Raw genomic sequence first — 51,012 nt, forward strand, 5'->3', positions numbered from 1 at the left:
AAGTTCGTTCTGAAATGGAGTGGTTGGTCTATTGTATAGTTCAAGGGATTGGATTTCACTCAAAACCCACCAAATGACTCCTCCCACAATATTATGATGTTCCCCAAGTTTTGGACTCAATCCGATATCTATTGGTCCTTGAAATCGGACGATTCCGGTTCGTACGAAGTTCGTTATGAAATAGAGTGCTTGGTGTATTGTATAGTTCTAGGGATTGGATTTCACTCAAAACCCACCAAATGACTCCTCCCACAATATTATGATGTTCCCCGAGTTTTGGACTCAATCCGATATCGATTGGTCCATGAAATCGGCCAATTCAGGTTCGTGTGAACTGTGTTCTGAAATGGAGTGGTTGGTGTATTCTATAGTTCTAGAGATTGGATTTCACTCAAAACCCCCCAAATCACTTCCCCCACAACATTATGACGTTTCCCAAGTTTTGGACCATATCTGATATTGATGGTCTATGAAATTGGGCAATTCAGGTTCGTACGATGTTCGTTCTAAAAGGGACTGCTTATTGTTTTCTATAGTTCTAGAGATTGGATTTGACTCAAAACTCACCAAATGACTACTCCCACAATATTATGATGTTCCCTAAGTTTTGGACTCGATCAGATATCGATTGGCCCATGAAATCGGACAATTCAGGTTCGTATGTAGTTCGTTCTGAAATGGAGCGGTTGGCGGATTGTATAGTTCTAGAGATTGGATTTCACTCAAAACCCCCCTAACGACTCCTCCCACAACATTATGATGTTTCCCAAGTTTGAGACTCTATCCGATATCAATTGGTCTATGAAGTTGGATAATTCAAGTTCGTACAAAGTTCGTTCTGATATCGAGTGGTTGGTGTATTGTATAGTTCTAGAGATTGGATTTCACTCAAAACTCAACAAATGAATCCTCCCACAATATTATGATGTTCCCCAAGTTTTGGACTCAATCCCATATCGATTAGTCCATGAAATCGGACAATTTAGGTTCGTATGAAGTTCGTTCTGAAATGGAGTGGTTGGTGTATTGCATAGTTTTAGCAATTGGATTTCGCTCAAAACTCACCATATGACTCCTCCCATAACATTGTGATGGTCCCCAAGTTTTGGACTCAATCCAGTATCTATTGGTCCAAGAAATTGGAATGTTCATGTTCGTACGAAGTTCGTTCTCTATTGTAGGGGTTGGTGTATTGTATAGTTCTAGAGATTGGATTTCGCTCAAACCCCACCACATGACTCCTCCCACAATATTATGATGTTCCACAAGTTTTGGACTCAATCCGACATCGATTGGTCTGTGAAATCGGACAATTTAGGTTCGTACGAAGTTAGTTGAGAAATGGAGTGGTTGGTGTATTGCATAGTTCAAGATATTGGATTTCACTGAAAACCCACCAATTGACTCCTCCCACCATATTATGATGTTCCCGAAGTTTTGGAATCAATCCAATATCGATTCGCCCATGAAATCGGAAAATTCAGGATCGTACCAAGTTCGTTCTAATATCGAGTGGTTGGTGTGTTGTATAGTTCTAGAGATTGGATTTCACTCAAAACGCACCAAATGACTCCTCCCACAATATTATGATGTTCCCCAAGTTTTGGACTCATTCTGATATAAATTGGTCCATGAAATCGGACAATTCAGGTTCGTACGAGGTTCGTTCTGAAATGGAGTGGTTCGTGTATTGCGTAGTTCTGGCAATTGGATTTCACTCAAAACTCACCACATGACTCCTCCAACAACAGTATGATGTTCCCCAAGTTTTGGACTCAATCCGTTAACGATATGTCCATGAAATCAAACAATTCATGTTCGTACGAAGTTCGTTCTGAAATTTAGTGGTTGGTGTATTGTATAGTTCGAGAGTTTGGATTTCACTCAAAACCCACCAAATGGCTCCTCCCACAATATTATGATTTTCCCCATGTTTTGGACTCAATCAGATATCGATTGGTCCATGAAATCGGACAATTTAGGCGTACGAAGTTCGCTATGAAATGAAGTGGTTGGTGTATGGCATAGTTCAAGATATTGGATTTCACTCAAAACCCACCAATTGACTCCTCCCACCATATTATGATGTTCCCCAAGTTCTGGAATCAATCCGATATCGATTGGTCCACGAAATTGGATAATTCAGGTTTGAACGAAGTTCGTTGTGAAATGGAGTGGTTGGTGTATTGCCTAGTTCAAGTGATTGGATTTCACTCAAAACCCACCAAATGACTCCTCCCACAACATTATGATTTTCCCCAACTTTTGGGCTCAGTCAGATATTGATTGGTACAAGAAATTGGACTATTCATGTTCGTACGAAGTTCGTTCTCTATTGGAGTGGTTGGTCTATTGTATAGTTCTAGAGATTGGATTTCACTCAAACCCCACCAAATGACTCCTCCCACAATATTATGGTGGTCCCCAAGTTTTGGACTCAATCCGATATCGATTGGTCCGTGAAATCGGACAACTCAGGTTCGTATGAAGTTCGTTCTGAAATTTAGTTTTTGGTGTATTGTATAGTTCTAGAACTTGGATTTCACTCAAAACCCGCCAACTGACTCCTCCCACAATATTATGATGTTCCCCAAGTTTTGGACTCAGTCCGATATTGATTGGTCCTTGAAATCGGATAATTCAGGTTCGTACGTAGTTCCTTCTGAAATTTAGTGGTTGGTGTATTGTATAGTTCTAGAGATTGGATTTCACACAAAAAATACCAAATGACTCCTCCTACAACATTATGATGTTGCCCAAGTTTTGGACTCAATCCGATATCAATTGGTCCATGAAATTGGATAATTCAAGGTCTAACGAAGTTCATTGTGAAATGGAGTGGGTGGTGTATTGCATTGTTCTAATAATTGGATTTCACACCCCAATTGAGTACTCCCACAATATGAGGATGTTCCCCAAGTTTTGGACTAAATCCGATATCGATTGGTCCATGAAATCGGACAATTTAGGTTCGTCCGAAGTTCATTCTGAAATGGAGTGGTTGGTGTATTGTATAGTTTTAGGAATTTGATTTCGCTCAAAACTCGCCAGATGACTCCTCCGATCATATTATTAGGTTCTTAAGTTTTGGGCTCAATCAGATATTGATTGGTCCAAGAAATTAGACAATTCATGTTCGTACGAAGTTCGTTCTCGATTGGAGTGGTTGGTGTAATATATAGTTCTACAAATTGGATTTCACTCAAACCCCACCAAATGGCTCCTCCCATAATATTATGATGTTCCCCAAGTTTTGGACACAATCTAATATCGATTGGTCCATGTAATTCGACAATTCAGGTTCTTACGAAGTTCGTTCTGAAATGGAGTGGTTGGTGTATTATATAGTTCTAGAGATTGGATTTCCCTCAAAACCACCAAATAACTCCTCCCACAATATTATAATGTTCCCCAAATATTGGACTCAATCCGATATCTATTGGTCCATGTAATCGGACAACTCAGGTTCGTACGAGGTTCGTTTTGAAATGGAGTGGTTGGTGTGTTGCATAGTTTTGGCAGTTGAATTTCACTCAAAACTCACCTAATGACTCCTCCCACAACATTATGATGTTCCCCAAGTTTTGGACTCAATCTGATATCTATTGGTCCTTGAAATCGGACAATTCAGGTTCTTACGAAGTTCATTCTGAAATGGAGTGGTAGGTGTATTGTATTGTTCTAGAGATTGGATTTCACTCAAAACCCACCAAATGACTCCTCCCACAATATTATGATGTTCCCTAAGTTTTGGACTCAATCCGATATCGATTGATCCATGAAATCGGACAATTCAGGTTTGTACGAGGTTCGTTCTGAAATGGAGTGGTTGGTGCATTGCGTAGTTTTGGCCATTGGATTTCACTCAAAGCTCACCAAATGACTCCTCCCACAAAATTATGATGTTCCCCAAGTTTTGGACTCAATCCCATATCGATTGGTCCATGAAATCGGACAATTCAGGTTCGTACGAAGTTCGTTCTGAAATGGAGTGGTTGGGGTATTGCATAGTTTTAGCAATTGGATTTCACTCAAAACTCACCGTATGACTCCTCCCACCATATTATGATGTTCCCCAAGTTTTGGGCTCAATCAGATATTGATTGGTCCAAGAAATTGGACTATTCATGTCCGTACGAAGTTCGTTCTCTATTGGAGTGGTTGGTGTATTAAATAGTTCTAGAAATTGCATTTCACTCAAACCCCACCAAATGACTCCCACAATATTATGATGTTCCAGAAGTTTTGGACTCAATCCGAAATTGATTGGTCCATGAAATCGGACAATTCAGGTTCGTACAAGGTTCGTTCTGAAATGGAGTGGTTGGTGTATTGGATAGTTTTGGCAATTGGATTTCACTCCAAATGACTGCTCCGACAACATTATGATGTTCCCCAAGTTTTGGTCTTAGTCAGATATTGATTGGTACAAGGAATTGGACTATTCATGTTCGTACGAAGTTCGATCTCTATTGGAATGGTTGGTGTATTGCATTGTTCTAATAATTGGATTTCACACCCCAATTGACTCCTCCCACAATATTAGAATGTTCCCTAAGTTTTGCACTCAGTCCGATATCGATTGGTCCACGAAATCGAACAATTCCGGTTCGTATGAAGTTCGTTATGAAATGGAGTGGTTGGTGTATTACATAGTTTTTGGAATTGGATTTCGCTCAAAACTCAACATATGACTCCTCCCCCCATATTATGATGTTCCCCAAGTTCTTGGACTATCCGATATCGATTGGTCCAAGAAATCGGACAATTCAGGTTCGTACGAGGTTCGTTCTGAAATTGAGTGCTTGGTGTATTGCATAGTTCTAGAGATTGGATTTCACTCAAAAAACACCAAATGCCTCCTCCCACAATATTATGATGTTCCCCAAGTTTTGGACTCAATCTTACATCGATTGGTTTCTAAAATCGGACAATTCAGGTTTGTACGAGGATCTTTCTGAAATGGAGTGGTTGGTGTATTGCATAGTTTTGGCAACTGGATTTCACTCAAAACTCACCTAATGACTACTCCCACGACATTATGAGGTTCCCCAAGTTCTTGGACTCTATCCGATATTGATTGGTCCAAGAAATCGGACAATTCTGGTTCGTACGAGGTTCGTTCTGAAATGGAGTGGTTTGTATCGTTCTAGAGATTCGATTTCATTCAAAACCCACCAAATGACTCCTCCCACAATATTATGATGTTCCCCAAGTTTTGGACTCAATCCGACATCGATTGGTTTCTAAAATCGGACAATTCAGGTTTGTACGAGTTCGTTCTGAAATGGAGTGGTTGGTGCATTGGATAGTTTTGGCCATTGGATTTCACTCAAAACTCCCCAAATGACTCCTCCCAAAACATTATGATGTTCCCCAAGTTTTGGACTCAATATGATATCAATTGGTCCACGAAATCGGACAATTCAGGTTCGTATGAAGTTGGTTCTGAAATGGAGTGGTTGGTGTATTGCTGTTGTTAAAATGTTAACTCGCAATTGTACGGGCCAATTAGTAGTATAGCAAGACAAGTACGAGGTCGAACCCACGAGGACTGAGAAGTTAAAACTAGTTATGTACTTAGATTACCAAATTCAAGGAAGTAGGAGGTTAAGTCTAAAACAGAATTTAAAGCAAGAGTGGTTGTAATTGTTGAACAAATGAGGCAAAACGAAATTTCAAACAAAAGCAAGGTGAACAAATGTAACAAAGAGTACTTTTGTAGGCTGGAAAACAGGTTGGGATACTAGGGCATTCGATTCACCATAACAATTCAATTCTGGGTTATAAGGAGTCAAGTGACAAGTCTCATTCGGATTCAAAGGTTGATTCTAGCTAAAATATGATTAGGCCATGGTGTCTGGTCCTAACCTTGTGCTCCTAATTCCCTAACTTGATTATTTGTTGTCTAATCTAAATTAAGCATTAGGAACCCATTAAGCATAGAAGAACAAGTTAAACAACCAAGCATGTATCTAATCCCTGTTGTCGAATGTCCATACATACTTTTCTTATTCATAGTTCAATTAAAATCAAAGCATGGTGTCTACTCTTGATTCAAACCAAGGTGGCTAATATACAAGTTCTAATGGTGATCAATCATCCAAACAAGCATATTAACTGATAAGCATAAAGAATAGGAATATGAATCATGAATCAAACTTGAAACTCAAAACTTCAACTTATAAACCCAGAATATTCATGTTAGGTTACATCATAGCCCTAGTTATGAATTTAGCTACCCATAATGGAAATGAAACTTAAGCAAAAATGAGAAAACATATTGAATGCAATAAGAGTAGAGAAAACCAATTCTGAAGTTGCTTGTGGTTTCCAAGGCTTCTCCAGGTGCTTATCCACTTCTAATGATACTCCAAGAACTTTCTCATGTCTAGAGTATGGCAACTAAAGAGGTGATTTGGGATGAGTTTGGGTGGCTGGTGATGGCAGAGAAAGAACAAATTCGTAGGAATATCCAAGGAAGGTGATAAGGTCATAATTTCACACATTTGCATGCCTTCTTTGCTTAGTAATTTTGTTTAGCTTCTCTTTATTTTCAGTCTCTTACCTTTGTTTGTGTGTTTTATAGGTTAAGACAGCAAGGGGATGACATTTGATACAATTCATGCATGTTAAGGGCTGAGTGGCACAAGAGGAATATGAGCTTAAAGACAAAACCAATTTGAGCCACACTCCTTGTCAGTCCAGTTTCGTGGGTCATCTTGCAGGCCTCATTTCAGCAACTTACACAGGGTGGATGAGGAGACATCCTTGATAGAAGTTGTTCCAATGGGTGTCTACTATAACATATCCAAATTTCAGCCCAATTGGATATATCTGGACCCCTCAGCACATCAAAGACTGAACTAAGTCCACAGAAATGTCATGTTGGCTGCCATCACTTTTAATGTGACTACATCCCTAGAGCCATGTGCCAAGCATGGGCAGCCACACATGTATTTGTCAGCTGCAGGCAAGCATGGGTAGACAAGCATGGGTAGACAAGCATGGGTAGACAAGCATGGGTAGACAAGCATGGGCAGCCAAGCATGGGTAGACAACAAGCATGGGCAGCCAAGCATGGGCAGACAAGCATGGGCAGCCAAGTATGGGTCAGCTGGAGCAGTTGGGAGCAGCTAAGAGAGGTGTGCTTCACCAGCCAAAGGGGAGGACGAAATTGCACTCTATAAATAGAGAGCTGCACACTCATTCAAGAAAGAGCAGACACACACATTCACTTCATCCATTACTCTCATACACACATTCAGATTCACCACAAAGAGAGAAAGGAGCTTGGAGCTGTCCTGGGAACTTCCTTGCTGCCATCATCTAGTTTTTCTCCTCTCTTTATCCTATCTATGTATTTCTTATTTTCTGTATTCATAGTTATGTCTAACTAATCCATTTTGTTAGGGCTTAGGATGAAGCCCTAGTCATGAATATTCAATGTTATGGATGATTTTATAGTTAATTGATTTCCTTGCTTTTATTATCAAGTTGTTAATCTCCAGTTCATTATGTGCTTGATGTATGTTTTCTTGGAGTAGCTAACTAGGATTTTATGCATCTAGCACAGGTTGGGAAGGGGTTTAGATTCACCAATTCTACTCTCCTTTCACAAGCAACACATGAATGGCCTAAGAATCATTCAAGGGGTTAATAACCATAAGTTGACTATGACAGATACCATGTTCTAGGACTTGTGTGATTATCATATTCTCAAGGAGCTTAATGACTCTTGTATGCTTTATTCTAAGTAGATACCATGCTTAGGTTGCATATTAGAGAGCACGTGTTGTGTAGATACCATGCATAATCACATGCCTTAGGAGAATCATGCATCCTGCACCTAGATACCATAGGCTTGTATGCGATAATCTATTGTTGATGAAGCTTGAGTCAATTTCTATGCATTCATAACTTGGATAGGAAAACTAGTGGTGGATTCCAAGGCTCTAACATCTCTCAATCATTGTTTCACAACTTGTTGATTGCTGCTAGTGTTTAATTTCGAGTACTTTCATTTCACCTTCTTCTTTTCATTTCAACAACAAAACCCCCCCCAATTCGAGTGCGTGTGTGGTGCTAGGATTCTGTCCTAGACCTTGAGTAATTAGCAAGAGGCATTGTTGAATTCGACCTTGCCTTTAGCTAGTTAGTCAGTTTCTTTGTTTTATGTTTTTTTTTCTAGCATTCTAAGTAATTTAACTTGGAACCAAGTTACCATTCTCCGTGGGATCGACCTCGTATTTACATAAGCTATACTATAAACGGTTCGCGCACTTGCGAGAATTAAAGTTGCTGTTTTTAATAACTCATTTTAGTTGTTAAGAATTGGCTCAACAAGTTTTTGGCGCCGTTGCCGGTGATTCGGTAACGATGGTGCTATAGTTAGATTACTTTGATTGTTTTGTTTTTGTTTGTTTCATTTGTTTCTTTTTGTAGGTTTTTCTGTTAGTATTCAGTTTTTGTATTTAGTTGCTATCCATTGAAAGCACTGAATTGACTTCCTTGGTGTGTGCATGTCCGAATCTGACCAGGAGCAAAGTTCTCCGGAGCCCCTCTCACCAAGAACCGCTGCTGTACGTGCTGGTTTGAGGAGGAATTATAGTTCTTCAAGCTCTGAATCTAAAAGTTACGAATCTGAAGGTTCAAGCAACATGGCAGAGATTCCGAACAACAACAATGATGAAGGAGGTGCTGCGCTTGTTGTCCAACCAAGAAAACCCCTGCGTGAGTTTTCCATTCCCAAAGTCACCGATCAACCTTCATGCATTGTCTATCCTCAACTCACAGCTGACAGGTTTGAGCTTAAAAGTGGTATGATTCATCTTCTTCCAACTTATTATGGTAATACCACTGAGGATCCTTATATGCATATTAAGCAATTCTTTGAAATATGTGCTACGATCAAAATTCAAAACCTTGATGATGAGCAAATTAAGATGAGGCTATTCCCATTCAGTTTAAAAGATAAAGCTAAGTCTTGGTTATACTCTTTGCCTAATGCTTCAATTCATACTTGGGAAGAGCTTTCTAATAAGTTTTTGCAGAAATTTTTTCCGGCTCAAAAGACTAACAAGATTAGAAAGGAAATTCTTGGTTTCACACAAAAGGAAGGAGAAGCTTTTCATGAATGTTGGGAGAGGTACAAGGAGATGATAAGTTCTTGCCCACACCACAACATAGAGAGTTGGATGCAAATGCAATCTTTCTATGAAGGTTTGCTTGATTCCGAAAGGATGATGGTAGATGCAACAAGTGGAGAAGGACTGATGAACAAGACAGCAGATGAGGCTTTTACTCTCTTTGAATCCTTGAGTGCTAACTCTCAACAATGGAGCCACAATAAAGGAAGAGGACCTCCTATGAAAGCTGTGGTCTCTGAGGTAAGTACAAATAATGAGATTGCTGCAAAACTTGATGTTATGTGTTCTTTGCTTCAACAGGCAGTGACTGTCCCTCTAGGAAACAAAGTGGAAGTTCAAGACCAATCTTTTGCAGAGCACATGCTAGAACAAGCAAATGCCCTTCAAGCAAGGAATCCTCAAAATGATCCTTATTCAAACACGTACAATCCGGGATGGAGAAATCATCCTAATTTCAGGTGGAACAACAATACAAATGTGCAACAATCTCAAGGACCTCCCCCAGGATTCCAAACACAACAAAGGCAATTCCAGCAAGCTCCCCAACAAGTGCAAGAGCAAAGGGGTGATCAAATGGGAGAATTGCAAGACATGTTCAAGAAGTTCATGGGGCAACAAATGCAAACCAATCAGAACCTTCAAAATGCAGTGAACAAGCTAGAAGTGCAAGTTGGGCAGATTGCATCCTCCATGAGCAATAGAGCATCTGGAACTTTCCCAAGCCAAACGGAGGTGAATCCAAGGCATCAAGAGCACGCTAAAGCAGTACACATCTTGAGAAGTGGTAAACAAGTTGATAATAAGGTTGGAGATGCCAATGAAGAGCAAGAAGATGGAGAAAACGTGGAGATCATTCAGCCACCACATGGGCAGCCCACAGCTTCCAACAAACAGTCCATCAATGCTCCTGGAAAGAGCACAGGCCCTAAGGTATCATCTAATGCTAATCAAGTTCCAATTTCAACTAATGCTTTTAGGCCTATTGCACCCTTTCCCAGCAGGTTATCAAAGTCAAAGAAAGATCAAGGCTTGGATGAGATAATGGAAACATTCAAAAAGGTGCAAATCAACATCCCATTGCTCAATGCTATTGCTCAGATTCCAAAGTATGCAAAAATTTTGAAGGATCTATGCACTAAAAAGAGGAGATTCAAAGAGCATGAACAAGTTGCATTGAGTGAAGAGGTAAGTGCAGTCTTACAAAGAAAGCTACCTCCAAAGCTAAAGGATCCAGGTTCGTTTTCTATACCTTGCATTGTTGGTGATTTCAAGATTCCAAAAGCTTTGCTTGATCTCGGTGCATCCATTAACCTTATGCCATATCATGTTTATGAGAAACTTAACCTTGGTGAGTTGCAAGCCACAACTGTGAGCATTCAATTGGCAGATAGAACTATTCGGTACCCCAAGGGCATTCTAGAAGGCGTTTTGGTGAACGTAGAAGGTTTAATCTTGCCAGCTGATTTCTTAGTCTTGGAGATGGAAGAAGCACCAATTCTTGACAATGAATTGCCCCTTATCTTTGGCCGACCCTTCATGGCTACTGCTAAGACCAAGATTGATGTAGAGCAAGGCGCTCTCACCATGACCGTTAATGGAGAAACTGTTGCCTTCAAAGTGTTTGATGCCCTGAAGCCAAATGTTGTACAAGATTGTTTTCAAATTGAAGTATTTGGTAATCCAGGGAAAGAGAGATTTGATGGCCTTCCTTATTCAGTAGAATCATGCTTGCTGAAAAAAGGAGACAAGGAGGAGCAGGGGGCAGCCCACATGTTCAATGCTCCAATTCCCACACACAAGAAGGGGCTGCCCAAATTTGGACATGTGAATATTCCAATCATTCCTACAATTCATTGTGATTCTATTCATAAACAGAAAAGGAAAAGAAAAGCAGCAAGGAAGCAATGGAAAAGGAAAACAAGCTTGGTGAACTCTCTTGCATTGCATGAGGTGTCGATTGAGCCCAAACCCCCCCATTCACTATAGAAAGTTTGATGTCTGGCTGAAGACATGAAACTTAGCGCTTCTTGGGAGGCAACCCAAGGTGACGAGGAGAAGATAGAATATGCGAGGAAGCTTGCTTGCGTCCTAATCGCTTCAAAGGGGAGTTTTTCTGAACTCTAACCTTTGGTTATGTCTTTCCCTTGTCTTCTTTCCTTTCATTTATGAGGCATTGCTTTTTCTTACACTCTAAACATTGAGGACAATGTTTCATTTAAGTTTGGGGGAAGGATTTAGTTATGTTGTTTCAAATTGTCAAATTTTAAAATTTTGAGTGTGTCTAATGGCCAAAAACGCAGGATTTTGTGTCTTGTTTTGTTATCCTTCCAAACACCTATGATAAGACTTGGATCTAATACAAATATGGTTTCTCAGAAATTGATAGTCATTGTTTAAGGACTTTGTGTGGTTTTGAGTTAACTCTGTCTTGCATGCCATCCTTGCACTTATTGAGCACTTTGCCAAGTTAGTCCAATTTCTTGCTACTTGGAGGTGTTATGCAATTCTACTTATCTCATGATCTTGGTTTCGTACTCTAGAACTTATTTGAATATCTCTTGAGACATTTTGTTGCCATACAATGCTTAGGAAGTGATTTAGGCCATGTTTGAACCGTTTGAGCTTTTCTAACCATCCCTCTACATGTATTCATCCCTAGTCAACCCATTTGAGCCTCCGTTAAGCCTCTCTTTGTGTAAACCATTCCTACCATAATGAACCTCTGTTTTCTTATTCTTACTTATTCTATGAGCAATTAAAGTTATCTTCAAAAGAGAGTTATAAAGAATGCAAGGTTTTTGGAGCAAAAGTGAATCATTAGTGCCATAACCCAAGTGTTGAAAAGAAATAAGTTTGGGGGTATTGGTAACTAATCAAAAGAGGTAATGAAGTGTGACCAATGTAGTCACGGCCCTAGGGTGTTATAAAAAAGAAGATCATGGTGATCTAGGGTAAAGAGCCACAAAATTAGGCCAAATACACAGATATGAAGGTGCTGAAATTATGTTGAAAATATGCTCATGTATGTGTTCCTTGCTTGTTACAAAGTTCAGTAATCTCTCATGCTCTTACCTATGCTTTAGTTGTGCTCAAGATGTTGTTATATATATCCATATCCCCTCTTCCATTCAACCACTACCCTAAGCCTCATTACAACCCTTGCAAAGTCCTTTTGATCCTTGGTATTGTATGGTATTACTGTGGAGAGCTGATTTGATAATGAGCTTATGGGGTTCGGAATTATTGATTTTGATCTAAGTGTGTGCGCATGTACTTATCTGAGTTGCAGGTGTTGTTCTGATTTGGCATTCACACACTACACTTAAGGGTGTCATTGTGAGCTTTGCTTTCTCTTGAATCATGTGTGGAACTTAGATTGTGATTGTTGTGTTTCTTTGGGACCATATACGTTGGTGATTCTTTGAGGATATTGTTTGGAAGGCTAGTTGCTTATTTCCTGTTTCCTAAGTTGTAGTTTTATTTTGTTCTGCTCGAGGACTAGCAAAATCTAAGTTTGGGGGTATTTGATAAGGTCATAATTTCACACATTTGCATGCCTTCTTTGCTTAGTAATTTTGTTTAGCTTCTCTTTATTTTGAGTCTCTTACCTATGTTTGTGTGTTTTGTAGGTTAAGACAGCAAGGGGATGACATTTGATACAATTCATGCATGTTAAGGGCTGAGTGGCACAAGAGGAATATGAGCTTAAAGACAAAACCAATTTGAGCCCCACTCCTTGTCAGTCCAGTTTCGTAGGTCATCTTGCAGGCCTCATTTCAGCAACTTACACAGGTTGGATGAGGAGACATCCTTGATAGAAGTTGTTCCAATGGGTGTCTATTATAACATATCCAAATTTCAGCCCAATTGGATAAATCTGGAGCCCTCAACACGTCAAAGACTGAACCAAGTGCAGAGAAATGTCATGTTGGCTGCCATCACATTTAATGTGGCTACATCCCTAGAGCCATGTGCTACACATGGGCAGCCACACATGGGAGTCAAATCAGCTCAGAAGCTCAGAAAGATGAACAAAAGTCAAAGCTTTCCATAAAGAACCCATACCAAAGCATGTATTTGTCAGCTGGAGCAGTTGGCAAGTATGGGTAGCTGGAGCAGTTGTTGGCAAGTATGGGTAGCTGGGGCAGCTGTTGGCAAGTATGGGTAGCTGGAGCAGTTGGGAGCAGCTAAGAGAGGTGTGCTTCACCAGCCAAAGGGGAGGACGAAATTGCACTCTATAAATAGAGAGTTGCACACTCATTCAAAGGGGTCAGACACACACATTCACTTCATCCATTACTCTCATACACACATTCAGATTCACCAAAAAGAGAGAAGAGAGCTTGGAGCTGTCAAGGGAGCTTGGCGCTGTCCTGGGAACTTCCTTGCTGCCATCATCTAGTTCTTCTCCTCTCTTTATCCTATCTATGTATTTCTTATTTTCTGTATTCATAGTTATGTCTAACTAATCCATTTAGTTAGGGCTTAGGATGAAGCCCTAGTCATGAATATTCAATGTTATGGATGATTTTATAGTTAATTGATTTCCTTGCTTTTATTATCAAGTTGTTAATCTCCAGTTTATTATGTGCTTGATGTATGTTTTCTTGGAGTAGCTAACTAGGATTTTATGCATCTAGCACAGGTTGGGAAAGGGTTTAGATTCACCAATTCTACTCTCCTTTCACAAGCAACACATGAATGGCCTAAGAATCATTCAAGGGGTTAATAACCATAGGTTGACTAGGACAGATACCATGTTCTAGGACTTGTGTGATTATCATATTCTCAAGGAGCTTAATGACTCTTGTATGCTTTATTCTAAGTAGATACCATGCTTAGGTTGCATATTAGAGATCGCGTGTTGTGTAGATACCATGCATAATCACATGCCTTAGGAGAATCATGCATCCTGCACCTAGATACCATAGGCTTGTATGCGATAATCTATTGTTGATGAAGTTTGAGTCAATTTCTATGCATTCATAACTTGGATAGGAAAACTAGTGGTGGATTCCAAGGCTCTAACACCTCTCAATCATTGTTTCACAACTTGTTGATTGCTGCCAGTGTTTACTTTCGAGCACTTTCATTTCACTTTCTTCTTTTCATTTCAACAACAAAACCCCCCATTTCTAGTGCGTGTGTGGTGCTAGGATTCTGTCCTAGACCTTGAGTAATTAGCAAGAGGCATTGTTGATTTCGACCTTGCCTTTAGCTAGTTAGTCAGTTTGTGTTCTATGTTTTTCTAGCATTCTAAGTAATTTAACTTGGAACCAAGTTACCATTCTCCGTGGGATCGACCTCGTATTTACATAAGCTATACTATAAATGGTTCGTGCACTTGCGAGAATTAAAGTTGCTGTTTTTAATAACTCATTTTAGTTGTTAAGAATTGGCTCAACACTCCAATCACACCAAAAAATAAAAAAGGCATTGATCTGCGGCCTTCCAAATCTAGGCCATGGTGAAAATAGAGGGTCAACTTGGCTAACATTTATGTTTTGTACAATTTTATTACAAGTTGCACTTATTTGGTTTTTATGCCATTTTTAATTGAAAACAACTTTTGTTTGTATGACTTCATTGTTTAGCAAGCCACAAAATTTTAAATTTTAAATTTTAAACAAATGTCTAACTTGAAATGTTTCTTTCAAAGAAAAACAAAACCTTGTAAACACTACACATTTATTGGATTAATTTCTATTTTGTATCTTACAGTTGTAGTCGTAAGATATGTTTGTCCACACACTCTAAATTCTAACAATTAAGTACCTCGGATTGTTTAGTTGCCTACGTGACAGCCTTAGGTCCCCCCTTTTTTAGTGTTTCGGCATTAGTTTGAGGATATTTTGGACAAATAATGTCTTGGCTTATTATCACAAAACGTCCCTAAGGTTTGCGAAACTATCAGATTGCATCCTTAATGTTTTTTTTTGTCATTCGTGGTCCTCAAAGTTAGCATGCATGATCACAAAAGGTCCCTGCCGTTAGGTTCCGTCAAAAACTCCGTTAGTTTGCTGACGTGGCATATATGTATATCACAAAACATCCTTGAGGTTCCCACACCTATCACAAATGGTCCTTACGAAATTTTTAAATTTTTTAAATTTAAAATTCATAAAATTTTTGTTTTCTTTTTAAAATTTTATGAATTATAATTATTTTAAAAAATATATTAAATTTTAAATACATGTGACACTATATTATTGTAGATGTGGGCTTCATATATATGCCACATCAACAAAGTAATGAAGTTTTTAAAAAATAATTTAAAATTCATAAAATTTAAAAATGAAAAAAAAAAAAAAAAACTAAAGGTTTAGGGTTCATAAATGGTCCTCAAGATTAAAATCCTTCTATAAATTGTTTTTTCATTTATAAATAATTTTAAAAAGAAAACCAAACTTTATGAATTTTAAATTTAAAAAAAAAATAAATTCGTAAGGACCATTTGTGATAAGTGTGTAAACCTCAGGGATGTTTTGTGATATATATGTATGCCACGTCAGCAAACTAACAGAGTTTTTGACAGAACCTAACGTCAGGGACCATTTGTGATTGCACATACAAACCTTGAGGACCATAAGTGACACAAAAAAACATTAAGGATGCAATCTGATAGTTTCGTAAACCTTAGGGACGTTTTGTGATAATAAGCCTAATGTCTTCCCAGCCAATTCATTATCTATTTTGGATTTAGTTGGATCCTAGAATTAGGATATTGTAAAATATCCTTAAACTGACTTTGAAACACGCAAAAAGGTGGGATCCATGGTTGTCACGTATGCAAATAACGGAAATTTTGATGGAAACCCTAACGTCGGAAATCCATTAAAAATAATTGATAAATTTGAGGTACTTAAAATATAAATACATTGAGAGAGCATAAACAAACATGCTTTACAAGTACAACTATAAGGTACCATACTGAAATTAATGTAAATTTATTTTGTAAAAATAATAGGTGAAGATCATAAAATAATAATATATGTGATATAACTTTGCAAATCTTCAATATAATAAAGTAAAATGTAAATTTAAAATATAACAATGTAATTTTAGTGAGGAAGACGTTTCTCACTTTTACATTACAATAACACCTAAAGCGGAACCGCACATAATGTGAGTATTCGTAGTTGCCCCAAAGCTATATATGGTTCTTCTCAATCTCTTAAAATATCATTGAAAAATTAAAAAACTTTTTAAAATATTATATAATTACATGTAATAATTTGAAAATTTTGGCATAATTGTTCCCATCTCCAGTACCTTCAAAATTAAACATTCTTTTTATATTTTTATCAAGAAGGTGGAAAACTTCATTCAATAATCAGTTAAGTACAAGAATTCCGTTCACGTCATATGTCATTTATGTGGCCTCATTAAAATCTAGCCTTGAAAACCCTTAGTGAAGGAAAATTCGGTTAAAGAAAATGAGTACCACAACATCTTAAAAAACTAAATAAATAAACCAATTTAGCTATTCTCCAAAATTAAACATTCTAGTTCTACCACTAGTTACACCCCCATTGTGACTCTACCTTAGAGCATCTACAATCATACTCTCTATTTTTTAGTTAACATTTAACTAAAAACATATAAAAGCTTCTCAGTCAAAGAAGACGAAGTGGCCGCTGGTAAGCCAAAGTCCAATAATTGCTACCAAAAATATTAATAAAGAAGAAGAAAAAGCTTGTTCTTAAGTGTTTGGTTCGTTCCTATTTGATTTTGCAATGGATTGAATATAGCTGCTGATATTGAATTTGAGACGCCTCTGAAAATCGTCGAATATTCGAACCCTATACTGAGAGCTATGAACAAGAGAATCGATTCAACTTGGCATTTTAATAGGAGAGAAAAAAAGAGAGGAAAAAAGAAAGAAAGGGCATTTTGGCATTTAAAAAAAATTAAATATGAGTATTTTTTGCATTTTAAAAGTTTCATTAAAGAGAGCTAAGTGCTTCCCGTGTTTTTGTCCTATAGCGCTTTTAAGAAGAAGCACCTCTCAAGTGCTTCTTCCAAAACCACTCCAAGTGCTTTTGAATCTCACCTAAAGTGCTTTTGTAATTTTTTCCAAATACTATTTTTAAAAGATAGAGGCGCTTTCACCCATTTAGAAGCGCTTTTCGCTGTTCCAAAAACACTCCCAAACAAGCTCTAAATTGACTAAATTAATAACTAAATAACTAAACTATCCAAACATGTAAAAACACATGTAACATTTTTACTCTTCTGACCTTATATATATATATATATATATATATATATATATATATATATTAGTTAAGGATGATTTTTATTTTTTATTTAGAATAAGCGATAGTTATTATTGATAAGCTCCTTTTAGGTAGGTCATTATAGATTATTTAACAATTGTAGGGGTGCAAGTTGAATTAGAAAGTCAGATTAAGACCAATTTCGTCTCAAAAATTTTCAATTTTGACAAGTCCAAATGAATTTCAAAATCCGAACATTCTGATAAAAATTGGATTGGGATTGGAATATATGTAGAGATTCTGAAAATTTTCAAATTCTGAAGTATATTTGGAACGGAATTGGAAAAAAAAAAATATTTGCATGATTTTTTTTTAAACTGGAACTGAAATCCCTGATTTCGATTCGTCTGAAAATCAAATTGCATTTAGATAAAAAAAATAAATAAATAAAAAAAGGCAGAAACTATCATAATTAAAGTAGCAATTAATTATACCGAGATTTAAAAAGAAAATCTTGAGTGAACCGAATCATGTCTCTGAGTCTGGGTACATAGCTCACTCAATCAAATCATGTCTGTGGGTGCTATGATCAATCACAAGCATCAATAAAGATATTCCTTCACGTGGTTACTGAAAATTGTTGGGCTCTTTTTTACTAAATATGACACGTGATAAATTACAAAGGAAAATATGATCTGCCTGATATTTCAACTAATTATTTGAGTTCTTCTTAAAAAATACATATTATTAACATCAAAAGTTAAATGGTTTTGGCCAATGAGGTTTAATCTAATGGAAAACGACTTTAATTTATATACTGGAAATCTCAAGTTCGAATTCACATCATTATAGCTGTGTGTGCATATGAAAAATCTCTCCCCCCCAATAGTTTAGATGATTGTTTATACTCCAAAAAAGCTGAATGATTTTGAATAACTATAATCTTCAAAGAAATACGTATTTTAATTTACATATTCCATACAACTAATGGTCTTTTTGTTATGTTCTTTTTTTCTTCTTTTGTGCATATTATTACTTTCTTAGTAATTCCCTGATAAGAAGCATAGATAGTCATCCTTTTAGATGCTTCTAAGAATTGATTGCTCGTCATGAAAATATGAACATGAAATTGGGTTGATTTCTAGGTCAACATGTATATATGTTAAGGTTCCCTTTTTTACCCCTGAAAAACACAAACAACACGGAGGATTATGATTATATGAAATTTGATGTCCAGAAGCTGCGGGAGCACATTTCACAATATTTTCGTCCTTAAAAATATGCCGAATAAAATGAAGAGAGTGTTGTCCATGATATATGTATTTATAAATTTAATTTAAAGAAAAAAGTGTTTATGGTTAAAATTTTAGAAATTCCCCAAAATGTTCTTATATTAAAAAAAAAGTAGTAAAAAAGAAAACCATTTGTTGTTTGATATAAAATACTAAAAATAACGTTAAAACTACATACATTATAATGCTATTCGTACCACATTTACTGACCATAATTGATGATCACCTTTCTAACATAAATAAAACTATTTATTCACGTATCTTACTCTCGCTCTCCCTAGTCAATGTTGTTGTATTTTTTTTTAAGCTGAAAATGTAGTTCATTATTTTAGAGGGGCTTATAACAGAATATATATATATATATATAACATAATATTTGCAGTAGAAAAATCCCCTTTCGCAAGAGCTGTGGCTTGTACAGAGAGTTTAGTCATTTATAAACAAAAAGGACTATGAAATTCAAGGAAAATAATTATAATACATTTAAAAGTCAAACGACTAGGTCTTTAAAAAAATAATAAAATTTAATTGAAAGGGTAAATTTCAAATGGAGTTGGTGGAAAATAGTAGGATTCTCAACGAAGCACCTGCATATTTAGGGGGCTAGGAGAGGAAAGGAAAAGGGAAAATGAGACTTGTGATTTATTATTATTCTTATTTTTTATAAATGTGTTTTAATTTTGGTGGCGCAAAACTTCATTTAAGTATGTGATTGTGATTAGAGGGTAAAATGATAAGATATTTGAAACTGGTGGGGTTGTTGTGGAATAAACCCGAATGATAAGATATTAGAGGGGCAAATATGTAATATTTACAACTCATGGCAACAACTATTTGGTTTTGTCAGTTTGTTACTATACATTTTTTGGGTTTTGCGAGTTAATCTCCTCTTCCAAACTTGTAATTCTTCAAATGCCTAACAGATTATCTTTTATCTCTAAAAAGAAAGTCTAGCACCAAACACGATATAAGATGTACATCATACGTGTTGTTCTAGTTAAAGTCTTTGATTTAATAAAAAAATCTTGCAATATAAAAAAAATATTATCGATAGATAAAGAACATGATGTCGATGCGTTAAATTATTAAAAGTTAAAAGTTATCATCAAAAAGCTTATCAAACCACAACATATCACTTTCAATAAATTAAGCAAATTAGAATATTAAATGAGTTCGGGGGATGTATGAGTATCAATCGAACCAACAAGTTGACAACCAAAATGCCTAGTATGAATGTTTCAAATACTTATCCTTGGATTGAAGTACAACGATTTTCTAAACAAGTTCAACTTGGATGATGGAGTGTTAGAGGAGTTCAACAATTAATTGGCAAAAGTTAAACAAATAGTTCACATAGGGAGGGAACCTAGGTGAAACTTGTTGCCTTTGACCAATAATGAATCATTACAAGTTTATATTCTTGGGCGCCAAGTTTGATTATACTGGCTAGAAAGAAGGGTTCAGATTCGTCTGCTTTTTCTTGTACGTCTATTAATCTGGATAAGATTTTCATGACTTTTTCCACAATCTGTGTGCCCTAGCTGCAAAATGGATGTGAAAAGCCTTGAGATGTGTTGACCACGTGGCCTTCTACGACAAGTCATTAAAGTAAGTCTTTTTTTAATATTTATTTGCTCCAAAAGCTTATTAAAAAAAATTAAAAATCTGCCTATAAAGAGAAGGCTCTCTTTCGCTTCATCTTTGCCAAACAAACGCAAAGAAAAACATAGCCATGGCTGCTTCTTCTTCTGCTTCATTCACCTTTTTCTCTCTGCTTCTGGTTTCTTCTCTCTTTGTTTCTTCTTTGTTTTGTGTCTCAGAGGCACAACCTTCTGTTCCTGTGGTTAAAGGGCTTTCGTGGTCCTTCTACGAGTCTAGCTGCCCTAATCTCAACTCCATAGTCAGAAAACACCTCAAGAAAGTCTTCAAGGAGGACATTGGCCAAGCTGCTGGCTTGCTTCGTCTCCATTTCCATGACTGCTTTGTTCAGGTAACATTTCGGTTCAACTGTATATATTTGAACCCCTTGATCAAATGGCTGGTTGCTAATCTTTAATGGGTTAGTGGTAGGCTTCCACCTTTTTTGATCAAGTTTTTTTATGTTTCTCTCTGCTAAATTCATAGGACAGGGCATCGTTTTCTTGTCAAATATCAGACTTTTCCTCAAAACCTGGACCGCACATTTTAAAAGTAAAATTATTTGTCTTTGGTCAGTTTAGGGGTTTTTTATTACCCCTGTTTTACCGACAGAATAAAAATATATTGATGACAATTGACAATATCACAACATAACATTTTTTTTCAAAATACAAACTTATATATGCCGAAAGTAATTTGGGCATCATCCAAAGAAATGCCAAAATGAAATGCCTGCTACTGCCCACAGAAGTCCCTCTCAAACTAGTTCTTGAACCACTTTAATCTTGATGTGTTAATTAAAGTAGCTAGTTGAATGCTTTTGTCTGTCACTCATTTTCTAATGAATTTTTTGAACCTTTTTTTTTTATAATTATTTTAATTTTATTTTTATAATAACCTTTCCTATTGAAATGAGCGATAGCATATTAAACTTACACACACAACACGGATGCTAGGACTCGAACCAGGATCTTGCCTGATGGAATAAATACTCAAAATCTCTACACTAGTGAGTCATTTGCTTTTGGAACTTAAAAAGCATGGGCCACTTATTTTCTTAGTAAGTTAATACAGTGTTGAGCAAGTTCCTTGCACCGAAGTTCAAATTACTTTACTCATAAATTCTATTAATTTAGAGTCGTAGATTATCGTGTATATATATATATATATGTATAAGTTAATAAAGTATTAACAACTCGTTTATGCTCACTCCTTAATGTAATTTCGTAATCCAAACTGGTCAAATCTTATGTTTTCTTCATTTATTGACATACTGTGTTAACTAGTTGTTACTGTGTTAACTAGTTGTTACTGTCGTATTAATTTACTAACTTGTTAGCGCATGAGCATAAATGCATTTGTTAAAGAGTTTGCAGTAAATCTAACAAAAGAAAGTTGAATAATAATGTAGGGATGTGATGGGTCGGTTTTGCTGGAGGGATCAGCCAGTGGACCAAGTGAGCAGGAGGCGCCTCCCAACCTGACCTTGAGGGCAAAGGCTTTTCAAATCATCAATGACCTCCGTGAGCTTATCCACAAGAAGTGTGGCAGAGTTGTCTCTTGTTCTGATATCACAGCCTTGGCTGCAAGAGATTCTGTTTTCCTGGTAATTAATTTCTTAACCAATATATATTTTATTCTTCAAGTCGATAATACTTTTTAAATAATAAAAAAAAAAACTATTAGTTAAACTTTTTTTTTTTTTTTTTCCTTCTTGGTGAAGGCATGGTCACGTCATTAAAATTTTCAAAAGTTGTTTCAGATGACTAGAAGCATTTTTACTGCTTTTGGCAAAAGTTAATAGTTTGACCATAGGGTAGGGTTGGCGTGGAAATTTCGTTCATTCAGATCGGAAGAATTCCAACACGTAGGAAATTTCCCAACACTTTTGGTATTTTCCTTCCAATTAAATATTAAAGTCATTCCAACATGTCCTGAAGAAATGAGAGAGGCAAGAGGCTTTATGAGCATTAATTCCAACATTCGAGGTTCCGTGTTCACATTCATAATTCTTCGATATTTCTTGTATCAAAGAAATAAAAAAGAAAGAAAAATGCCAAAATAAAAATTAATAAGTCTAACACATATAAATAATTAAGTTAAAATATAATAAGAATTTTTATTTCTTGAAGCGATAGTGAAAAAGGGAAATTCAAACACACTCTCGGGTGCAAAAATAACTACTCTTAATCGATTTACCGGCAATTTGTTTTATACAAGTGTCAAAACTATAAATTGTCTCAAAAGTGGGCATGTGGGTGGTTTCTTAGTTGTCCTTATCGAACTAATGAATATTTTACAAATCTTATAGCACAAATCTAAATGAATTTGTATCCCACATAATTGAATACATGGAAGAAGTTGTTGGATGCTATTCTATTCGAGCACTATAAACTCTATCTATATAATATTATCGTTTACTAATTCCTTTCTTTGTCCTTAGTCCATGAGTAGTTGTGATATAAAATCATTGTTCCCACCCACCCACTTGTGAAAGTTGCTATAACCTTTCAATGTCCCTCATTATAAAAAAAAAAAAAAAAAAAAAAAAAAAAAAACCTTTAAATGTCAGAAAAGGAGATGGAATCTAGGCGGCATATATCATAATCTATGAATATTTTCATTGTTATATTTTCCTCTACCACATGACTATCTTTTCTGTTTTACTTTGCAATTAATAAATCCTATAGCTTTATGAATCTAGGCGTGTCTTATAATTTATGAATAAAATATAAAATATAAATTAAAATTTTGAATTTTTTTTTTATTTGGCATGTACAAAATTCAACTAGTTGCTAACATTTTATCCTTTGGAATGTATGTACATATTTGTTTGGCGCAGTCGGGTGGCCCTGACTATGATGTGCCATTGGGAAGAAAGGATGGGCTAAACTTTGCAACACAAAATGCAACCCTAGCAAACCTTCCCCCTCCCTCAAGCAACACAAGCAAACTTCTCACAGACCTGGCAAAGAAAAACCTAGATGCCACAGATGTTGTAGCCCTCTCTGGTGGCCACACCATTGGCCTTAGCCATTGCTCCTCCTTCACTGGCAGGCTCTACCCAACCCAAGACCCTACCATGGACAAAACTTTTGCCAATGACCTCAAGGAAATTTGCCCTGCAGAAGACACCAACGCCACCACCGTGCTCGATATCCGTTCACCGGACACATTCGACAACAAATACTACGTCGATCTCATGAACCGCCAAGGTTTATTCACATCGGACCAAGATTTGTACACGGATAAAAGGACAAAGGACATTGTCAAGAGCTTTGCTGTTAACCAGACCTTGTTCTTTGAGGAGTTTGTGAAATCTATGATCAAGATGGGGCAATTAAGCGTGCTGACTGGCTCCAAAGGCGAAATTCGTGCAGATTGCTCGGTAAGGAATTCGGACAATAAGAGTTACTTGTCCTCTGTGGTTGAAGAGGATGAGGAGAGCTTGTCTGAGTTTTAGGCTCAATGTGTTCAATAACTTGACTTGTCTATGTACTTGTTTCATATGCTTATGTGCTAGAAACCTCTCACGTTTTGGTGTGCTTAGTGCTAAAATGTTTGTAATAACAGCCCCTTAATTATGTTAAAATTTAGTTTGTTTCACCAATCTGGTGCACCATGTGTTCATGTTTTGGTCTATGAGATGAAAATCCATCTAAATGTTAAAAAAATTTGTGGCCAAAAATCGTAACAAATATCCTCCCTCCAGTTTTGAATAAGTAGGGGTTTCTATGTTGAAAATACTTATTTCCTTATCAGGTAAGTAAGAGTTTCTACATTCCTGCCAATAACAATGTGATATGTGTGCATAACATTTTCTTTTGTGTTTTTAATGAATTATTTTCACATGTATCAAATTGTGATTCGTAAGAGTGGCTCCAGCGGACAGCCCAGCCAGAGGCTAGGGGAGGGGAAAAAAAAAAAAGGTGTTCCAGCGTGCAGCCCAGGCCCGAGTTCGAGGTGGGACCTAGCAACCTGGGCTGGCCCGAGGGCAAGGTCGGCCCGAGCTCCAGCCCTCGTTTTGGTGCTGACGTCATCGCTACAGTGCCGCTACAGTGTCGCAGCGCTACAGTGCCGCTACAGTGTCTGACGCTACAGTACTACTAAAAGTCCACGTGTCACACTCTGGGCTCTCCGATCAGATTTTTTTCTCCAATCCAACGGCAGCCTATTTTTGTACAATAAAAAATTGAAAAAAATTGAAATTTTTTTTTTAAAAATACCAAAAAAATACTTCTTTTTTTTTTCTATAAATACCAAAATTTTATCCGATTGAGATATGAATTTTATAATAAATATTGATATGTACGAACTCAAAAATATTATCCGAAAATATTATCTAAATTAATTATTTTTATTAAAAAATTTGTGAAAAAAACAAAAAAATAAATAGTAATTGCCCTTAGCCATGGCAATGGGTGGAAACACAAAATACTATTTGCAAGGGCAGCCACTATTTACGTGAATAGTGGCTGTCCTAGCTCCACCCTTGCCATGGCTAAGGGCAAATGGGTAGAGTTGCTCTAAGAAGGAGAGTTCCTCCTTACCGGAAACGAGGCAAACAGTATCCTTTTCTACTTGCCATTTATCAGCCTTGTATGCTAAATAACGATGATTTGTTTGGTTAGTAGACGATTATGCCCTTACTTGCCTTGGTATTGTCTTGAATGTCCTCTTGTCGTTCCATCGAACAGTGCCAAAGAAGCCTTTTCTCTTACTTTTGATATGGCCAAAATAAAAAAGAAGATGGTCGTTGCTTGTTTTTTTGGATATGACCAAAATATAAAAGAAGATGGTTCTTTGTACGTACTGCTGTTGATAAGTTCTTCACGTGAACTGATGTTATTGTTGCCTCTGTTATTACTGAACTGGTTTAATTCTTTTGATAAGATTCTTTGTTTGTTCTGCTATTCTGAAATTATATATCTTGTCTAGCTTTTCTGCTGGGTCAGACCCAAAAAAAAAAAAAAAAAAGGATTTTTCGCTGGGATTCTGGAATAAATCGTCACGAAATTTGTCTGGTTGAGTAGGTGGACATAATTGTCAATTTATTTTTTCACCAAACGACGGAAGTAACATTGATAAAAGTCGAAAGTTTGATTACAATAACTACAAATGCAATCAATCACTTAAACCTATATTCTGACTCAAATAAGGACTCAATAAAGGTTTAAATAGGATATAGGATACAAAAGATAATCAGGGCTATGTTATACTCCCAGTCAATGAGGTATAAAAGATAATCACAGCTACAGTACTCCCCCAAAAAAAGACCTATAAAACAACCTTAAAACCTAAGCAAAGACTAAAGCTCTCCCAAAGAGAACTGTTCAACAAACTCATAGAGAATTGCTGCACTTATTGTAACTAAAAAAAAGAACAAAACATAACGCCCTATTACCACCACCGATCGAATCAAGCTCACATCAAACCAAGGGAGGACGAAGACGAACAGATTTGCGCATATCTGACACAAATCTACCAAAACAACCCTAACACAATGTCATCACCAAGACGTCCAAGCAGCCATCAAATTAAGCCAAGATAGAGGGGCTAGAGGGAATGGGACTTTTTCATATTCATCCATCCATTCTATCCCATTCGTTCATTTGCATATTCTTACATAACCCACATGAAATAAAATTCTGAATATTGAAATCAAAGCAACAACATAATTGAACACAATCAAATTTCAATCTTACAAAGAAAACAAAATCAAAACATTAATCAAATAAAAAATTGATGGGTTTACCTCCATTCAAGGGGATTATTAGAGATGGTGGTAGTCAAGAAATTCATAGAATAGAAGAACGGCCTTTAAAACTTATGGAAAATCCTCTCTAAATTTTGAGTTCACTTTCCTGGACTATCTTTTGTTTTTGTCAGACGGTAGTAGTGAATTCATTCATCAATAAAAATGTTTACATCTTCTTCAAGAGTCTTGAAGTAGGGAGGGTAACGCTCCCACACCCAAGAAACAGTTTTTATTTTTTATTTTTTTATTTTTTTTTTAATACCGCAAATTGAGCCGCTAGGTGAGCATCCTTATTACAAGACCTAATAACCAAGGGTGGAATCATGAATTTTTTAATAACCAAGGGTGAAATCATGAATTTTTTAACGGGTAGGCTAGCTAAAGTTATTAACTTAAAATCTAATTATTAATTTTTTGTTTATTTATAATTTCTATAGCTTTTTCTGGAAATAAAATATACATTAAATTATATAAATTACGCAAGTTGTAAATACAAATTTTTTCATCCGGTGCGGCTTGATGGTCCAGTTTTCCGGTCTCGATGCCCACCCCTAGTCCTAACTCCTAAGTGAAATTACATGTAGGATAGCTTAAAACACTAGAAGGGGGTTGAATAATATGCTTACAGAGTTTAAGTGTAGCAAAGGAATAAAAACACGCCCAGAGGATTGATAAGTGGTATCAATCCTTGAATGCACAAAACATAAAAATATATGAACACGCAGATAATTATTTTACGTGGTAAAACACCACCTTTCGGGAAAATTCATGGGACTCCTCAATCCAAAGCAAATCCACTATAGAACAATGATTGCAAGAAGTACTCACACACTTATCCTAGACACATTCTAGATAATGTTTAGTAACTCAACTTTTGTCACGGGATAATCTTTCAATACTCCTTATGTTGAACGCAATACTGGTCACGATTGCTTCAAGTTTGTCGGAGTTGTTCCAACTCTACTTACGTTGAATCTGATATTGGTCACGATCGATTCAAGCTCACCAAAGAAAAACCGTCACTAAGGTCTTGGTGCCCTCAATCGTATGAGTCGCCGATCAGTGCAAATGAATGCAATATGAATGAGAAAAGTGTTTAATAAATCAACAAGTAAATATGAAACACTTGATAATTTATCTCAAATAAAAACTCAATTTTCTAAAATTTATGGACTGAAAATATGATCCTGAAAGCATAGAAAAATAGTCTTTGACATCTCTAAAGAATGAAGAAGACAAAGATCTTCTTTTATAGGATTTTTGTTCCCCCCAAAAGAAAACACGTTCAAAACAAAGATTGCTTGATTGGCAAAAATTAAATTAAATCCCAAACATATTTTCCTTTTCTATAGATAATCACATGTGAAATTAAACCAATAGAAACCAATAGAAAAGGCATACAAGAAAAGATGATTTTAATCAATCACAATATCAAAGCAGTCAAACCGTGATCAGACACTTTGATATTGTGATCTGATTGAAAACATGATTTTCAAGCAATAGGATCTAGGAGAACGACTTTCATGCAATAGGAATAATATTTTTTGCTGTTATTGGCCAATGATGCAATGATGCACGAGATAATTTTTTCACGTGTCATTGTGTTATTGATCGGGATACTAAAACAGTGCTATCTCGTTACAAGTAAGTTTTTTTGTTGTTGAAGGATCTAGAGTCTAGTTATAGATGCCTGAACTAATTATCCATGTAGCCTAACATGGATTATGATGGTGTCATTCCAAACCTATGTTCTGTTTAAGTCTTGTTCTTAATTATCAATTCCTAATACAGTGGTAAATAATTAGTTTTACCTCTCAATTTTCATGCTGTGTAACAAACGTCCTCTAAAAATTTTAGGGAGAAACGACAATAGCAAACATGGGATGAGAAGACAAAACGGCTTCGTTTAGGAAATATGTGAGATGTTATTTTGTGCTCCAAGGAATCGCCGAGTAGGAAGAGGTTTCTGGAAAAGCAGTTACCGCAGCCAAAATCCTTCACCCTTTTGCGTTTCTCGTCTGTTCGTAGGAATTGATTTCCTGAGATAAGCCCAAGTATGCTGATAGAAGACGAAGAGAGAGAAAGGCATAGCGATGTGAATCCCTCAAAACCCTCGTCTTCCACCAACAAAGATGCCTCTGATGGCTTCGAAACTGCCAGCGACGGCGAACTTGGACTCAATGGTAGCGACAACGACGACGAAACCCAACAACAGCACCAAGTCCAAGAGGAGCAGCAGAGTCTCTCTCAGACCGACGACTTGAAACAGGTATTTGTCTTCGCAAAGCTGTTGTTTTTCTGATTTCTATTAAAAATGTGTTGTGCAATGCCTGTTTATCTGGTAGATGTTACTGATAAATCCAATGGCTTTATACGAATCAACTGCCTATTGTTACTTTGGAGCTCAGTAATCGAGTTCAATTTTGTTCAATTTGAAGAAGAAAAATGAAATTGTTATATCCGGCTGTTCTGAAATTTGATATCTTTGTGTGGTTTGCTTATAATTAAACCCATTTAGGTTTTTTTCTCTCTTAGTTAGTTTCATCTTAAATTGTTAAACTGATTTTATTACTTACAATTCCTACGTTCCTGTTGAGATAATATAATTTTGTTGTTGATTTGTTCTGTTTGCATCTGGATCAGAAAGCATTTGAACAAGCAAATGATGTCAAATTGGAAGGCAATAGACTGTTTGGCAGTGGGCAATATGAAGAGGCATTATCACAGTATGTGCTTGCTTTACACCTTGCACCTGACATGCCATTATCTGTGGAATTACGTTCAATATGTCACGCAAACAGTGCAATATGCTTCTTGAAATTGGTATGCTATACGGTTAAAATATTGGCAAATATGTTTCCTGAATTATTTATTTATTTATTTTTCAATTTCACATTCTATGTTGTGATTAAAAGTTCACGTAAAATAGTTGAGATATTGACATGGTATACATATCTAGTGCATTCTTAGTTTGTGGACAATATGAAGTATTTTTCTGGTTTAATGGGTAGATTTGTTTTGTAACATATGAACATATGACTTTACTAATTAGTACGGAATAGAAATTTGTTGATGAAGCCGCTTATGCTCTAATGCACTTCTGATTTCCACATATGGGAAAAGCTATGATTTGTGCAATTATTTGGAAAGGGGCTTTTTCCCTTCTCCCTTTTATTTTCTTGGTAGTCTTTGTTGAAGTATGCAAGTTGTTACAGTAAAGTAATGTGATTCCAGTGATCCATAGATTGGTCTTAAAAGCAAAAATGGGTTTGATTTCCTTCATCATGTGTCTGGAAATTTTTTATTTGAAATGGATTCTACTTATATTTTACAGAAAAATAACTACATAGAATTAGCTCTATTAGGGAGGCTTTATAGTTAACTTTTAAAATGAAGACTTATAGTGAAAGGCAACAAATATTACAAGGTTATAGATGATGTCCAGGCCGTGAGCAGAACTGGTGCTACTTATTGTAAGCTGTTTTCACTCTTCTGACTAAACAAAGAAATGCTGTTTTCACTTTTAGTTTTTCCCTTATTTATTTCCTTGTGTTATTATTATATGCTTTGAAAAGGCTTCTTATTCTTTTCATTATAACTTCTCTACACCAATAGCTTCTTAGTTGTGCATGATTGTTAATGTTTGAATCTTAATGTCACAGGGAAAATATGAGGACGCAATCAAGGAATGCACAAAAGCGCTAGGACTAAATCCTTCATATATGAAAGCTCTGCTTAGAAGAGCAGAAGCTCATGAAAAACTAGAGCATTTTGACGAGGCTATTGCTGGTAAGCGCGGATATAATACCAGTTTTTAACCATTGTACTGTATTCTAAGGTGGTACCTTTCATTAGTTCATCCTTGTATTTCTGGACAATATTCTTGACCTTTTTCATCCCACTAGAAACAAATTCCGTGTTCTCATGTGTACTGGTTTTTAGTTTTATACTAATATGTATTGCTCAATGTATGCTTTACTTTGTAGACATGAAAAAAATCTTGGAACTTGATCCTTCAAATGACCAAGCCAAGAAGACCATTCACCGCTTGGGGCCGCTGGCTGAAGAAAAGAGAGAAAAGATGAAAGAGGAGATGATTGGTAAGTTTCTTTTTTCTTTTTGGTTAATATGATCATTGGTAAGTTAATTCTATTATTTTCTTATGCATTTATATTATTTATTGTTTCATGGTTTGTAATTTTATATTATTTTTCTTTTGGCTACTCGATCAAGTATTCCTAAATGCTGTATGTACCATGATTGTATTTTTTTTCATTAAACAATGCCGAAAAAAGGATAAAAACCCAATCCATATCATAGACTGACCACTCTGCTAGTCCTCACATGACTTCTTTCCTATACTTATGGTGAGCAATGAAGGCCAAAGGACTGGGCAATTAGAAGGGAAACTAGGCAATGCGTTTTCACGAAGTAATTTTGCCGAATGACTAGAGTAACAAATTTGTCTGATTTTTTGAAACAATGTCAAGACTAATAGATGAAAAATTGCAGCCTACCGATCAGTTTTTTAATGACATATGGTCCTTGCTTATGACACACTAGTTAACTTGTTCATGATTGCCAAAGGATTGTCACTGAGGTAGGTTCAGGGAACATTAGGGAGAATGTTTTATCCTTGTCAATGATGTCAACTTAATGAGTCATTCTCTTTTAGAAATATGAATATGTTATTAAAAAATGGTAAGAACATGTACATTTTAATTCTCCTATCTCATGTCTGATTTCTGTAATGGTTATTCACATATTCCATGCTTTCTGGTGACAACAGATATCATGTCCAATTTTGTTGGGGCTTATCATCATTAGACCCATTCCAACATTACATATTATACAAAACCTCTTATAGAGCCTATTTGGAGAGAAAAACTAAAAACTACCCACTTTTCATTTTCTAATTGGTTCTTAGAAAATTTTAATACACTAAGAACCAACAGAAAATGACAAGTGGCTAGTTTTGGGTTTTTCTCCCCAAATAGGCTCTATATGGATTATTGTATAATATGTCCTGCTAAAATGAGCTTATTTGTAAAAACCTAATTTTGTTATGCCTGTGACTGGTATATTTTGCTTGTTTAAGGCATACTTTCATCGTTACATTTTAGACTTGGCTGTTAGTGGGCGTATTTCCTTTGTAATGTATGTTTGCTAAATTTTAATGTTTCTCATAAAAGAAAAAGAAAAATGCCCTAGACTAAGTGTTTGAAATTGTTCTATGTGAGTAGGGAAGCTGAAAGATATGGGTAACTCTTTGTTAGGCCGTTTCGGAATGAGCGTTGACAACTTCAAAGCTGTCAAAGATCCAAACACTGGCTCCTATTCTCTTTCATTCCAACGTTAGTATGGTTGTGGTAATATCCTACAATGTGGAAAGAATCAGGTTGGTGACGTGGCAAGGAATAGAGGGTTTGTTGTGCATGCAGGATTGGTAACCACAAGTAAATGAAGAGTTGATAAAATCATTTGCGGATAGTATTAACTTTCATGAATTTTGAGGTATTGCGGTTTCTATATATTGAATGCAATTGTTACTTGATCATCATTCAGTGCATCTGTGATCTCTTGTGTTTGTTTGGTCCTCTGCATGATTCTTAGTCTTCTTGGACCTTACTAGCTTATCTTCCAAGTCAGTATTTTGTTCAGACTTTTCCTCTGTTTCACTGCTGGTTTCTCGATTGCAGTTTGTTTATGGTTTCTTTACATTACCATTTGCGTAATACATAATGGCATGGGAAACAAAACCACTGACATCATAGTTGGTTTAATTCTTTGGCATGTTGCTCTAATTGTAAATTAGCAGCCAGAATCAAAGATGCAGTGTTATTCTGGTGGTTGTATTAGACGCAGATGTATAGGATTTAATAGAATTTACTTTAACCTTTTGGATCGGCATGTTAGGGTTTTGGTGAGTGTTTAAAACATGAAGTAGAAAATATGTTTTTAGGCTTTTCAAGATTGCACCTTTGGTTTTCACTAGGAACTTCTGTAACTAAATTTCTTTATGTCAAGCTTTTTTGTAGCCAAAGCTAAAAAATAAGCACATGAATTGAGTTAGAAAAGTTTACTTGTGGCCTAAGGTAAAACCTCTGAAAAAAGGAGGTATCAGTTATTGAAGCAGGACATCGATGCTGAAGAGAAGACAGCCTAGACACGATTTTCTCTATCTTCTCATTTGAATCTTTTTCGGGTGGAATGAATATATTTGAATATTTGAAATTCAAAATTGAGTGAAAGATCAAGTCGAACTTGCAGCATCTTTTATTATTTGAAAGAGACTAAGGGTCAGTTTGGCATTGCTATGCTGTGAAAATAATCGCTGTCAGATTTGCTGTGAGAGAAAGCAGTTTGGCGTTTGGTAAATTTTTTGTTATAAGTGTTGTTAGTATTAATGCCCGCATAATTAGAAAATAATTGTTGCATAGTCATTAAACCCAGCCCCTCTTCAAAACTGATTTTTGCATAATCAGAAAATGAAAGCACCTCATTAGCTGCTTTCCCTTATAGTTTTCTTTCACAGTAATTTTTAATAATAAGTGATTTTTTCATAGTTAACCAAATGGGTTGGGTTTTTTACAATTTTAAAAAAATCACTTATCATCCCAAATAAGCAATGCCAAATGAGCACTAAGATTTAATGGCTTGTTGATAAAAAAATTGTCGGAACTAAAATTCAATTTTGGACAGTGATATAAACCAACAGAAACAATGGATTCATCTGATATCCGCTGTATTAAGCACGCTGCACGCCAAAAGGGCAAAGAATGCTTATAATGTGATTATGACCAACCTAGCCAAAAGTTAAAGTTTGGAGAGAAGGGAAACCTAGGTAGCTCGGTTTTAATATGTTCATTATTTTTCCTGAATGCAACCGATCATCTAAACTATAAGAGGGAGGGGGATTTCTCATACACACTATTAATATGTTAAGGAAGTTCAAACTTGAGACTACTGGTTTGTAAATCAAATCATCTTCTAATGAACTAAACCCTGTTGGCTAATATGTTCACTTTTTTAGCATATGAATACAATCCCACTTGTTGGACTTGTATTAAGTGCCGTAGACATATGAAAATGCTCGTAAGGAAAGGCAGCAAAGTACAATCTGAAGAATGGAATTTGTTTCTTCTCTGGAACATGCCTAAATAGAGATTTAAAGTGATTGGTCATATTGTGATTATTAAATAACTGTGTGAGGCGATCATTATCACCTCTTAACGAAGTCAAACAACTCTAAATACATAACTTAGTGGTAAGAATATTTAACCTTAAATTCTAAATCTTAGAGCATTTACATATAGATTAGTGTTCTCATATTCCAACCCTAATAGCACATCCCCTACCCCTATCCCTTCCACATTCTGAAAAAACCAGAAAAATATAAAATATAAAAAAATAAAAAACCTTGGCTTAGTTGGACACACATCACCTCCAATGGGCAGCAAATCACAATAAACAAAGAAAGTGGAGAAGATAAGTATAATAAGAACAATCAAATATCAAAGAACATCAAGGTAATAAATATCTGCATAATAATATTTTTTTGCTCAAGATAATGCACGCCTCCTAAATCATAATATACCAAGGCCCACACAGCACTAAGCCACCACCAACATCAATTAAGCATAAAGTAAGAGATGACTCCACCACTTTTCATAAAGGTTAATTAGGTTGAGGTTGGCTGCCTGACTTTCAAAGTGCCACCATAAAACTGATAAAGACATTAGACATGCATACATGCATGCTTGGTTGTTTTGGCATATCCTTTCTACCGATCGAGAAATATTTGTGTGATACAGAAATATCATTATTTTGTTATTTTCGATCAATCATGTCATGTCATACATAATAAAATTTTCACATAACAATTTGCGATTGGTTAGGAATAACAAAACTGTGCTATTCTTGTTTCATACGAGTTTTTCTGCAAACAAACAAAGGGAGACTTTGAAAAAACTCAAAGGAGAGAGAAATTTTTTAAAACAAGCCAAACTAGATAAAATTGTCCTTGTTTATTTTTGGATTTCTTAAGGAATCCTTTACATTTGCATGTCTTTGATTTGAAAGTTGAGAGATTTTTCTGTCTTTTTTGAAAAAATTTTGGTTTTTTTCAAAAATAAAAGTGTTTTTGTGGCTAAAACCTAAATTTACTCGAACAAATGGACTTACTTTAAGTAACTTAACCCGTTTATGAGAGAGAACTTATAACTGTTTCATTCTCTCTTTCTCTCTATCTCTCTATCTCTCTTTAATTATGTCACCCAACAAAGAAGAAAAGGAATCGAGGGAGAGGAGCAATGAAACGAGAATAGCTATTGTCAGGTCCCACGTCCATGACTCAACTAGTAATATTGTGTCGACATCCCGCCATGTGAACCATCATAGATCATGGCATGTCCTACAGCTAAGGCCCACCAATAGCCCAACACCATCACACTCCACTGGCCCTCATGATTCCCTTGCCTTGCCCCGAGTGACAACCCAAAAGCAGCCTTCCAACATCACACATGGGCTGCAACCACATTGGATCCATCATGCAGGCATGCACCCACTATCGTTTGATATTCAATCTCCACCGTCCATTGCTTCTTTAATAGTATAAATTCCACCATGAAGCTTGAGAAAGGGGTTTTCCGATAGCCAAACATTTAAGCTGGCTTTTGACAATGGAAAAAAGCAAGTCATTCCCTGAATACACTTCGGCTTACTCCGGCGAGTTTGGATTCCGGGAGCGGTCGAATTCGTACAACTTCAACGGGCCAACCCAGAAGGGAAGTGGGTTTGCGACATCAAGTGATCCAGAACTGCAGAGGAAGAAGAGAGTTGCCTCATACAACGTGTTTACAATGGAAGGTAAGGTTAAAACAAGTCTAAAAAATAGCTTCAAGTGGATCAAGAATAGGTTCGTCACCGACGTTCGCTACGATGCATGAATATGAAGTTACATAAGAGAGTTTTGTCTCATAATGCCACCATCTTGTGTTCACCTTTACTTGTTGATTGTATACAGTTTGTGTGTCAAGGTTATGATTTATAATCAGATGGGAAAATCCCCACCAAAGACCAAATATGAAAGAAAAAGGAAAAAAAAAATCTTTCTCAACGCAAAAATGCACTAAGAGTATGATGATGATGATGATGATGATGATGGCTTTAGGGTGCGGCCATTTGAATTGTAATATGTTTTGGTTATATTATAACCTCCAAGTTCTTTTCTTCTTCTCTAAGCTTAATTTCATTTGTTAGCCCAGATATAATTTTGTTTGAAATATATATATATATATATATGGAATTTTAGTTGAGGGATGCCTCAAATAAGCTTATTTGAGGGATACTCTTATAGAGGCCACTCCGTATTGTATTTCACTAATCCAAAAGTTCATTTTGTAGATACTCATTCAAAGATCATCTCTACAAAATATCAGTTGAATCTGATATCATTTGACTACGAATTATTAAAACTTTAGTATTTTCTTGCACCACTCTGTTCATTGAATTTGTAGGACACAATTGGATATTGAAATGGTTTCCGATGTATTTAATTTTTTAGAAAGATGATCTATGAATGTAGACTTAAAAAATAGATGGTTTTGTGCTCGGCAAGATGGGTTTTATGTGTTGTGCTGGGCAAGATGGAGTGAGGGTTGATATGGAGATGAGACTGCCGAGAAAGAGAGATATGTATTTTTATTTTTATTTTAATATCTGTCAAAATTTTTGATTTCTTTTTAAATATTAAGAAATAATATTTAATTACACCTAAGATAAAAAGTGGACCATGCGTTTGCCATATCATCATTTAACACAAGACAAAATAGTCAAACTGACGGAATATGTACATTAGTTAAATTTTAAAATGTTAAGGCGTAAATTGATAAAATTGAAACTCTGTAGCCCATTTCAAGAATGACCCCAAATCTTTGTTGAGTAAAATGATGTTAGCCATATCTTTTTCCCTTTAATTTTGTTGAGTCGCATGAACCAAAAAAAAAAAAAAAGGAAAAACAGACGGAAATTCTTGTCCAGCGTGAAAATTCCAAACACTCAAACCAGATATTCTTTTTAAAGAAATTATTAAAAACAAAAACAACACAGTAGGGCAAATGAATGTCGATGTAAGTGGCATTTAGGGGTGGTGGTGAGTTGTGAAATGGGGTTAACCCTTCCTTGAACAAGAATGTCGATGGAGTGGCAGTGAAGGAGGAAACGTTGAAACTGATTTTCTATAAGCTATCCATTTTATTAGGGAGGAAGGAGAGTCGGTGGTTTTGGAAGGGAAATTTCTTCAGGATATGAAGGCTTTTGCAAGGTAGATGCCCATTGTCATTGTGTGTCAGCATTTTCTCAACGGTTGTTTTTACCCATGAGTAAGCAGAATACTTCTTTGCGGTGAGGATTGAAAATGGCTTAACATGGTTGAACTCTATCTTTCTGAGAACAGTGTGATTTACTTGTAATGCAAAAATGAAATAATTGGTTTTAAATTCTGGCCTGGTTGGTATTAACACAGTCTACTCCTGAATTGTGAATTTGTATTTTTCCGGTAGATATTTGTGAATGGGAATGTGTCAGGCTATCAACTACATATTATTTTCAGTTGCTGTTTATGGGTGTTGCATTCACATGCTGAAATGGCCAAACATAATATGCTTTGGTAGTTCGAAAATTTTCTTTTTGGTTCTGAGTTGGAAACTTTGGAAGAGAGAGAGAGAGAGGGAGAGATTGCTTCAATGGCGGAAACAGGTTGTTTTTGTGGAAGGGAGAGAGAGGTTTTTGGAAAGAGAAGATTGTCTTTCCGAAAAACGAGGTTTGGTGCCTAAATACAAGCTGTTAAGAGTACTTTCACTCATTTGGCCTCATAAAGGGCAAGGGGAGACAAGGGCTATTACTATTCATGTGAAGAGTGGTAGCCCTTGCAAAAGGCTTGTGGTTCCACCCATTGCCATGGCAACCACTATTCACATGAGATATGAAGAGATGAATTTGTATAGAGTTTTGGTGGTGGAAGTGAAAAATATGACTAAGTATTTATTCTATAAAAAAAAATTTGAAATTTTTAGTATTTTAAAAAAAAATGTAGATTTTTTTTTAAAATTTTTTGGTTACTAATGTCACTGCTGATATTAGCAAACCCAAGCTAGAGCAAGGGCTGGTTTTGCTTGAGGGCCAGCCCAGGTTTGTGGAGCCCACCAATAGCCCTGGTAGCATTTGTCCGCTAGAAGTCCGTTTTGGGCCTCAACCCCCTTGCCCGGGGCAACTGGAACTGCTCTAAGAGCAACTCTACCCATTTGCCCTTTGCCATGATAAAGGAGGGGGACTAGGCTAGCTATTATTCACGTAAATAGTGGCTGCCATTGCAAAAAGCAATGTGTGTTTCCACTTGTTGCCATGGCAAAGGGCAAATACTATTCATTTTTTTATATAATTTTTTTCACAAATTTGTTTACCTAAACAATTAATTTGGATAATATTTTCAGATAAGATTTTTCAGTTCGTATGTGTCAATATTTATTATAAAATTTATATCTCAATCAGATAAAATTTTCGGATAAGATGATAAATAAAAATACAGTTTAAAAGTGAATAAAATGTTGAGTAAAAAGTGAATAATAGTAGAATTTCCATAAAATGTATGAGGATTTAGTGTTGAAAGTGAAGAGTATTGGTAGGTATTTATAGAAAAAAATTTCCAGAATTTTTTGGTATTTTTTAAAATTATTTTCATAATTTTATAAATAAAAAAAAAGCCTAGCCGTTGGATTGGAGAAGAGCAGGCGATTGGAGTGCCCAGACGACGAACCTGTCTTCTAGCTGTTGGTGGAGTGCAGGACTGACGTAAGCTCACACTTACGTCATCTCCCCCCTCGGGCTCGAACTCGGGCGAGATCTGCCTTCGGGCAGCCCGTCTTTGTGGGTCCCACCTCTAGCCCGGGGAAAAATGGCCGGCTAGAACTCCCCCCGACCTCGGGCTTGGGCTCCTTGCTGGAGTTGCTCAAGGAGGAAAGTCATTTCAAGCGTGGAACCATACTTGATCACAATACATCTACTAAACAGAAGTCTCTTGAGAATAAATATTCTTCGACGTGTTTGGGCCTAGATTTTTTTGCCGATGGGCCTAAGGAGAGTGAGCCTTCCAATATGGCTGCAATTGAAAATAGGAAGATACAATTGGGCCTAAAAGGACTTCCAAACCCACACGCGTGGCTAAATAAGGAAAGAAGCCGAATTTTTTAAATCAAGAGAATGTTTGCTTCATAGAGAGAACAAACAAAGGGAAATTCGCTTAACTTTTTTTTTTTTTTTTGGTCAAACTGGAAATACATTACCAGGGCAAAAAGCCAAAGATACAAAGCTAGAGTCCAAAGCTAAGGACAACTGCAACCAGGAAAACAGGACATACAAGAACAAAGACTAGGGGAAGAACAAGTAGGAGACGACCCAACCAACCGGTGGTGGCATCGTCAAATTCCTATCTAGTCTCAAACTAATATTGGGTGGACAAGGTAACCCGTCCTTATTAAGAATGCCTACTAGCGAGGATGGGGATCTATTGACCCAAAAAGATGGGCTCATCCTCGACGTTGCTATCCTGGCCAAGTGGTTTGCTGCCAGGTTTGCGGTTCTGGGAACATAAGACCACCTACACTCCCTGAATTCTGCTTGGTTCTCTTTGATCAAGGTGAGCACCGGATATAAATATCACATGCCTCTTGAATGGACCGTTGAAGAGCATTGATAATCTCCTTACAATCTGATTCAATTACGATGTGATCACAGCCTTGCTGCTTGGCAAATTTGCACCCCTCCAACACGGCCAAAGCTTCAGTAAGTAAGGGGGAATCAACCATAATTGGAAGAGCCCCACCTGCCACAAATTCCCCTGAAGCGCTGCGAAGGACAATTCCCACCCTTGCCTGATGAACATTAGATCTCCATGAAGCATCAACATTAACCATGATTATATTACTTTGGGGAGGAGACTACCGTTGGGGTGGTTTATGAACTCGAGGAGCACCATTTCGACGTTGAGTGATGGACCGTTGAACCTCCAAAAAAAATCATCACAATAGGTTTGGATTGCCCTTATAACTGAGAGGGGAGGTGGGGCCTTATGCTCCATAACGGCTTTGCAACGGGCTTTCCATATGTGCCAACAAGTGTGGGCAATAATAGTATTCATCCATTCTCGATCGGACACACTTAGAACCCCCTCATTTGTTATTGACAACAACCATCTGTCCATACTTGTGATAGCTCCCTTGTCAATCTTGATATTCAATTGGCCACCAAACCACACAGGTTCAACCCAATGACAGAGCAAGAGTAAATGGTCAACAGATTCGACAAATTCATTGCAAATAGAGCAAATAGGGGAAGTGCTCATCTTTCTCCGAAATAAGTTCTCCTTTGTGACAATACCATTTCGAACAGCTTTCCAAATAAAGTTACAAATTTTAGGGGGAGATTTTATTCACCAAACAAATTTCCAGCAAGCCGCATTAGCATCACGAGAGGAGGAAGGTCTATTTTGCTGCCGAGAAGTTGAGGAGCTATGCAGCCAGTGATATCCAGATTTTACAGAATAGCATCCATTCTTTTTGAAAGGCCATACCAATCTATCTTTATTTCTTGGGCTTGCAAATTTAATTTTGGCAATGGCTTCAGCAACCCTGTCGTCAATTAGGTGTCAAATGGGGTTGAGGTCCTAATTACGGGTATCAAAATTAATAATGGAATTGACTTTTTGCTCTAAATCCACCATACCATTAGCCACGGTTGCAGCCTTCCAACCTCAAAACCTGGAATCCAATTATCAACCCAAAGCCTAACTTGAGAGCTATCCAGGATATGCAAGTGAGCATCTTGCAGCAGAATATCCCTTCCTTGTAGTAAACTAGCCCGCGCCCAGGAAGCCTGACTATCTTTTCTGGCTTGAAGAAAGTTCTCATTTGGAAAATAAAGATCCTTCAAAGTTTTTGCCCCAAGAGAGTCAGGTTCGGTGATGAGTCTCCAACATTGCTTAGCTATCAATACCAAATTAAATTCATGAAGGTCACGGAAGCCCATACCGCCAGATTGTTTTGAGAGACCCAAAGAATTCCAGCTGATCCAGTGTATCCTTTTATCATTTCCATTTTGGCCCCATCAGAAATTTTCCATTAACGAATTGATTTCCTTACAGATTTTTGAAGGGAACACAAAAATGTGCATTGGATAGGCAGGAACTGCTTGAACCATTGCTTTCAACAGAACCTCCTGACCTACATGCGAAAGAAGTTGTTGTTTCCAACCTTAGATTTTGGACATAATCGTCTCCTTAATGTACAACAATGCTTCACGCTTTGAGTGGCCCCAAATGGTAGGGAGACCGAGATACTTACCAGGATCGTCAACCCGAGGCATCCTAAGGATATGGCAGATTTGTTGACCCAAATTTGATGGAGTATTGGGGCTGAAAAAAATAGTTGATTTGGCCAAACTAATTTGTTGTTCGGACGCCCTACAATAGGCATTTAAAAGCTGCACCATGTTTGTATAATTCTGCTCAGTGGCCCTTAGGAAGATTAAAGTATCATCGGCAAACATGAGATGGGAGAATGATAGGTCTTGACCGACTTAATTTGATGCCCTGCAAAAACTAGATTCGCATGCCTTAAGCACTAATAAGGAGAGAACCTCACTCACCAATAAGAACAAGTAAGGGGAGAGAGGGTCTCCCTGTCTCAATCCCCGGTTGGGTTTGAATCCTCCTCCTGGTTGTTCATTGAGGATTATAGAAAAATACACCGTTCTGATACAACTCATAATCAATTCCACCTACCTCTCAGTGAACCCCATTCGAATCATCACTGCCTCCAAGAAATCCCACTCCACACGATCAAAAGCTTTATTCATATCAAGTTTGAATCCCATTTCAAACACCTTCTTCGATTTCCTTAGTTTTAGATAATGGAATACCTTGTGAGCCTAGATAATATTATCTTGAATCTGGGGCCCAGGGATGAAGGCATTCTGGTTGTGTTGAATGAGGTCGGGCATGTGAGGTTTGAGCCAATTCGCCATAATTTTTGAGAGAATTTTATACGAATAATTACACAACCTAATTGGACGAAATTAGGAAACAGTCTCAAGACAAAGGATTTTCGGAATCAGCACTAAGTGTGTTGAGTTAAGGGAAATTGGGGAGACAACACCTTCAAAAAAAATATTTCATTGTCCCCTGCACCTCAGCAAGAATGGTTTCCCAATATGTCTGGTAGAACATTCCTTGAAACTCGTTCGGCCTCGGGGCTTTCATACCCCCCATTTGGAAAACCGCTTCTTTCACCTTGACCTCCAAAATTGGGCCTGTCAACCCATCATTCATCTCGCCACTAACAATATGAGAGACACAATCAAGTACATTCCCCTAATCTCTGTGTTGACTAGTTGTAAACAAATTTTTGAAATGTGCCTCCACAGTTTGTCTAATTCCCTCTGCATTTACAATCCAAACCCTATCATCATTCTTGATCTTGGAAATGTTGTTGTTCCGTCTATGTTGCAAAGTAGATTGGAGAAAGAAAGTCGTGTTGGCATCACCTGTTATTAGCCAATTGACACGAGACCTTTGCTTCCAGTTACTGTCCTTCCTCGCCCATAGATAATTAATTTTTCCCCTACAGGTTGAAGCAGCTCACGGTTTTCTTCCCAATTCTCTTGCAGTGATCTTAAGTAGCTCATCATACTCTCAACCTCGATCAGATTAGGAGTGCTGAACAAAACTTCCATTTCAACATTGTTATCCCACCAAAGACTGAGCCCCCCAGCCACACTAACTGGATCCACATTGAAACCATTATCAAATCCCATTCTCCTACGAACTCTATCAATCATGTTGCTTCGCATCTTTGTCTCCATCAGAAACACAACAGGGGGTCTAAGCTTGTAAATGAGCCTCTGGAGAGCTCGAACTGTCAGGTCCGACCCAAGACCTTGACAGTTCCATAAGTAAATCATGGTGACCTTGTGGCAATTTTAGGCCAGCCGCCACTGCCCCGGGGTCCTTTCCTGGCTCGCAACTCCTCCCTTTCCGTCTTAGCTCCAGTCCACTCATCAGATTGTATATTATTCACCTCTAAGAGGTTTGCCTCTAAGATCAAATCTGCCCCACTTTCATGTAGTTTCCTAGCTCTGCCCCAATATGATTTGATAGTTCTCTTCTGACCTCGAGAAAAACTCCCTTCTTTGCTGCTTTTAGCCTTCTTCTCTGGCGAATTCAAATAGGTCAAGCTTTCAACTTCAGCACTTCTTTTCAATCCCAGACTTGTGAACATTCTATTCAGATTGTTGACTTAGCCAACCGTTGTTGTCTTTGGGACAAGCCCAAAAAGATTATTAGCAGATGGTTCGAGTTGTAGCTGCTGTGCAAACGACCCAACATCGATAATCACTTCAACTATCACGGAGCCTTGATGAACCTAAGTACTTGTGCCAGCCTTTCCTTTCTGCACTTGGGCTTGCACTTTTCAAGCCACACATGAGAAGAACTTGGGCCAACACAGCTAGCGGGCCACTCCATATGTGAAACTAGGTTCGCTGCATGATGGATAAAATACTCATTATGGGCTTGGTTCTCCAAAAGCCCAACCAATTGGTTGTGTTCCACCAATCCTGACTTAATAATCGACGTCGTCTGCATATTCTGGCATCTGGAAGGCATGGACTGACTGGTAATTAATTCCCTTGACCTATCTCCCTCAGAACCTGTCATGTTGCTTCTGTATCGTGTTTGGCCTCCCTGCGTAACGTCTATATTCCTCGTGCTGTGTGATCTCCCTTCAGTGTACTGAACATCAACAACTTTGTCGTTTTCAACATGGTCTGTCCCACTTCCTTCCCCACTCGCTTACTTAGTGCTTGCTTTTTGAAAGAGATGAGCTCGACCACAAAAGCATACCGAGGAATTGTTTGCCCCACCAAGGGAGCAAACATCAAGGGCCGGAATCCTACTTGCCTCACAGAGAGAGCAACATTCAGAGACCAAGTCGTTGTCAAAATTCCATGGCACAAACACAACCGAAGGCCACCTTTTCCACCACCCATTTTGACCAAACACAAGCCAAAGTGTAGACATAAAGCTATGAAGTTGATTGGACGTCAGCACTACCAGAATTATTTTACTCGGCCGGAGAAATATCAAGTTTATAAAAGAGAAGCAAAATCAATGAAACAAAGATCTAGCACCAACTAAACAAATCAAGCCTAACAGATGCTTAAATGCACCCTTTACTCTTTTATCATGTAGTTCGTAGTTTTTTTTTAATCTATAATGCTTTTCTTTAGAAATGAGTGAACTCTCAATTAAAAGAACTCATAAACCATTTTTAGGTCTTGGGAAATCCCCATTTCAATCATCCATTTCATATATTAACAAGAGTTTCTTTGTTTTCCATTTAAAGAGTTAATTATTGAGTACCATCCAATCTACCCAGATTTCTTAAGATACCCACATTTCTTGAGATATATGAACCCAGTGAGCTACTGAGCCCAGTACCACCACCAACCTACCATGCTCGGTGATATTGTCCAACCATACGCTCGTTCTAAAGTAGGGATGGAAACAGGCTAGTTTGGGGAGGGGTATGGCATTACCATCCCCGTCCTCGCCCTAATCCCCAGTAAGAGGGGAATTTTCGACCTTTCCGGATTGTTGTCTCCCAAACCATCCCCAATTTCCCGGTTTTTATTTATTTAAAATCTACTACTCTCAATTTTGGCATCAAAAATAAACTCAATTACATCCAATTAAACCATAAAATTCAATTTAACTACTCAAAATCATCTTAACAATTTGACTAACTAATAGAAATCACATTATCCACAATCAGAACTAAAAATTTTGTCACAAAATTCTTATTCTACTTTTAAAATTAACAACAACAAAAAAACACATTAAAGACCTACGAAAATAAAAGATGAAATAAATAAATAAATAAATTGGTAGCACTGTGACACTAGCAACGTATACGGCTCACTCAAACTGCATAGGAAAAAGTTCATTTACGGCAAACTCAAAATGCACGCCATAAAAACTACTCTTTTACAGCGCCACAAATGCACGCCGTAAATGCCACGCAATAAATACTAGGTTTTCTTGTAGTGGTAGCTTCATCAAACAATATGGGAGAAGGTTCTAATAACGACTCAGGGAGAAGACATTAAAAATAAAAATAAAAACTTTCCATATGTTTCTTGGTCAAGCAAGAAAATCATGAATTGTTTCCTATATGGTTTATTGAAATATATATTCATTATATATATATATATTTATATCAATAATACTATCCTTGGCCCATCTTCAACTAGGGATTTTTAAAATTCGGGGATCCCTGTACCATCCCCTAATTTTCCCTTAAATCTTTCCCCGTTAAGGGCGGGTACCCGACGGGGACTCGACCCGGCTGGTATTTTTGCCATCCCTATTCTAAAGGCCTTGTGGTCGAAGCCTGGAACCTTACCAGTGGTGCACACCTCCTCTAGCAGGAAAAACCATTGTAAGTGCTTCAAATTATCCATTTGCTCAACTGCTGTACAGATTACCTTATTTTCATTTTACTTTTATATTACTCCATTTACTTAAGTTTACAATGTAAATAAGGAAGTACCCCCTATTTTGGCAGAGAGAGAGAGAGAGAGAGAGAGAGAGAGAGAGAATACGAAAAAAAAGGGAGCTAAGAGTGAAAAGGAGGAAAATGGGAAACAAGCAGAATTAAGGTTTCGCAGAGTGGGATTTTGGAATTGGAAGAGAAAAAAAAAGAAAAAGAAAAGTATGGTCTTTGGATGGAAAAGAGAAGGTTCAGAGGCAGATAAATCGAGGCATCGGAGGGAAGGAAACTATGATTTTGCTACTCAAAACTTTCAGGTTCTCGAAGAGTGGGCGAGGGGAGATCATCATATGCCCATGCTATACCAAAAGGGACAATGATTCGGATTTTGCTATGAAGATTGGCCACCGTCGTTATTGAGCTGGCATGAATAGAAGACATAAGACGGTTGTGCTTTTCGAGATTGCTTCACCCAAGGGAAGTAAGCTGATTTCTCTCTCAAGTCTTTTTGTGTTAGTGTGCATGCTGTGCTCTCTGAAACCTCGGTTTTATTGCTCCATAATTAGTGACTGGCTGTATTTTGTTTTGTTGGCCTTGGTGCTTTCATCCCTTATGCTGAATCTTGTGAATCTAGGGGTTAGATTTGGTTGGCACTCAATTAGTTTCTGCCACGAGCCTTGGCCTCCAAGGCTCTGGGTTTTGGCTATCCATCTTCTCATGCCTCTATACTCTATATATAAGCTGTCAATTGTTGTTTCAGATCTGTATCCCCCTTTTGTCTGTGTCATGTAGTGGTCCTTATCCATTTGTGTTAACACCATGAGTGCCCAGCTTAGTGCCAATTCCTCTTGTGGTAGCAACCCGATTGTTGTGAACAAAGGAAGGTTCGCTTTTCGTGTTGATAGGACTGAAACCAAATTCTCCACATCTGCTTTGGCTTCTAGTGTTCAAAACCACTTTGAAAATTATTGTCTGGTTGGGAAAATCTTTGGGAAGTCTGTGCTGGGGAGAGTCATTAGGAACTGTCTTAAGAATGATTGGAAATGCCTTCCAGGTGATGTCCCTATTGATCATATAGGGAGAGAGTGGTATAAGATTGAGTTCTTCTTTGAGGAGGATATCAAGTATGTGATAGAGAGCAGACCCTGGTTTGTCCAAGGACAAATCTTTGCTTTCAAAAGGTGGTCCCCAGAGTTCTCTCCCTCTCATGCTATGGTGGACTCCATCGTGAGTTGGGTTAGAATTCATTTCTTGCCTTTACACTATCGAGATGAAGATGTTCTAAGGGACTTAGTCTCCATTTTGGGGAATCCAATCCAATTAGATGAAGAGTCTTTGATTGGGAGGCAGGGTATGTTTGTTCGACCCTGCATAGAGTTAGACCTAACTAAACCTCTCAAAAGATGCCTAGTCTTGGGTGGGGCTGGGAAAGAAATCAAACGCATCATAAGCTATTAGGCGCTCTGGGAAATCTGTTTTTATTGTGGGCAGAAGAAAGAAGATATTCATGACTACCCTTCGAAAGTTCCAAATAGGAATTTTATACAGGTGGAAAGGTTTGAAAATGAACCTGCTGTGTACCTTACAGATATGGTTGTCGATGCGGTGGTGCAACAGCAGATTTCTGAGGATGTGATCCTTGTGTTCCCACAGCTTACCATTGCTAGCTCAAACACGGGGGCTGAGGTCATAGGGAAGAGAGATGCTGAAACTGATCAGCATGAGGAAGATAATGATCCGAGGTGGACTGTGGTGGCCAATCATAAAGGGAAAGCTAAAATGAGCTTACGGGATGGGAGGTCTTTTAAGGAGGCTGCTAAAGGAGCTAAATTTAGAGTTAGCGACAACCTATCTAGTGCTCATGGTGGAGGGAGACTATTAGAGGAAGGGGAACTTAGTATGAAAGGGAGGGGTGGGCTCTCTCCTCCCCCTTCTTCTCCTGCTAGAGAAAGCAGCAAGTTGCTTACAAAAGCCCCAAGAAGAGAATCAGAGAGGAGTTTGAAGAGACGGAGGCTAACTCATAGGCTAACCTGGAGGTCCGTGGGGTTTTTGACCCTACAACCAATACCATAACACCTTAATCCATGCAGATCTACATCTGGAATAGCCGTGGCAGTTCCCGGCAGGGCTTTATCTTTCAAATGCTATTTTTTATTAAGTCTTTTAATTTAGATGTTGTGTGTATTCTAGATTCTAGAGCAAATTTGCAGAAGGCTGAGGCCATTGCAAAAAATTGCATTTTGATGGTGTTTTTTGTGTCCCGGCCATAGGGCAGTGTGGTGGGATTACTGTATGCTGGAATCCTATCTATGTTAATTGCACTATTTTGAATTACCATGATCGCTTTATGTATTGTTTGATTCATGATGTTTTAGATAATAAGGATTGGATGGCAACTTTCATTTATGCTTACCCCCAAAAAGAGAAACAAATAGACTTGTGGAACCTTATTCTTAGCCTTAACTCCCTTTGCAAATGCCATGGATTCTACAAGGGGATTTTAATAATGTTTGGTCTCCTAATGAAAAAGTAGGAGGATCCTATTTTAATAGCAATTTCCACATAGCCATTTCAATCTTTAACACCTTTGTCAATGATTGTGGAACAATTTCTTTCCCTGCTGAGGGTGTTCCATTCACTTGGTCTAATGGTCACCAAAATGATTCTGTTATTTTTGAAAGGCTTGATAGAGTTTTAGCCAATCCTGAGTGGCTTAATTTGTTCCCCAACTGTAAGTTAGTAAACCTGCCTATTTGCAGGTCGGACCATGGTCCCATTATTTTAACTAGTTCTAATCCGAGAACCAGCTCTAAAAGGGTCTTTAGGATGGAATCAATGTGGCTACACTAGTAAAAAAAAAACCCTTGTGCGACGAAAAACTATTCGTCGCTCAAAGTCACTTTGCGCGACGAAACTCAAAACTTCGTCGCTCAAAGTATTACGCGACGAAAAACAATTCGTAGCGCAAAGTCACTTCGCGCGACAAACTTTTGCGCGACGAAAATACATCGTCGCTCAAAGTCTTCGCGACCAAATTTTGCGCGACAAACTTTTGCGCGACAACAATACATCGTCGCTCAAAGGGACTTTGCGCTTGTGCGACGACAATACATCGTCGCTCAAAGTCTTGCGCGACCAAATTTTGGGCCACGAAGTTATTGTTTCGTCGTGCAAAGTAACTTTGCGCGACAAATTTTTGCGCTACAACAATACATCGTCGCTCAAAGTGACTTTGCGCGACGAAACAATAACTTCGTCGCGCAAAGTCCTTATAAAAATAAAATATATATTTTAAAATCTTTGCATGACGTAATCCAAACATTTCGTCGCCTAAACTAATTTATTTTTGTTTTTTATTTTGTATGCATATAACACTTAAGAAATTAAACAGTATATATATTTATTAAGTAGCTTTAAATTTATTATTTTAGATCGGATCGGATTTTTGTTAGAAAAATATATTATTGTTGTTTGGATTGGGTTTTTGTTAGAAAATATATATTTTAAATTGACGATCGAATTAGTTCATTGTATTCATATAGGGTCAAGGAGTGTAGCTGTAAAAAATCATCAAAATCGGAGTTAACATAACCGTTAAATCGTGATTTTTTCATTATAACATCGAAAAGTTTTGTCCCATTACTTGATCTCTGAATGTTTATTTTTTCCGATTTTTGGCGTATATGATCTCGAAGTATAAACAAACAAGTTTGACGGTTGGATCGTTTAAACTAGTTTTGGTGAATGCATATGCCATCAAAACAATATATTCACTAACAATTAAGAGTTTATTTATACATTCGTTAAATATAACATAAGATTTTGTGGTATCCACTAGTGTAAATATTTTAAATTGAAGATCAAATTCAGTCATTGTATTCATATAGGGTCAAGGAGTGTAACTGTAAAAAATCATCAAAATTGGAGTTAAAATAACCGTTAAATCGTGATTTTTCATTTATAACCGTCGAAAAGTTTTTTCCCATTACTTGATCTCTGAATGTTTATTTTTTCCGATTTTTGGCATATATGATCTCGAAGTATAAACAAACAAGTTTGACGGTTGGATCGTTGAAACTAGTTTTGGTGAATGCATATGCCATCAAAACAATATATTCACTAACAATTAAGAGGTTATTTATACGTTCGTTAGATATAACATAAGATTTTGTTGTATCCACTAGTGTAAATATTTTAAATTGAAGATCAAATTCAGTCATTGTATTCATATATGGTCAAGGAGTGTAGCTGTAAAAAAAAAATCATCAAAATCGGAGTTAAAATAACCGTTAAATCGTAATTTTTCATTTATAACCATCGAAAAGTTTTGTCCCGTTACTAGATCTCTGAATGTTTGTTTTTTGCGATTTTTGGGGTATACGATCTTGAAGTATATACAAATAAGTTTGGCGGTTGGATCGTTGAATGGTGTGTGTATATATATTTATTTATTAAGTAACTTTAAATTTATTTATTTTGTACGTATAACACTTAAGAAATTGAATAGTATATATATTTATTAAGCAGCTTTAACCTTATTTATATTTTAAATTGTAAAATAAAATAATTTTAATTTTATTATTCATAACAATTATTTTTATAAATATTGTGTTACGAACCAATTTTTCATCTCTCAAAAGTTTGCGCAACCAACAGTTTGTCGCGCAAAACTCTAAAAATTTGGATGGGTACCAAAAATGGGACGCGGGATTTTTAAAAAAAATAAAAAAATTTTAGACTTTGCGCGACCAATATTTTTTGTCGCTCAAAACTTTGCGCGACCAATATATTTTTTTCGTCTCGCAAAAATTTGGGCGGGTACCAAAAATCGGACGCGGGAATTTTTTTAGACTTTGCGCGACCAGTATGTATTTTTCGTCGAGCAAAAATTTAAAAATTTTGGCGGGTACCAAAAATGGGGCGCGGGGATTTTTATTTTTTTAAATAATTTTTTTAGACTTTGCGCGACCAATAATACTATATTCGTCGCGCAAAAATTTAAAAATTTTGGCGGGTACCAAAAATGGGACGCGGGGATTTTTTTTTTAAAATAATTTTTTTTGACTTTGCGCGACCAATATTTCTCTATTCGTCGCGCAAAAATTTAAAAATTTTGGCGGGTACCAAAAATGGGACGCGGGGATTTTTTTTTTTTAAAAATAATTTTTTTGACTTTGCGCGACCAATATTCCTCTATTCGTCGCGCAAAAATTTAAAAATTTTGGCGGGTACCAAAAATGGGACGCGGGGATTTTTATTTTTTTTAAATAATTTTTTTAGACTTTGCGCGACCAATATGTTTCGTCGCGCAAAAGGTTGCGCGATTAATATTCCAATATTTTTCGTCGCGCAAACCTCTGCGCGACCAACAATATTTTTCGTCGCGCAAAGTGATACGGTTTTTAAAACCGAAATAACTCCACCATTTTCTCAATGCCTTTCTCTACTCTTACCTCTCCTTTCTCTTTCCCTCTCCCCAAATCCCACCATTTCTCTCACTCACTCCTCTCACTTAATCTCTCATCTCTCTCTTCACTATCTCTCACTCTCTCTCACTCACTCTCTCATCTCTCTCACTCTCTCTCTCATCTCTCTATCACTATCTTCTCTAATTCTCTCACACTCACTTCTCCCTCTCATTCTCATTCACTCTCAATCTTGCCAAAAGGTATATTCTCTCCAAATTTTAAATTTTTTTCATTAATATGTGTTTTTGGAGTTAATTTTGAGTTTGTGTGGGTTTTGGGGTTGAGTAAAGGGGAGGGATTGGAGTTTGGGTTGGATTTGTGGTATAACAATTTTAGGGGAGATTATGCCTTCTTTTTTTTTTCTTTTTTTTTTTTGTGGTTATTTGACCATATTTATTTTTTTTGTAGGGAATCATCGAGACTTTGACGGCTAAAGTTGAGGATTAGGAAGCTATCAAAACATATCCTCCACCACTACCACCACAATACGCTTGTATTAGGATTTTATTATTGTACTTTGTTAATTTATGTGTACATTTTGAATATTATATATATTTATTGGATAATTTAATCACTATTTTTCATATGTAATTTTATTTTGAATATGTCAATTTAAATTAAAGTAATTAAAAAAATCATACAATTAAATTAAATTTAAAAAGTAAAAATTAATATCAATTTAAATTAAAGTAATTTTAAAAAGAAATCATACAATTAAATTAAATTTAAAAAGTAAAAATTTGAAAAAATTCATATAAATAAATTCATATTAAAGAAATAATAAAACAAAAAGTCAAAAACCTTGCGCGACAAAATATTTCGTAGCGCAAACTATTAAATTAGTTTATTTTAAATTAAAAAAATTTAAAACAAAAAATATTTCGTC

The 51,012-nt window shown here is 36.8% G+C and overlaps 4 protein-coding genes and 1 non-coding gene across 5 annotated transcripts; 4 read left to right on the forward strand and 1 right to left on the reverse strand.

Moving 5' to 3' along the window:
• Positions 1-8,522: 8,522 nt before the first annotated feature.
• LOC117638278 lies at positions 8,523-11,135 on the forward strand. Its single transcript, XM_034373418.1, has one exon. It carries the CDS (start codon positions 8,523-8,525, stop codon positions 11,133-11,135), a length of 2,613 nt encoding a protein of 870 aa, XP_034229309.1.
• LOC117612342 lies at positions 9,081-9,187 on the reverse strand. The gene has a single exon (XR_004583381.1). It is a non-coding gene; the product is annotated as a small nucleolar RNA R71 (small nucleolar RNA).
• A 9,181-nt stretch (positions 11,136-20,316) lies between the features above and the next one.
• On the forward strand, positions 20,317-23,920 carry LOC117637367 (peroxidase 12). The gene is made up of 3 exons (XM_034372243.1): positions 20,317-20,650; positions 21,710-21,904; positions 23,141-23,920. Exons 1-3 carry the CDS (start codon positions 20,393-20,395, stop codon positions 23,759-23,761), a joined length of 1,074 nt encoding a protein of 357 aa, XP_034228134.1. The 5' UTR covers positions 20,317-20,392; the 3' UTR covers positions 23,762-23,920.
• A 4,070-nt stretch (positions 23,921-27,990) lies between these two features.
• LOC117612202 (tetratricopeptide repeat protein 1-like) lies at positions 27,991-31,779 on the forward strand. Its single transcript, XM_034340964.1, has 5 exons — positions 27,991-28,325; positions 28,700-28,879; positions 29,719-29,845; positions 30,043-30,156; positions 31,300-31,779. Exons 1-5 carry the CDS (start codon positions 28,113-28,115, stop codon positions 31,413-31,415), a joined length of 750 nt encoding a protein of 249 aa, XP_034196855.1. The 5' UTR covers positions 27,991-28,112; the 3' UTR covers positions 31,416-31,779.
• Positions 31,780-34,708: 2,929 nt separating this feature from the next.
• On the forward strand, positions 34,709-35,286 carry LOC117638066. The gene has a single exon (XM_034373158.1). It carries the CDS (start codon positions 34,738-34,740, stop codon positions 35,002-35,004), a length of 267 nt encoding a protein of 88 aa, XP_034229049.1. The 5' UTR covers positions 34,709-34,737; the 3' UTR covers positions 35,005-35,286.
• The last annotated feature ends 15,726 nt before the right edge of the window (positions 35,287-51,012 follow it).

Source organism: Prunus dulcis, chromosome 8, assembly GCF_902201215.1.
Source record: "Prunus dulcis chromosome 8, ALMONDv2, whole genome shotgun sequence".
In the NCBI taxonomy this organism is placed as follows: domain Eukaryota; kingdom Viridiplantae; phylum Streptophyta; class Magnoliopsida; order Rosales; family Rosaceae; genus Prunus; species Prunus dulcis.

Coding starts and splice junctions, on each gene's coding strand:
- LOC117638278 (XM_034373418.1), top strand. CDS start 8,523: ATGTCCGAATCTGACCAGGAGCAAAGTTCTCCGGAGCCCCTCTCACCA.
- LOC117612202 (XM_034340964.1), top strand. CDS start 28,113: ATGCTGATAGAAGACGAAGAGAGAGAAAGGCATAGCGATGTGAATCCC. Junction 28,326..28,699: donor AGACCGACGACTTGAAACAG/GTATTTGTCTTC, acceptor CATCTGGATCAG/AAAGCATTTGAACAAGCAAA. Junction 28,880..29,718: donor CAATATGCTTCTTGAAATTG/GTATGCTATACG, acceptor TTAATGTCACAG/GGAAAATATGAGGACGCAAT.
- LOC117637367 (XM_034372243.1), top strand. CDS start 20,393: ATGGCTGCTTCTTCTTCTGCTTCATTCACCTTTTTCTCTCTGCTTCTG. Junction 20,651..21,709: donor TCCATGACTGCTTTGTTCAG/GTAACATTTCGG, acceptor ATAATAATGTAG/GGATGTGATGGGTCGGTTTT. Junction 21,905..23,140: donor CAAGAGATTCTGTTTTCCTG/GTAATTAATTTC, acceptor TGTTTGGCGCAG/TCGGGTGGCCCTGACTATGA.
- LOC117638066 (XM_034373158.1), top strand. CDS start 34,738: ATGGAAAAAAGCAAGTCATTCCCTGAATACACTTCGGCTTACTCCGGC.